Source organism: Dama dama, chromosome 26, assembly GCF_033118175.1.
Source record: "Dama dama isolate Ldn47 chromosome 26, ASM3311817v1, whole genome shotgun sequence".
Taxonomy (NCBI): Eukaryota; Metazoa; Chordata; class Mammalia; order Artiodactyla; family Cervidae; genus Dama; species Dama dama.
In genome coordinates, this window is record NC_083706.1 from 57,590,738 (window position 1) to 57,660,217 (window position 69,480).

A 69,480-nucleotide genomic window follows, 5' to 3' on the forward strand; every position below is an offset into this window, starting at 1 on the left:
CTGTGGAGGGTGGAAAGGACCAGGAAGGACGTGGGGGCCCAGAGATTAGTGTGGAAACCCCAGGAGTCCTCCGGGTTCAAGACAAGCAGGAACTAGGAATTAAGTTTCAATGCATCTAGGGAAGAAAATGAAGTTTCAGTAAGCCTTATGATTATTTTAGGACTGAGAATAGAGAGATAGATGTGGTCTTTCCAAGAAAATAGATTTTTTTTTCCAGAGAAGAATGTGTGTGTGTGTGTGTGTGTGGTGTGAATTCTCCCATCCAGTCAATCAGAAAACAAAAAGCCATGTGCTTGAGAAAAATTGATTTTATGAGATGCAGAATAGGATTTTGTAATTTAAATACAAGGATATTAAATACCAATGAAAATAATTTTTTCATTAAAATCTTTAATTACAAGTTAACTGGTGGGGAACTTAAAATGGGTAAGAAATAATAGAAAGATGTGGAATATGGGAGGGACTCAGCCACTAAGATTAATATACTATGACTTCCACCACTCCATCTTTGCGAAAACTTAGCTAGAAATGTTTTATCCACTTTGGAATTGGGTCTAAGAGAGAGGACTTCCCCTGAGCTGTCTTGAAGCCAGAGCCCCTGTCTGCAGCCTGGAGGAAGGTGCGGTGAAGTTAGCAGGGCCACACAGCAGCATTGCCCAAGCACCTTCCTCAGAGGGGTAGGGTCCTTCACACAGGCAAGCTCCTTTTTAGGGTGAAAATGCTACACAGTCCTCTCACAGAGCGAGTCTCGGCTGACTCTCAGGAGGGCCCATGAAGGACTCATGGGAGGACAGGGGCACTCACTGTCCAGTGTGGACTTGGGAATCTGAGCACTCAGGCAAGACCAGCTGGCACTGTGCATTCTGCACAGAGAACATCACAAGGGCTCCGAGAAAAGACATGGAGAAGAGTCAAGAGGCAAAAAACTGAAAAGACACCAGTGCTTTGCAATGTGGCTGCAGGTCCCAGTATCATCCAGAACTTACACTGCAGACACCATTTAATAGCATCTATTTATTTTTCTTAATGTCTTTGCTTACTTATAAATTAGCACAGATTAGCAAAAAGGAGGGACTTCCCTAGTGGTCCAGTGGGTAAGAATCTGCCTTACAATGCAAGTAACACAGGTTTGATTCTGGTCAGGGAGCTATGATCTTACACGCCAGGGAGCAATTAACCTGTGCTGCAACTACTACTACTGAACACAGGCCAAACTATTGGGAGGGAACACAGCCCCACCCATCACCAGAAATTGGATTAAAGACTTACTGAGCGTGGCCTTGCCCACCAGAATAAGACCCAGTTTTACCCACAGCCAGTACCTCCCATCAGGAAGTTTGCACAAGACCCTTATCCTCATCCTTCAAAGGACAGACAGAATGAAAACCACAATCACAGAAAACTAACTAAACTGATCACATGGATCACAGCCTTGTCTAACTCAATGAAACTACAAGCCATATTGTGTAGGGCCACCCCAGATAGACGGGTCATGCTGGAGAGAGTAGACAAAATGTGCTCTACTAGAGAAGGGAATGTTAAACCTCTTCATCATTCTTGAGAACCCTATGAACAGTATAAAAAGGCAAAAAGATATGACACTGAAAGATGAACCCCCCAGGTCGGAAGGTGTACAAAATGCTACTGGAGAAGAGCAGAGAAATAGCTCCAGAAGGAATGAAGAGGTTGAGCTAAAGTGGAAACAACACCCATTTGTGGATGAGTCTGGTTATGAAAGTAAAGTCCAATGCTGTAAAGAATAATATTGCATAGTAACCTGGAATGTTAGGTCCATGAATCAAGGTAAATTGGAAATGGTCAAACAGGAGATGGCAAGAATGAACATCAACATTTTAGGAATAAAAAAAAATTTTTTTTTTTTTAGGAATCAGTGAACTAAAATGGACAGGAATGGGCAAATTTAATTCAGATGACCATTATATCTACTACTTTGGGCAAGAATCCCTTAGAAGAAATGGAGTAGCCCTCATAGTCAACCAAAGACTCCAAAATGCAGTTCTTGTGTGCACTCTTAAAGACAACTGAATGGTCTCTGTTAGTTTCCAAGGCAAACCATTCAGCATCACAGTAATCCAAGTCTATGCCCTGACCAGTAATGCCAAAGAAGCTGAAGTTCAACAGTTCTGTGAAGACCTATAAGACCTTCTAGAACTAACACCCAAAAAAGATGTCTTTTTCACCACAGGGGCCTGGAATGCAAAAGTAGGGAGTCAAGAGATACCTGGAGTAATGGGCAAGTTTGGCCTTGGAGTACAGAATGAAGCAGGGCAAAGTCTAACCGAAACTTCCAGATGTTCAAGCTGGATTTAGAAAGGCAGAGGAACCAGAGACCAAACTGCCAACATCCATTGGATCATTGAAAAAGCAAGAGAGTTCCAGAAAAACATCTGCTTCATTGACTACGTTAAAGCCTTTGACTATGTAGACCACAACAAACTGTGGAAAATTCTTCAAGAGATGGGAATACCAGACCACCTGACCTGCCTCCTGAGAAACCTGTATGCAGGTCAAGAGGCAACAGTTAGAACCAGACGTGGAACAACGGACTGGTTCAAACTTGGGAAAGGAGTACTTAAATTTTATGCAAAGTACATCATGCAAGATGCCAGGCTGGATGACGTATAAGCTGGAATCAAAGTTGCCAAGAGAAATATCAATAACCTCAGATATGCAGATGATAACATCCTATTGGCAGAAACTGAAGAGGAGCTAAATAGCCCCTTGGTGAAAGGGAAAGAGGGGAGTGAAAAAGCTGGCTTAAAACTCAACATTCAAAAAATGGAGATCATGGCATCTGGTCCCATCACTTCATGGCAAATAGATGGGGAAACAATGGGAACAGTGACAGACTTTATTTTCTTGGGCTCCCAAATAACTGCAGATGGTAACTGCAGCCATGAAATTAAAAGACAGTTGCTCCTTGCAAGGAAAGCAATGACAAACCTAGACAGGGTAGTAAAAATCAGGGCATTTTTTTGCCAACAAAGGTCCATATAGTCAAAGCTATGGTTTTTCCAGTAGTCATTTACAGATGTGAGAGCTGGGCAATAAAAAAGTCTGAGTGCCAAAGAACTGATGCCTTCAAACTATGGTGCTAGAGATGACTCTTGAGAATCCCTTGCCCAGCAAGGAGATTAAACCAGTCAATCCTAAAGGAAATCAGTCCTGAATAATCATTGGAAGGATTGATGCTGAAGCTGAAGTTCCAATACTTTGGCCACCTGATGAGAAGAGCTGACTCATTGCAAAAGACACAGATGCTGGGAAAGATTGAAGGCAGGAGAAGAAGTTGATGACAGAGAATGGGATGGTTGGATCGCCTCACCAACTCAATGAACATTAATTTGAGCAAGCTCTGGGAAATGGTGAAGGACAGGGAAGCCTGGAGTGCTACAGTCCATGGGGTCGCAAAGAGTTGGACATGACTAAGCAACAACAATGAGTTAAATGTAGAACCAATACAGAATATCCAAAATACAGGGCCCACAGATAAAATCAGATCTGTAGATATTCAAGCTTCAGGAACTCAGATTCACAAATTCACACTGTATCCTTTTCTGGGAGGAATCTCAGTTCCCTGACCAGGGATTGAATCTGGGAACCTGGGCCCCAGCTGTGAGAGCCCCAAGTCCTAACCACTGGACTGCCAGGGAGTTCCATACAAATTCCTATTATAAATGGGAACTTTTCTGACATGGTGCCTCATAATCACTATTAAATTTTAAACTTCAGGTGAAGATGGCAAGTTTGGTTTGAGTTTTGTAAAAATATAAAGCATATAGGCAAATAATACACATACAGAAACCTGAAAAGAAGTAAATAAAAATATTGAAAGTTGATGTTGATAGTGGGATTTTTTTTCCTTCCTTTTTGCTGCTGTTGTTCAGTCACTCAGTCATGTCCAACTCTGCGACCCCATGGACTAAAGCACGCTAGGCTTCCCTGTCCTTCACTATTTCCCAGAGCTTGCTGAAACTCATGTCCACTGAGTCGGTGAGGCTATTAACCATCCCATGCTCTGTTCACCCCCTTCTCCTCCTGCCTTTAACCTTTCCCAGCATCAGGCTATTTTCCAGTGAGTCAGCTCTTGTCCAGTCCTTCTGGTGAATTGTCAGGGTTGATTTCCTTTAAGATTGACTGGTTTGATCTCCTTGCTCTCCAAGGGACTCTGAAGAGTCTTCTTCAGATAGCCCACATTAAAAAAAAAAAAAAAAAGAAAAGAAAACATCATAAAATATGATTTAATATTTGTAACTTTATAAGACTTCTTGTATAAAACAGTTCACAAATCTGAACTCAATCTTAGGTTGACAGACTCAGTTTGGGGGTCTGAAAATATAGCTACCATATCACGCCAGGTCATTTATAAAATTTTGCATGCATAGAGCATGAACTGCCAAGCAGCAGAAGTGAGAGGAGCTGGTCCCAAATCTTAGGGCTATTTCCAGCAAATTGACCCCAAGGTACCTTAGAGAGTGTCTGGGGATGGCAGGCCAGTCCTCAGAAGGCCAGCAGGGGCACACGCATGGCAGAGAGGATGGGATCGACAGAAGGCCCTGGTCAGCTGCGAAGCCCTGACCCCACACCCTAACCTTGCACGGCAGCTGCTGCCGCCTAAGCTCAGAAACAAGTGCTTAGTTCGGAGCCAAGCTCCTAGTGGGATGGGAGGAGAGGCCAGTGCAGCAGCTTCTCAGACTTCCTACCACCAAGAATTCTTTTTATCTTTTCCACCCCATCCCCCTATTGACCCCCATCCCCCCAACACCTATGCTGGGAAGGTTTTTTCTTACAAAATTGCATTTAGTAACAAAGAATTCTTCAAGAATCAAAGACATTTATAGCTTCCAGTGAAGGTTCTATGCAAGAAAGCCCTGAGTTAGTTTAATTAATTATTTTAACAAGTATTTATCCAGCAGTAGTGATAGACATGGATGTAGAGACAGAGAGTGCAAAGGGGTGAGGTCTCTGCCCTCTAGGGCAGCAGCCGGAAGTCACCACGCAGTGAGCAGTCACCCTTCACAGAGCAGAGCGACTGCCAGAGGAGATGGAGTGAGATGAGGGGAGGGAGGAGGCCGGAGAAAGGCCGGAGTAGCTTCCCAGAGGCACCCTGAGCCAGAATTCAAAGGGTTTGAAGGAGAAGGACAAGTAAGAGTTTCTAGGCAGATAGACGGGGTAGGGCTGTGGGCCCTCCAGAGAATGGGAACAGCCTGAGGCTTCGTCACGACCGTGATCCCCTGAGGACTGTCTGTGCCACAGGCTCTGGGCTAAGCTCTTACGTCACCCGCTCCTCCTTGGGAGGAAGCACTAACGTTTCACATTTCACAAGTAAGGATGTCTGAGCCACACGGCTGGGAAGTGATGGAATCAACTCAAAAGGCAAGACACTTCGTTTCTGCCCAGAAACTGATGTCACTTGGGCAACATGCAATCCCCCAGAGGATTCCATCTGAAGGTGAAGGTGACAATGAGCTGGTGTCACTGGGCCTCCCTGAGGCACATTCACAAGTGGATGTGACATGTTATCTGCCACCCAATTACAGATCAGAGCGACAAGAGGACACCCTTGAAACTTAAAGATGGCTTTAGTTTAAGGGAAATAAGAGAGAATAATCAGGTAATTGTTTGAATTTAATTGCTCTTCAGAGTGGCACAAACAAGTACAAATAGGTCAACAAAGGCTTCACGTAGACTGTGGATGCTGACTCATGGCTGGCTATTAAGGGAAGCTCAAGATGACCAGGCTATTTTGAGGCCAAGCTCTGGGAGGCACCCTCTCACTCTCTCAAACCATCCTCTTGGTGCTTTCAGAGAGAAGCCGCCTGTGCAGCCCACTGCCTGACTTTCCTTTTAAGGCCGCGAGGGATCTGAGCCCTGCCGACAAGGAGCAGGAGGCCAGCTGGAGCTCGAGGAGTCACCACTGCAAATAGCTGGACTTAAGTTTCTAAAAGGGAACCTTATCACCTGGGCCTCCCATAAGAGGTACCAGTCACACGGACTCTCTGCCCCCGTGCCCAGAGGAGCCGTCTTCATGGGCCGGAACAGACACTCAGACGACAGGTTCCCTGAGGCTCTCTCCCCAGACAGCCCAACAAGAATACTGAAGGTGAAGGCAGAGGGGGCACTATTCTATTACCCACAGAATAAAATGTAAATGAAGGTAGTGACCACAAGCAGGCATAGGAGACAGAGTGTTGACGCAGAGACTGAACTGTAAGAAGAGTCACAAGAGCAAGCAAAACACCCTCAGTCCAGGGGACTGACAATCCAGGAAACAGACAGTCTGGGAAGCAAGTGATATTTACATTATTAACATAGAGCAGGGTAACATGATAAAAACCCTGTTTAAAAACAAAAAACCAACAAAAAAACCTTGGAAGAAAATGCACTGCCCTGAAGGAGAAATTGAGATGTCGTGATGGCGCTTCCTGTGGCCCAGGGGCCAGGCTGGGTGGATGAACCCTCATCCCTGGAGCAGTTTGGGCAGAGACCAGGTACCCTCCACCCCAGGGCAGGTGGAAAGAAACATCTGACCTGCACAAGCAGAAGGCTTTTGAAGCTCTGCCCAGTCTGAGTTTGAGACCTATGATTGAAAGAAGGCTGTGGCTTTTTTAGAAACTGAAGTTTATCTTCTAATGGCATAAACAAAAGCAGTCAGTGATACTCAGATATTTCATCACAGTAGATTATTATTTAACTAATAGCAACAGGTCAAATTTGCTGATCTAAGCAATGATAAGATATATAAACTTATCAATAGATTACTCTGTTGATGAAAAATTGAATTGAATCTGATCCAGCTTCTAAATCTAACTGCCAGTTTATAGGAAAAAACAAAAACTTAAACTATAGGAATTCAATCAGCAATCACTAGGAAGTGGGGAACTCTGCAGTACAAATCACCCAGTTTCTGGACAGTAGAATTTCAAGAAACTGAGAAAGAGACTGAAAGAGATTGATACACAGAGAGAGACATCATCGAGAGAGGAAGATTGGAGAGATTGGTTCCAGATTTGAATGAGGAATTTTGAACATAGAACAATTGAGGAAATTTGAACATAGACTGGAAATTTGGTTGAGAAGTTTGTACTTAAGAGACGTCCCAGGTGGAGCAGTGGATAAGAATCCACCTGCCAAAGCAGGGGTCCTGGGTTCGATCTCTGATCTGGGAAAATTCCACATGCCACAGAGCAGCTGAGTTTGTGGGCCGCAAACACTGAGCCCGCCCTCTAGAGCCCCCGAGCCGCAATTACTGAGTCCCCGTACTGCCACTCCTGAAGCCTGTGGGCCTAGAACCTGTGCTTCAGGGAGGAGCCTCCACAATGAGCAGCCCAAGCACCGCAGTGAAGAGTAGCACCAGTTCGCCACAACTAGAGAAAGCTCATGCAAGGCAACGAAGACCCAGGACAGACAAAAAAAAAAAAAAAGTTTAAAGAAATTATATTTAATCTTTAAAAATATGATTATGAAACTGCAATTATATTTTAAAATATGATCATTATCTTTTCAGTTCAGTTCGGTTCAGTCGCTCAGTTGTGTCTGACTCTTTGAGACCCCCATGAACCACAGCACGCCAGTCCTCCCTGTCCATCACCAATTCCTGGAGTGATGCCATCCAACCATCTCATCCTCTGTCGCCCCCTTCTCCTCCTGCCCTCAATCTTTCCCAGCATCAGGGTCTTTTCAAATGAGTCAGCTCTTTGCATCAGGTGGCCAAAGTATTGGAGTTTCAGCTTCAACATCAGTCCTACCAATGAACACCCAGGACTGATCTCCTTTAGGATGGACTGATTGGATCTCCTTGAAGTCTAAGGGACTCTCAAGACTCTTCTCCAACACCACAGTTCTAAAGCATCAATTCTTCGGTGCTCAGCTTTCTTTATAGTCCAAATCTCACATCCATATATGACCACTGGAAAAACCATAGTTTTAACTAGACGGACCTTTGTTGACAAAGTAATGTCTCTGCTTTTTAATATGCTATCTAGGTTGGCCATAACTTTCCTTCCAAGGAGTAAGCGTCTTTTAATTTCATGGCTGCAATCACCATCTGCAGTGATTTTAGAGCCCAGAAAAATGAAGTCAGCCACTGTTTCCACTGTTTCCCCGTCTATTTGCCATGAAGCGATGGGACCAGATGCCATGATGTTAGTTTTCTGAATGTTGAGCTTTAAGCCAGCTTTTTCACTTTCCTCTTTCACTTTCATCAAGAGGCTCTTTAGTTCTTCTTCACTTTCGGCCATAAGGTGGTGTCATCTGCATATCTGAGGTTAGTGATATTTCTCTCGGCAATCTTGATTCCAGCTTGTGCTTCCTCCAGCCCAGCTTTTCTCATGATGTACTCTGCATATAAGTTAAATAAGCAGGGTGACAATATACAGCCTTGATATACTCCTTTTCCTATTTGGAACCAGTCTGTTGTTCCATGTCCAGTTCTAACTGTTGCTTTCTGACCTGCATACAGGTTTCTCAAGAGGCAGGTCAGGTGGTCTGGTATTCCCATCTCTTTCAGAATTTTCCACAGTTTATTGTGATTCACTATTTTTTAGAGGGCTGAAAAATTTACAGATGAAGTTATAGGACTTCTGGGATTTGCTTCAAAATACTTTGGGGTGTGTGGGGTTGGGGAGAGGAGGTGATGACATAATGGTGGTCAGGAAAGTTACTGAAGTGAGTGAAGGATGCATAGGGTTTCATAACACTGGTCTCTCAACTTCTTTTGTATGCATTTGAAATGTTCCATAATAAAATATGTGAATGAATGAGGCATTTGAGGAATTCAAGGAAAAAATAGTTTACACCTTGTAATAAACCAAAGCATGTTGGCACTTTTGAGGCTAACCCTTCTGGGGAATTACCGAATCCAGGCAGCAGCAGCCACACCCAAGTCAAAGAGAAGACCCAGAACAGGAGGCACCCGAGCCAGGAGGGCTCAAAGCCGCTGTGAATTCTGAGCAAATGAAGAGCTCACATCAAAGCTTGTCCAGCATGAAAGCAAAAACCTATTTTTCTTACAGAATTATGAGGGAAATGGAACAATAAGCTTCACCAAGCTTCCTGATAAGTTTAGATTAGTAATTGTTTCCTCTGGTTTGTGAAAACCATAAAAAAAATTGTGTTTGTTTCTTATTTTTGAAGTGTTGATGTTTGACGTTGGTGCAAATTTCCAGTGGAATAAAAAAAGGAATTGGTGATTTTCTCTGGAGTTTTTCTTTAATTTTTGTGTGGCGGACATGTTGCCTGTCAGCATTTATTACCACGTTTTTTGAGTGAAACTCTATACTCTTCAATATCATTTCCTTTATTAGAATTTTGTAATGTGTGCTCAAGGTTAAAACTCCTTTCACCTTTGCGAAGCCTGAAGGAAGTCAGAATTCTCTGTGATTTTCTCCAGACAACCAGAGACTTTGTACACGTCTTTCTAAAAAGGCTGGGGTTTCAGCTTCATAATCCAACAGAGAAGACTAGTACGCTGGCCATGCCATCACCTAACTGCCCAAAAATCCTCACCCACAGCAGGTATCTGCTCTGCAGTTAGCTCTATCCTGGCCCTATCTACCCCACCGCCCCGCTATTTATGGCTCATGAAAACAACAGTCTTTATTAGTTACTAATTAGGGAATGATCAGGTATATCTATTGATGTCAACATGGCTGGCTAAAAGTGAGATACTCTGTCAAACAAACTAATTTTTTGCCAGCTCAAACCAAGTCACCGATTAGATTTTTTTCACTAGGTGTGTTATTAGGTAGCATCCAAACTCAATATATTTTGAGGAGGTTGGCAAAAATAGAAAAGCAATCATTACACATAGAATTCTAGATTTACAAAACTTTGACCTCAAACTTATCTTTAATGGTATGTGGTCATTATGGAGGTCTAAAGTTCACAAGGAACCCACAGGTGGGCAGCGCCTTATGGCATTAAAGCCTTTCAGGGCCCTGGAGTCCAGGAGCATGGCAGTTGGCAGGTCTCCTGGAGGCCTCCCTGTCTACAGCCTGCAGGCTCCAGAGGTCTGTACACAGCGCTCCTCCCAGAAGCAGTGAGAGCAGGGCTGAACTTCGAGACGATCTCCTGAGAAGCTAACCAACGTTTCAGGGTTTGTGGGGGAATGCTCTCAGCATCCTAAACAAAGAGGGAAAACAACACATCATCACAAATCGACCAGCACTGTCGCCAACCTCTAGGCCAGCCACATGGTTCTCCACAGTCAATTCAAAAGTAAATGAAACTATTGGAATGAAGAAAACGAATCCAGGTGCAGTTTTTGAAATAGTTAAAAATAAGTTTTAGGAAAGAAAAACAAAACTAAATAGATACTCTTAGAACTTTTATTACAAGTGCTAATATTTGCAAGACAGCCTTGAACTGAACTATTTGGTCAGACCCTACATTATAGCGTGTTTCAACCTTTGGCTTAGAAAATGTGATCATTATAATGGCAGACTTTCCTTTTTCCTTTTTAAACTTTTTCCATTTAAGGCAGGCCAGCCTCAGGGTTACTAGGTTTCTCTCTGAGCAAAAGAGAAGAAAGGCAAAACTATCTGTGATACTCAAGGAAAACAGAAGTATTCCTTGGCAATGGCAAAGGAAAGCAGTATAGGCCAACTCGTATTAAACCAAAGGCATTAAGTTAAATGCAAGAAAAGCAAGTCTTTTCTTGCATTTTCTTGGGGGTGTAGTTACTACTTGAAGTAAGCAGCCTACTTGCTGGGATTTAGAACTTCATTAAGGGGAGACTGTGCTCATGACTTTGTGGGTGTTTTCTAACATGAGCACCTACATAGACTCTTCAACCAAGGGTCTCAACAGAACTGGTAGACTCAGGTCCTCAAGAGTATCATAACCTCACAGTCCATTTGAAAGAATAGACTCAAGTACAAGAAATAAAAGGATTTGCTGGTGGCAGAAGACAGAGAAAACCCAGAGACAGGGCCCAGGAGAATAAAATGAATGCTGAGTCTTAATTTCAGTTCTGCCACCAGACAGCTGCCTGAGTAAACCCCGGAAGTTCTGTTTCCAAAGAAGCTGTCTTTTGATGTTTTCTCCCTCCCACCCCAGTACCTTGCCCAGGACCTCCCGTACAGATCACTACTTACCAACTTTTGATTTCTCTCTGCCAGTACAAATTACTACCAACTGTGCTGGGTTTATCTCCTGTTTTTCCACGTTGATATGAGGATGAAGGGATTTAGCACATAGCAAGGCAACCCTCCTTCCAGGTTATGAAAAGGATTTACCATCAAGCCCAGGACTCTCACAGGAGCTCAGCAGTCTGCATTGGGAGATCTTGGATCAGCAACCACTTCCTTATAGAACACCAGGCCCCCCAGCTGTGGGATACCCAGCCAGACAAGACAACACTGCCATCCGGTGGCCTCGGAGAGTGGCCTGTAGATCTGATGTCCATTGAAGAGTGAGGGTCTCACAGCTTCCCTGGATCACAGCCAACTCCTTTTCCAAACCCACAGCTTCTAGCAGGGCGCCTCCAGAAGCATCTCGCTGCAGAAAAGGCACAGGCTCTACGTCTGCTTGAGGACCAAGTGTGAAATCACACTCTAGGTCACCTATACTTTCCAAGTCAGCCCTGTGGATATCCATTCACACCCCATGTTTGATTTCCATTGTTTTTGTTTTCCCAGGCTGTTTTCTTGAATAGAGATGTTCCCATTATAGAAAAAACATTTTCAAAGATGAATACACACTCCACGGAGCCACTCAGACCAGGGAGAGCCACATGGGCAGCTGATCTCACGCAAGGAGAGAGAACAGATGCCTTCGGAACAGCCACTGCCGGGCATCTGCTCAGAGAGGGCAACAGTGGCCAGGATTGTCAGGAAGCCTTCCTCCGCTGGATGTACTGAGCTGCAGACACACTGGGAGCCCCTCTCTGTCCAAGAGAAAACAAGCCCCAGGAGGTTAACTGTTGTCTCCTACCCTCCGTCCTGGCCTGCAGAATGCGAGGAGGAGGTTCCTATCCCTCAGCTCTCCTTGCCTTCAGGTTCCCTGTGGTCCAAACTGTCCATGGGCACAGTTGCCACCTCCTTTGTGGGTGGAACCTAAATGTCCTTCCCACCTGCTAGGTGTGGGCCTGCTACTGTCAACTTGGGAAGATGGGCAGTGCCGTCTTCCTTTTGTTCCCCTCTGATGGGCGTGGTGGTGCCTTCGGCTCTGCCAGACACTCTCCAGCTGCTCCTAGCTGCTGTGCTGGGTGTAGGGAACTCAGCCCCTTGCAGCCATCGCTAAAGTGAGAGATCTGGAGGTGGTGAGGCTGATAGGAATGCCCTCACACCCCAGTTTGTAGTTTCCAATCCAGCGGAGTTCCCTTTACACCCATTGTTCCTTCCCAGGAGCCTTTGCTGCACTCGGACTTCAGGCTTCAGCACCAAACACTCATGGGTCATCTAACTAGCCCCTCTTAACTGCACAAGGTCAAACCTCTAGTCAATCCCTCATTAAAAGTCTCCCAGGGCTTCCCTTGTAGCTCAGTTGGTAAAAAATCTGCCTGCAATGCAGGAGACCCAGGTTCGATTCCTGGGTTTTCAAACTGTTATGTGTCACCTGGCTATTAGTTTTCTAATGCATATTTTCACATCCCAGTCCAGAAACTAGGCCAGTATGTCTGGGGTGAGCTCAGGAATTATTAACAAGTGCTCTATATAATTCTAATATGTTGTTGTTGATCAGTTGCTGAGTCACATCCAACTCTTTGAGATCCCATGGACTACATCACACCAGGCTTCCCTGTCCTTCACTATCTCTGAGTTTGCTCAAACTCATGTCCACTGAGTCGAAGATTCCATCCAACCATCTCGTCGCCCCCTTCTCTTCCTGTCCTCAATCTTTCCCAGCATCAAGGTCTTTTCCAGCGAGTCAGCTCCGATATACGGATGCACTAGTCACACCTTGAAACTCACAGACGGTATGGGAGATCCTGGAGTCAGAAGGGTTCTCCTAAATAACAAGTACAGAAAAACAGCTGGAAAACCCTTCAGGGAAATGACTGAGACATTTTAGAAATAAAGACCATTTTCCTATCAAGTAATTAATATTCTTCTCAAGTAGGCTTGCACGGTCACCGTCTCAGCCTGCTGCCTTCACAATTACAGCAGGAAATGTGGCCCCTGCTTGTCACAGGCTCAGCCTAGCCAGTATTACCCTACTGGGCAACCCTGTCGAGCAGACTGCAAAACAGCATCTCTGCTCTGACAATGAAAGAAAAAAAAAACATGTACACAACATTCCAATTCAGTGGATGTAAATCAAGCCATGGCTGATGCCTCCAGAGTTAAGTGTTTTCCCCCAACAATTTCTAGTATTATCAGATTCTTTCAATTCTGTGCTGCAGGCAGGAACATAACTCATCTATAAAGTCAAGTCTCAACATAATTGAGCTTCATCACTGGAATCTTGCAAGCATGCTAAATTGCTCTGTCATGTCTGACTCTGCAATCCCATGGACAGTGGAGCCTGGTGGGCTACAGTCCACCAGGTAATGAATTACTTGATAGGAAAATGGTCTTTATTTCTAAAATGTCTCAGTCATTTCCCTGAAGGGTTTTCCAGCTGTTTTTCTGTACCCCATGGACTGTAGCCCACCAGGCTCCTCTGTCCATGGGATTCTCCAGGCAAGAATACTGGAATGGGTTGCCATTTCCTCCTGTAGGGAATCTTCCCGACCCAGGGATTGAACCCACATCATTTGCCTCCTGCACTGGCAGGTGGATTCTTTACCACTAGAGTCACCTGGCACTGGAATCGTAATGAGTCTGGCTAACTGTAAAAGCAAATTACTCCTCCAACCTATCAAAGGCTAAAAGGCTACCTTTTTCAGGTGAGCACATGTAACTGAATAAAACATAAAAGCCACTCAAACAACTGGAGTCAGAGGTAGCTCTAGGAGGTTTCACATCTAGCACATTCTGGACAAGGCCTTCAGGGAAACCACATTTAGTCTAGAGGAATATTAGGCTAAAATACTTTGCCCCTGGTGGTTGGGGGAAAATGGTCCTAGAAACCTTGGGAGGTGAAGACCGAATAGAAAACTTTAGGCACAAATTTATATAATTTTAAGTAGTGAAAAATTAAATCTCAAATTAACAGAAAATCCTTTGAAACGAATAAAATACACCTATAGCTGACAATTTTAATGGCTAATTTTATGTCAACTTGGTTGGATCACAGGGTTTCCAAATACCTTGCTAAGTATTCTTTCTGGGTGTCTGTGAGGGTTTCTGGATGAGATTAGCATTTGAATTGGATGAGTATAAAGGTTGCCCTCCCCAATTTGGGTGGGCATCATCCACTCGTTTTCTCTTCATGTTGAGCTGGGACCACAGTCTTCTCTTGTCCTTGGGGACAGGGTCTCACACCCATCAATTCTCCTGGTCTCAGGCCTTTACACTTGGACTGGAATTCATACCCACATCCCCTGGGTCTTGAGGCTGCAGACAACGGGTAATGGGAACTTCTCAGTCTCCAGAACCATGCGAGCCAGTTACTAATAATAAATCTATATCCTATTTCTTCTGCTTCTCTGGATAACTATATAATAAAGATGACAAATACATTTTGAATGGAAGAGTCTGGTTTTCACTTGTGATGTTCTAAGAGAAATGAATGAGATGTCACCAATGCACTCTGCTGCCTAGGACAGAGTATTCAACAAGTATTTCTTGAATAAAATTTCAAATATGCATCCACTAGGGGTTTTTGATCATTTAAATTAACGGAAAGTCAACAGTAAAACTCCATTTTTTTTAGCCCACAAAGCAAATCACACCCCCTAACAAAATAAATAATTTGTTCAACATCAAAAAAATTACTCCAACATTACATGTAATAGAGTTAGAATGTACTTAATAGTTCTAAATCAAAAATTTCAGCTCTATCCAAGTTTAGGTCTCAATTTTAACATTTCTTAATTGTTTATAACAATTATTGCAGATTGCTGGCAAAAGTCCATATAAAGGGCTATTTGCTTTTACAATTTTTTTCTGTTTTGGTTGACTTGAAGATTTTCCTCCAAAATAGTCATTCCAGGGATGATAGGTCTTAGCATACTCTACTTACATTAATTTCATTCTCAATGAAACTGAGACAGTTAAAGGTAATCTGTCCATCAAGGCAAGCTAGGTGGACTAAATAAATTCTAAACATGTTCTTTGTAAGATAGGCTGACTATCATAAGATGATAAACTGACCAAAAGAGTCTGCTTAGCTCTGGATGACAGAAAAATACAAGAATGAAGAAAATGAAAGGAAAAAGAAATTCTGTTTCCTAGTTCTGTCCTGGAAAAAGACAAGTTATAACAAAATAAGTGCTTGAGGCTTTATTTTTTTAATAAAACAAATTAGTCCAACAGTTTCAAGGTACAAACTTGGCCAGTTTTGAGCTGATCAGTGACAAGCACCCAGAAGTTAGTCTTTCCGCAGAGGAATAGTCTCCTCCCTGATGCCCTCCTTGGTTACAATGCAGATCTTGAGTGCGTCCCCAGTGTACACATCTCTCTCAGCAGCAGAAATGAAGACATCTTTCACAAGCCGCATGGCTCTGTCCAAGGACAGCGGGACATGCTCCACATTCTGCATGTTCTTAAAACCAACCTAGTGGGACAGGAAACTTGGATGAGGCATCATGTGATCACGCAAAGGAGGTCTAGTCTCCCCCAAAGCTTTCATAGGTCTCAGGAGTCAAAATGAATACATCACATAAATTTAAAATGTCCCCCAAGTGAAATGTTTCTAGACCTGGCTGAATTTACCCATACCTGACACCTGACAAGCATCCACTAAGACAAAGTCCCCACTTCTGAGAAGCACACAGCAGCGGGGTGGACACATGAAAGCCAAGTATGGTTATAGAATGTGCTGAAACTAAGAAGAAAATAGAGCCAGGAAAGCCCCCCCCCCCCCCAGGAAATGTATTTGAGTAGAGGAATCCTAACAGATAAACTGGAGTTAAAAGGATGGAGTCACATTCCAGATGGAGGCGTGGAGATGGGGAGGCACATCATTTCAAGGATCTGAGTGGAATACAGAGATAAGAAATGTGGTAGATAAGCAATGAGCAGAAGTAACTGCACATATTTCAAACAAGCAAGGAGGATGAAACAGGGAAGTAAGCTAGGAGGCAAAAAGGATGTTAGAAAATTAACACAATGATCCAAGCAAGATGCCATGCAGGCATGAATGCAGCCAGCAATAACAGAAAAGGGAAAAATTAAAAATATACATGGAAGTTAGAATACAAAATGAGGTGACAGAAATGGAGAGACTGGGGAAGAAATGCATTTTCATGATCTCCACATAAAAATGGCAAAAGGAGAAGTGAAAACATGGACCAACCACTGTAGACAGAAGCACCCCGAAGTCACGAGAAGAAGCAGCTGGAGCCACGTAAGCGAGTGGCCACAGGAGAACCAGCAGAACAGAGACAAGAAGGCGGGTGAGGCCAAGTAACCAAGCAAGCTCAGCAGTGAATTACAAAAAAGCCGTGATTTCTCGGCTCCCCTGGCTAATGAAGGGAAGGCAAAGGAAGGCACTCTGGGTTTACCCACCACCTCCTGGATGCAGTCTCCTTACCTGGTTGTCAAGCAGGGGCTGCAGCATGGCACTAGCTGAGCCTCCAGCCCTGAACGAGTCTCTCTGGTAGGACCCTACCGGGTCAAAGCTGTACACGGCTCCCTTCCCTTAGAGAAGAAAAGTCTCCGTAAGAGTGCATCCTGGCAACATTCCCAAATTATGGTAAAATAAACCTAATCAAAGTGCGACACAATATGGACTATCAACTTGGCTAAAATTTAAGAAGTGCGGTCTGCTCCTCCCCTCCCTTCAGAACGCAACTGGAGGCCCTCCTGCCCACTCCTGTCCACTATGGCACTTGCCACAAGGAGCTTCATACTCTCAAAGCTGCTGTCACCAACTACTGTGATGGGGCTCCCTGTGCACATGGGGTGTTAGCGGTCACAGCTGCTACTCTAAGTTCTGCACCAAACTCCTCACAACATTCCTAGAAAACTAACTGCTGCAGCTGCAGTGCAGACATGCATTTAAGATTCTCCTAGTGTTAAATATAAGCAGAAGCACAAAAAACTTATTATGTGTTTTTAGACTAATGGTGAGCACATCTTTAGCATCAGTACCATAAAAAAATCAATTTAATAAAGAAGAAATTCCAGAAGAACACAAATGTCACATGCAAAAGGCTAGATTTGCCTAAAATGTAATCACTTGTTTTATACTAGTAGTATAAAACACTAGTACTTTTTTGGGGGTAAGAAAAACAGAATCTGAGTACACTGATTCTTACCATGACAGTTACAGAGACCTGTCAGGGGGTAGGTAAATGGGTTCTCAGGCTCTCCTGAAGTAAGTATAAACTGTCATGCCACTGGAGTCAGAATCCATCAAACTATAAAAGTATGTACCCTATGATCCAGCAATAATTTCACTTACAGAATTAAAATTTACCTACAAATAATGCTTATATAAACACACAAAGCAGTATGTACAGGATCATTTATTTATCTCTGAAAGATCAAAAATTTACAAGCAACCTGAAATCCATGAGCAGAAAATGTTATGTCCACACAGCAACACAGCCTAGGAAGCAGCTGCGGGACGCCCCCACAGGACGAGCCAAAGGAAGAGCCGCAGCGTGCACGGCAGTTTCATTTTCACTAACGGCATTACGTAAATAGCACACACACTTACACAGGCACAGAGAAACACACGGAAAGATGAATACGTGAACTGTACTCATTCATCTTTGTGGGATTAGAGATGAGGAAAGGGAATCACTTTATAAGCTTTGGTATTGAGTGTATTAAAAAGAACACATGTCACTATAACTTTTAAAGAGAACTTTTAAAAACAACTGTGTTCTGAGTGTGAGAACTCATGAGTCATTTATAAAGTATGACTTAAAAACTAACAGATTCATGCAGAATTCTGCAGAATTACATAAACATAACCTTAAGCCTAATAATCCCACCAAGAAGGCAACATCTGAGAAAACCTGAAGAAGTGTTCTGCTAGAAGTAAGCTTAGAACAAGAACCCAGATTGCAGGAAGCAAGCTCACCAACTTCAACACATAAGCAAAGGGCTATGAAGGATAAAGTCAAAGGATAAAGGATAAAAAGACAAAGGATAAAACCAAATCTCGTGTTATCTTTCATGAGGCCAACAGGCCACAAGTAAAACAAGGTCCTAAAAATTTACCCAAGGGGAAGGGGGCTTCCTAGGTGGCTCAGTGTAAAGAATCCACCTGCCAATGAAGGAGACACAGGATTGACCTCTGGGCCGGGAGGATCCCACACACTGTGGAGCAACCAGGCCTGAGGGCCACAACTACTAAAGCTGTGCTAAAGAGCCCAGGAGGCCACGCACCCCAGGGCCCGTGCTCCACGCAAGAGAAGCCACCGCAATCAGAAGGCCGAGCACTGCAACAAAGAGCAGCCTCCACTCGCCACAACCAGAGAAGAGCCCACACGGCAACAAGGACCCGGCAGAGCCAAAATTCCATACATGACTAAATAAAACTATATATATGTAAAAAGATTTACCCGAGGGAAGCCAACCTCAGAAAACCACACACGACAGCTTTGAGGAAAACGAAGAGTAGAATATGTCCAAGACCCCTTAGAAAAAGCAAGAGACATTTGTAACATAAGCTGAAAACAGCTGTCATAAATCAGCAAGAAAAAGACTAACCTGCACGTAAAGGAACAAGGGATGACCAAGACATGGGTCAGTCTCCAAAAAAGAAATGAAAAGGGCAATAAACATGAAATCACCCAAACTCAATAAAAACAAAGAATACATATAAATTATAACAATGTGTTTACTAGGCAAAGACTTTCAAAATATGTTAAAATTCTGATACTGGTTAGGATGCCAAAGCAAAACAAGAAAACCCCAAAACAAAGGACAAAAATGGTACTCACACCCCTGCTGGTGAGTGCAGGACCCTTTCTGATGGGCATGCATGTGGTAACAGCAGAACGGAAAACACAGATATTCTCTGATCTAGCAACTCAACTTCCAGGAATTTTTTCCAGGGAGATAAGCATAACTGGAGAAGTACACAAAATTTTATATACAGGCAGGCATAGTATTGTTTATATTAGGGAAACTGGAAACAATGTAGATGACTCTCAGAGGACCAGTGGTGCGGCTCTACCCCACGTGTTGGCCATAAAATTACCACCGACGTCTTTATCCATTGGCACAAATCTACCCCGTGATAAAACATCCACTGTACAGTCAAGGAAAAACATGTGAACTATGGCCTACTTACACAGTGCAGAAGCATATATGCATACCAAGAAGTTTAACAGTAATTACCTCTAGGGACAGGCTTTCGGGGATTCCCACTTTTACCTTTGTATCTTCCAATACTATTTGACTACTTCTAGAAACATTACTGTTTTTGTTCCAGAAAAACCAAAGTCCTCGTTAACCTGGGGGAAGATTCTTTTAAAAGAGGTCATGACTGCAACTGGAGAGGTGAAGGCACAGCGGTCTAAGCAGCAGCTGCGGACTGTGCTCGGTCAGCTGACCCAGTGTCCTGAGGGTCTCCATCAGGAACACAGGCTACCTCCAACACAAAAGACAGGAAACAATCTCAAGCCTCAGTGGAGGCTCTGGACTTGGAAGCACAAGGCTTAGGCACAGACAGGGTAAAAGGCAGGTTCAAGAACAGAAGTGTTAAATGGAGAGCTGATGAGCCACTCCACCACATGCCTTTATGACCAAATTTTGATTATCACTCTTCAGTATGAATGGACAGCCAAAATCAAAAGAAATTTGAAGGAAGCTTCCAATATAGAAAAGCGCAGCCAAAATAAACAAGACCAAAAAAGCAATCTGATAAAATGCAGAGAACCTTTCAAAGGAAGTACCTCAAAAATCTAGCAGTAAAAGGATACTTAAAAAAAAAATAAAGGAGCTGGAAAGTAAGAAAAAACTCTTGGAAATTAATGATGGAGGAAACAGAAAGAGTTCAGTGAAGAGCGAGGCACTGAAGTTGAGAACATCTTCAGAGCAGAACAAAAAAACCCCAAACAGCCACACAACATGTGGGGGAAAGTTTTTTTAAAAAGCAAAAAACAGTAGGATAGAGAAAAGACTGTAAAAGCAAAGACTCAAAAAGGTCTCCCGATGCCTTTCTTCAGAAATTTCTCTAGCAAGGCACTCCACTAAACAAAGAAATAAACCAAGAAAGAGGAAAGGATGCGAGTGAAAGTGCTGAAGACTGTCCTGGGAAACAGGAAAAGAAGGCAAAGGACTATTTCACTACACACAGAAATTCCTCTTAGGAACAAAAATCAAATTAAACCAGACAAGATTAGGAGAAAGAAAAAGGTTAGAAAAGCCCGAGAATACCACCAAAGCAAGCTGGAGTGTTGGCACGTGGAAATCAAAGCCTAGGGCTCTGAAGTCAAACAGATCCAAACCTGAGCTCTGCCAGTCAGTACACATGTGGTTTCTCAAATCAGTGACACTCAGAACAACTCAAAGACACTGTCTGGCCTGCTGAAATTCAATAGCAGCTGCTATTCATGTTGGTAAAATCTGAATTTATTAGCCTGACACTCAAATCAGACATAACTGAAGTTACTGAAGGCACCAGGGGAGGTCGTGCGTGTTCAGGGAGAGTAAGAGCAGCACACACTGCCACATGGGAGACAGACAGCGAGCGGGAACCTGCTGCGTGACTCAGGAACTCAAGCCGGGCTCAGCAGCAGCCTAGAGGGTGGGAGGGATGTCCAAGGGAGAGGGTAATGGGTGAACCTGTTTGGTAGAAACCAACACAATACTGTAAAGCAATTATCCTTTGACTAAAAATCAGTCAAAAAAAAAAAAGACAGCAGAAGCATGCTGGGTGTTAGGCAAGCTAACCTGCGGCTATAATTACCCAGGTTAAGGGGTAACTAATTTCTATTCACCATTTCTACGCTCTATATTTTCTGTTTTTACGTATGAAAGCCTGAAAAAACTATGTCAACCTAAAGTGATCAGAACGCTCCCATACTTCACATGAGGGGTGGGGTTGAGAAAGAAAGGGAGAACAAAGAAAAACACCTGTGAATGGGAATGGACAGGAGCAAAAACTAGAGACAGAAGATGAAAAGAACCTGTCTCCTCCTGACCCAGAAACTTCCCTCTCGGAAAGACAGACTTGGGTTTTCCTGGTGGCTCAGTGGTAAAGAATTTGCCTGCCAATGCAGGAGTACATGGGTTTGATCCCTGATCCGGGAAGATTCCATGTACCTCAGAGTAACTAAGCTCATGTGCCAAAGCTACTTGGCCTGTGCCTCAGAGCCCGGGAGCCACAGCGCCCGGAGCCCGCACACCCTGTAGCTGGTGCTCCGCAAGAGGAGAACCCCCTGCGGTGAGAAGCCTGTGCACGACAGCACAGAGCAGCCTCCACTCCCTGCAGCTACGGAAAAGCCTGCACAGCAGCAAGGACCCAGCACAGCCAAACACAAGTAAAATTTTTTTTATAAAAAGAAAGAAAGGCACAGATATTTCAACCATGCTCTCCTTTGACATTTCTGTACCTTCTTTTAACAATCTCCGTGCTTGGGCTTAGTCTCTCAGTCATCTCCAACTCTTCGCTAACCTATGGACTGTAGCCCACCAGGCTCCTCTGTCCATGGGAATTCTCCAGGCCAAGAATACTGGAGTGGGTTGCCATGCCCTCTCCTCCAGGGGATCTTCCCAACCCAGGGATCGAATCTAGGTCTCCCACATAGTAGGGTGGATTCTTTACCATCTGAGCCACCAGGAAAGCCCTCTTTTTAGAATGGACTACTCTCAACAGCCACACAGATCTGTCCTGGGAGATGGTATTTGATTTCTAGAAGCCACTAAAAGGTCACTCACATCAGATCTGGTGAAAAACGCTGTTGCCTTTTCCGGGTAACACAGCTTTAGATCAATACAAGCATGAAAATGTCAAGTAACTGATTTTCCCTGGCCCTCCTGGTCCAACTCTGACAGAAAATTAAAGAGGTGTTTCAAAAATGATCCAAGAACACTGGTGGAAAAGCATTTCTTTTACACATTACTTTCAAAACAACTTTTTGAAATCAAATATGCTTGTTACTGAAGTGTCATTACTTAGAATCATATTTAGGTCAAGCTTCTCCAAGTCAAGTTTCTTTTTGGAAGATTAAAATGCTAAACATCTACTACTCAACTCATGCAAGATCTTGAGGAATTATCTGTAAAAGAACTGAATGCCCAACATTCACTTAACACACGACCTGCTGTGTCTCACTAGATAATCCTTTACTTCCCTTTTAGCTTCAGTTTCTTCACTGCCTTAATTATGAGAAAATAAAGTTGCTGGGTAAGATGGTATCCAGTTTTTATCAGCTCTGGATGGAAACACACATGTAAGAAATGCTACCCACTCCATCACCCAGAAAGGAAACATCCTACCTTCTTCATCAAGCCCCCCGATGATGTTGTACACATAGTAGGGAAAGAAGCGCCTGGAGTACAGGATTGTAGACAGCATCGCAGCAATCGCCCCGGTAGTCATGGCCTTATTATTGGAATGTTTGTACATCTGCAATTATTAACAAAACCAACAGGCATGTAGAGGTAGAATATACTAAAGATTAGAACAATGAACAGCAAATTGAAAAGAATGAAAGCCTTTCCTGGTGAAATGAGAAAGGACGCCTTTCATGATTAAACAACACAATAATACAAAAACATTTTATTTTATGTCCTGTCGTTGTGAGGGCTACAGACACTTCTCAGGGAGAGAACACCCAGCTGCCCTCAGCTCTCCAGTTTGGAGGCTCCTCTCCATGCCATCCTCATCTCAGGCCCTCTAACTCAAGAGCAAATACACACAAGATCACATGAGGCAACCTGGAGAGGATATTCCAAACTCAGCTCTCCACTGTGCAAACTGACAGTGGTCAGGAAAATCCAGCTCATGGGCCAAATCCAGCCCACCACTTGTTTAGGTGAAGTTTCACTGGAACACAGCCTTGTTCATTCACGACATATTGTTAGTGTCTGTTTTTGCACAAGGGCAGACTTAAACAGTTGCCACAGAAACCAAATGGCTGACTCCTGATCAGACTCAGACAAGCCTCTCTCTTTTCAGAGTGGGTATCTGCGAGAGACGGGGGCAGCTCTATTCTGTATGAATCCAGCAGAGAGCAGGGTCATAATCCTTAGAGCATCTACCAGAACAGAAGTATCCAAAATAGCACCTGACACAGTGATTTCTGATCCTAGCTTTACTACACCCTTGGCAATCTTAAATTATCCAATAAAATTAATTTAAGTTCACCGATTTCTTTGTCAGCCACAGCAAACATCTCGAAAGAGAAACCTAAGAACTGCTATAAAATCTAACAATGACAATTAAAATACTGAAGAAAGAGGAGAAATGGGCTACTTATATAAGTTGATGAATACAAATATTTTTTTCCAAGATTATAAAGAAAATTCTTCATTTCATTTCAAAACCAAGCACCAGTATTTATTCACCTCACCATTTACACAATATGTGAAAGAAAAATTTTAAGTACTGTGGATTGAGTTGAACTCACTGTTTACCTTTTTGAAATTTTATTAACAAAATACCACCTTCCATGTCAGCTTTATTTTTGTCCTCTAAATGCCATTTACAAAATATACATTAGGAATCATACAGATGTCAATACCTACGTCACTACAGCTTTCAGTATCAATAGATTTTAAATAAATGTTAACAATTGGTAAATACTCAATGAAATCATTTCTACACATTAAAAAAGGTAAGTGTCAGTTAAATTCATTACATAACTCCAATAACCTTACTCGTGATCTTAAGGGTTATCCACGAGCAGGCAAAACAGAACACCAACCCTGCTAACCTTTTCATGTACCAGCTGAACTTACCAACTACTAAATTATTATAATATACAGCCTAGAAAATATGAAAACTAAAAAGATGTAATACTGATACTGTAAATATCATGAATAGGAATTTAAAAATGTTACCAAGCTATATAACTAAGAAACAGAGCTACACTTCTGAGTACTGACATACGGTGACTGAGAATCCTACCCTAACCCTGTACTTTACGAACTAAGAAGAGCGCCATTACTGATAAAATCTGTATGAGTGCAGCCCAAATGACTATCCTGCTCTCCCTGAAACGATCTGAAGCCAACGCTGCTAGTATCACAGGCCAGAATCAACATCTAGACCTGCCTCTGCTTCTGTCAAGTCAGTTCCCTCGTTCTTCAAACACCCCCGGCTCCCAGAGACACACAGGTGGTGCAGCGTCAGCCCCTCTGAAGACTCCACTGCAGGTTAGCCTATCTTATTCTCTTCCTTCTCCCTCACCCCACCCGTTCTCTTGCACTCCCATCCACCTTGTGTCAGATCTCCTTCCTCAGCTGGCTGTCAACTAAAGACTGGTAGGGGTTAGGTGATAATGACTGTGCCTCTAGTCCAAACAGCTGGCTCGTCCTTCTTCTGCTCGTGCTAAGAGTACACTGCTGTCAAGAGAGCGTGATGTGTTGGCTGATGGTGTTTCAAACCAAGCTCTGGTCTAAAAGCCTGCCTCCTCTGCAGAAACTGATTTAGTTCATTTCTGAGAAGAGTATCTTCAGAAGAAACCCCTTCCAGTCTACCTCAAAAAGGAGAGACAGTCCTTTACTTCATACTGTATGTGTATTTTAACAGAAAGGAACTTGCTGTCATTTTACATTATGCTACTTTGATGATGGCTGTATTAACAAGATCGTGTCATTTGTAGGGTAGGTTAAAGTTTCAGCTGCTAAAACTAGTTCTTCTCCAGCTAGCAATAGCCATGATGTATGCTTAAAATAATCTAAAGAACTGTTGTTATTAGCTTTCATCAGTGTAGACATGTACAAAAGCATCTACCTTTAGTCTTGCTTCAATAATTTTGGTCAGGGTAAGACAATCTCCATGAAAACCGCTACATCCAATGACTGTTTTGTCTGTTCTGTTAAAAAAAAAAAAACAAAACAAAAACACCACATTTCAGGGAACAGTTGGTTTGACAGTAAATTAAAACATGTCTTGAGTAATTTTAAATTTAAAACTCACAAACTCCCCATTTCCATTCGGTGAATAAATTTAAAATTTAAAATTACTCAAGACATGTAGGCACATGGAGGGGGGATTCCTGTATTTAGAAGTCTCACCCCTTATACCAAATGAATTACAGGTGGATAAAGACATATGAGAATTAATGCAAGTATGAATGCACTAAAGAAAATATGATCGAATTTTTTTAATAAGGTTAGGTTGAGGGCAGCCAATTTACATATAATACAACCCAATGTCCACACAGAAAGCTTCATAGATTTGACTGCATAAAAAATGAAAACTTCTATAAAAATTTGAATTAAAAAAACAAAACACAAAAAAACTGGGAGTGTCACGGCCCAGGTTCAATTCCTGGAACTGGGAACCCATAAGCTGCTCAGTGTAGCCAAAAAGAAAAAGAAAGAACTAAGAAAATATATTTATAGTATACACGACCAGACCAAAGTCTATTTTAATTTCCTTATTCTACAAATAGTTCCTAAAAATATGAAATGCATTAACAGCATAATGGCTCTTGGGGATAAGGTGCATAGTTAATAACATCGTATTGTATATTTAAAAGTTGCTCAGAGAGTAGGTCCTAGAACTTCTCATCATAAGAAAAACAAATGTTATAACTTGTGTGGTGACAGACTAATTGTGATCATTCTGCAATATGCACGAGTATGGGCTCATTATGCTATATGCCAGGAAGTACTAACATGTTACACGCCAACTAGGTATGTTTGTGCTCAGTCGCGTCCAATTCTTTGCAACCCCACGACTGAAGCCTGCCAGGTTCCTGTCCATGGAATTTTCCAAGCATGAACACTGAAGCAGGTTGCCATTTCCTACTTCAGGGGATCTTCCTGACCCAGGGATCAAACCTGCGTCTCTTGTACCTCCTGCATTGGCAGTTGTCTTCTTTACCACTGCACTACCTGGGAAGCCCCCAAACGTCAATAATACCCCGATACAAAAAAACAAAAAACCTATGATGGAAAGACAGGTAAGTTACATGAAAGTTTTAGTGTTCAGTTGTGTTCAACTCTTTGCAAACCTATAGACTGTCGCCCACCAGGCTCCTCTGTCCAGGAGAATTCTCCAGGTGAGAATACTAGAGTGGGTGGCCATTCCCTTCTCCAGGGGATCTTCCTGATCCTGGGATCAAACCCAGTCTCCTGCAGATTCTTTACTGTCTGAGCCACTAGGGAAGCCCCTAAATTATATGAAAGTCATATAAAAAGAGACACAAGTTACCATAAACATATAAAAGAGCCTCCATACCACTCATAAATTAAAATCTAAACAAGAGACGATTTCAGCCCAGTAGAATAATAATGTTTAATGCTAGTGAGGTTGTGAAAATTGGGTACTCTCAGAAAGTGGGAAAGAGTGTATACTGATCCAACTCTTAGAAAGGATGTTTGACAGCCTGTACTAAAAACTTAAATGCACATCACTTTCACTCAAAAATTTCACTGCTACAGATATACTCATGCAAGTTTGTGAAGATAAGCTCTAGGTTCACGTGTTAAGCATACACATTATTTTAATGACTCTCCAAAACAAAACAAATACAACCCAAATGTACTTTGGGTTGTACACCAGAGAGTACTTAATAAAATTTTTGTGTATCTTTGCCAACAAAGGTCCATCTAATCAAAGCTATGGTTTTGCCAGTTCAGTTCAGTTGCTCAGTTGTGTCCAACTCTTTGCGACCCCATGAATCGCAGCACACCAGGCCTCCCTGTCCATCACCAACTCCTGGAGTTTACTCAAACTCATGTCCATCGAGTCAGTGATGCCATCCAGCCATCTCATCCTGTTGTCCACTTCTCCTCCTGCCCCCAATCCCTCCCAGCATCAGGGTCTTTTCCAATGAGTCAACTCTTCGCATGAGGTGGCCAAAGTATTGGAGTTTCGGCTTCAGCATCAGTCCTTCCAATGAACACCCAGGACTGATCTCCTTTAGGATGGACTGGTTGAAACTCCTTGCAGTCTAAGGGACTCTCAAGAGTCTTCTCCAACACCACAGTTCAAAAGCATCAATTCTTTGGCGCTCAGCTTTCTTCACAGTCCAACTCTCACACCCATACATGACCACTGGAAAAACCATAGTCTTGACTAGATGGACCTTTGTTGGCAAAGTAATGTCTCTGCTCTTTAATAAGCTATCTAGGTTGGTCATAAATTTCCTTCCAAGGAGTGAGCATCTTTTAATTTCTTGGCTGCAGTCACCATCTGCAGTGATTTTGGAGCCCCCCAAAAATAAAGTCTGACACTGTTTCCACTGTCTCCCCATCTATTTCCCAAGAAGTGATGGGACCAGATGCCATGATCTTAGTTTTCTGAATGTTGAGCTTTAAGCCAACTTTTCCACTCTCCTCTTTCACTTTCATCAAGAGGCTTTTGAGTTCCTCTTCACTTTCTGCCACAAGGGTGGTGTCACCTGCATATCTGAGGTTATTGTTATTTCTCCCGGCAATCTTGATTCCAGCTTGTGCTTCTTCCAGCCCAGGTTTTTCCAGTAGTCATGTACAGATCTGAGTTGGACCATAAAGAAAGCTGAGTGCCAAAGAACTGATACTTTTGAACTGTGGTGTTGGAGAAGACTCTTGAGAGTCCCTTGGACTGCAAAGAGATCCAACCAGTCAATCCTAAAGAAAATCAGTCCTGAATATTCATTGGAAGGACTGATGCTGAAGCTGAAGCTCCATTACTTTGGCCACCTGATGTGAAGAAGAACTCAATGAAAAAGATCCTGATGCTGGGAAAGACTGAAGGCAGGAGGAGAAGGGGACGACAAGGATGAGATGGTTGGATGACATCACTGACTCGATGGACATTAGTTTGGGCAAGCTCTGAGAGCTGGTGATGGACAGAGAGACCGGACATGTTGCAGTCCATGTGTCGCAAAGAGTTGGACACGACTGAGCAACTGAAATGAACTGAAGCCTCAAAAGTTAATTCCTAAGTCTTGATATTTATAAGGAAACCTAAACCCATCTCATCAAGAAATGATCAGCAGAGGCCCTTTCTTTTAGAAATAAAAGAATGATTCACACAAAACGTACCTGTCCAACTGGGGAGACCACTGACACTTCTAGGGTCATCACCAGCATTTCCTGATCTCTCTATAACCAACATCACTGCACTGAGCCAAAGACCACAATATACCATAAGGCTTCACTGCCTGTACTACCAAGAATGGCTGATAGTACCAGGAGACTAAGACAAAATCTGAGCTTCAAGATGCTTTTGCCAAATATCTAGGTACCTAAATGAAGAAGAGTTTTTCTGCAAAGAATAAAGAGTAAATATAAGTTTCAAACAAGTTGGGGAAGAGGTGGGCTAGGCTCTAGGTGAGCCCCAAAGGGCATGGGATCAGGAGCATGCTATCAATTCATGTGTGACCCAGTGCCTGAGATGCACGACAGGAACACAGAAGTAATACTGTTCTCTCTATATATATACCTGAAGTATTTCATTTAAAAAAAAAAAAAAGAGAGAGAGTACTCACACAAAAAAAAGAGAGTACGCACTCAGGAGGCACACAAGCTACAACAGAATGTTACAAAGATGAGCACACTCTTGTACAAGGACAGTATCTATAACATTATGTATTTAAGTTTTATTCATGATATTTACTAGTTTCACTTTATAAAAGTTACATCTTAAAAGACAAAAATTGTTGCATGGGTATGCTACAAGGGCTTCCTTGATAGCTCAGTCGGTAAATCATCTGCCTGCAACGCAGGAAACCAGGGTTTGATTCCTGGGTCAGGAAGACCCCCCTGGAGAAGGAAATGGCAACCCACTCCAGTATTCTTGCCTGAAGAATCCCATGAACAGAGGAGCCAGGCAGGTTACAGTCCATGGGGTCGCAAGAGTCGGACATGACTTAACAACTAAATCACCACCATGCTACAAGTCAGAGAAGAGAAAAGGGTATCAAAAGATGGAAGTGGACAGAAAGGGAACTGGGAAGATGAAGACAAGCTAACTGTTCTTTAGGTTACGGTGTGGGCTGGGCCATGCCCTGCAGCACCACAAGGCCCACCCAAAGGACCTGAACCTATCAGTCCACTCCTGCTAGAATACAGGATTAAGAAGCGCTTGTGTACTAACGTAAGAGTAACCACCATTTTCAACTGTGTCCAAAAATGTTAAATACAAAGCACTGTTAACTGTTAATGTAAGGTGCAGTTAGTTAGTAATTTATGCAGATTCCCCCCGCCCCCAGTACACATGACTTTATTTTCTTATGTTTTAGAAAAAACATAGCCACCCACTAAAACTGCGAGCTATGGATATATATAACTGCTTAAGATATGGGTAGATTGAATGTTTTAGGTTATTTTTTTTTAAAGGTGCAGATTAAAAAAGAATCCAATATATTAAAGGACCCACAGAAGGATTAAAATACATGATAAAGTAGTAACAATAAAATGCTGATAAGATCTACATGATAGTATATGAGCACTGACTACAAAATTATCCTACCTTTTTGTATATTTGAATTTTTTATAAGATGTTGAGTAAAAAATATTTGTTACCAAAAACACTGTTGGTACCTAGATATGGAAAATATCACGAAGACTACATACTGAATTACTAGAAAATAATTTTCTAACAAAAATGCAAGCTAAGCTCCAAACAGGCAACCTAAAAATTCATGAAACACATCATTTAAAACCTGACTCTCTCGCCGCATTAAATCATCACAAGGTGCTGAAAACATGTCCTTAGAAATATTTACTTACAATTTGTAACATTTGGGGCTGTCCCGTGTGTGAATTGAAAACCCTTCACTTAATCTAGTGTCAGAAGCAACAATTGAAAAATCTTCTCCAGCAATTGCCAATACAGTACTGAGGAGAAAAGAAGGAAAAACAAAATTAATGAATTCTTCTGGACATTAATAACACCTTTCCCAATATGAGAATGCTCCATAGCACATACTGAGATAAAATCTACTAGATATAATCAAGTGCAGGATTCAGATGGAAGAGGAAAAGGTCATGGGAAAGGATCCCTGGCGACAAGTCATCTGGGAAAAAAACAAAATTTAAGGATTCCCTTAAAAACACAAGTCAAATCAGAGCAAAGGTTCCTTAGCAGAAGATTACAGAAACATCCAGCTTCCCTTGTGGCTCAACTGGTAAAGAATCTGCCTGCAACGTGGGAGACCTAGGTTTGATATCTGAGTTGGGAAGATCCCCTGGAGGAGGGCATGGAAACCCACTCCAGTATTCTTGCCTGGAAAATCCCCATGGACAGAGCCTGTCCACGCGACCAAGGGGTCGCAAAGAGTTGGACACGACTGAGCGACTAAGCACAAACATCACTAAATTATCACTATCGTCAAAAAATTAAACATATCATTGATTCATATGTATCATTAAACAATTACTGATACTATAAAATGGCCAAAGGCCATGGCCCTGCCTGCCGGGGGAGGTGTAGATAGTGATACAACACAAGATATCTGAGCTCAAGAAAGAGGGGCTTAATGTGGTTTTTATTATTATTTTTTGATCACGCCACACAGCATGTGGAATCTCAGTTTCCTGACCAGGGATCAAACCCGTGTCTCATGCTTTGGAAGGGCAGTCTTAACCACTGGACCACAAGGGGAGTCCCAGGGCTTAATGTTTTTAATTTCTTTATATCCAAGTCCTTATATAATTGTCTTGCACTCAGGAGACACCCAAGCATCTGCTGGAAAATGGACCAACAAAGAACAACCTTTTCCCTCTGTGGCTCTGTTCAGGGGGGCCTAGAGGATGAGCTCTAAAAGCAGACTGTGTGGGTTCGAAGTCTGTCTCTCCTGCTTAGAGGATATGAGATAGTCAAGTGCTTAACTTCTCAAGGCCTCGATGTCCTCAAACACATATCACAGATCACAACAGTAGCTACTTTATTTGGGTGTTACAAGCATTAAATGGACTAAATTGTTAAGCCTTATACCAGTGCTTGAAACATAACTGGTCCTCCAGTTAAGTGTTAGCTATGATCCCTCTGGCATAAGTATGATCACCTGGACTCTGAAGTTACCCAAAACCTGTCCATGCCACTTAACAGCTCTGTGACCTTGGATAAATTATCAAATTGATGATACTAGCAGTTCCTGTGTTAAAGGTTGACCGAGTTAAATGGCATAATCCTAAAGTATTCAGTGACAAATGCACAGGCTAATCACTTGGAATTTAACCACATTCAGTCAGAGTAGAAAAAGACACAGGACTAAGTCTTATTTTGTAGAAGCAAAGGCTGCCCAAGAGCCAGCAAGGAAAAGAACACAGACTAAGAAAAGGTAATTTAATATCAGAAAGCCATAAGCACTAACTTTAGAGCAGTAATTGGATTACAAAGGTTAGAAAGTGAGCAATAAATACTGAATACCTTGTAAGTCTCAAGCAGAATCTCCAACTGTCTCATGAAATGGGTCTAATAACTCATTTTGTGATCCCACCACTTCATTAGTTGTCACAGGAAATATTTAAAAGTGCAATGATAAAAATATTCATAAACTTCATAGCAACACAGATATGGATTCAAGTCCTGGGGTTCTCTAAGGGCCCAAGTTCATTTGTAAAATTGAGATATATATTATCTAACAGTCAGTCATCATGAGGATTAAAAAGATACCTGCTTTCAATCTACAAAATGCTTCTCTTTTGATTCTTCTCTCAAACTATGAGTAGCTAAAGGAAGATAAGGAAATCTGGGTTCAAGAAGCTTAGAGGTAGGTACCAAAGAACACACTGCTCTTTAGTGTCAGAGACAAGGCTAAAATCATAGACTTCCACCCTCTTTGCAAGTACCCCAAAAATCTACATTAAAATTTCAAACCCATAAAGTAAAGCTTAGTAAGTAAAGTCGCTCAGTCGTGTCCAACTCTTTTCGACCCCATGGACTGTAGCCTACCAGGCTCCTCTGTTCATGGGATTTTCCAGGCAAGAGTACTGGAGTGGGTTGCCATTTCCTTCTCCATGGGAATCTTCCCGACCCAGGCATCGAACCCGGGTCTCCAGCATTGCAGACAGACGCTTTACCATCTGAGCCACCAGGGAAGCCCTCAAACCCATAAGGACCTGAGTAATTAATCTGCTCATCAGATGGTCTTTAAAGATTACCAGATTAATTAACTGGGTGTGTACCTTTCAAAGTACAAAATTTGGCTGGCAAACTATAAACGATGCTTAAAAACACAGCTCTTCGCAGTTAGGAGTCCTGAGTGTCTTTCCACAACCCTAGTTCTTTTAGTGCACTATCAAGGAAAAGTATTAAGATAAACTTTAAAAAAAAAAAAAAAAGGAAAAGTTAAATACAACATGCAAGAATACACATAATCAAAGGTCCTCCTTCTGAGTATTTTTTCCCTGAACTTATGTTAACCCTTAAAAATAAACACTGATCAATGAAACTAAGTCTGCGCAAGTAATCCTACTTGCTATTTAAAAGAACTCAAAATGGTGATTTGATTAGACCTTTTAGCTAGATACAACTACATCTAATCACATGGCCAATCAAACCTAACTCTTTAATCTCAGCTGCTCAACCTGCCCCGTGCCTGCTGGATCGAGAAACACGTTCAGACAGAAAGGAAACGTTAGGTCCATTTTTAAAACTCTTCCAGAGCGGAGGTCAGGTGTCAAATTTCTATCTGCTGTCTACGTAAAGCTGGCCGTCCACACCGAGATCCAGTGACCGGCCTATAAAGTGAAGCCCTGAAGAACAAGACATAGCCGAGCAACCTCGGAGAGGGAGGCCTGAGACTGGAGGGGCAGCGCCAGGCAGACAGGCTTAAGCAGGGATATGGAGGAAGAAAGAGAAAGCGGCGGCTCTGCGGGCTTTACCCTCCGTTGAAAGCGTAGGGCGAAAAGCGCAGCTGCAAAGGGCCCACGGCGCTGTGAGGTTCCATGGCCAGGTCTCGGCCCGCGCCCGAGTACGCGGCAACGGAGGACAACATCCCGTGGCTCCGCTCCTGCTGTCTCACGGCAAGATGGCTGCCTCGACCGGAAATTGTGCCGCTTCCGGTTTCCGCGGCGCTGCCTCCGCCCGCTCTATCTCGCGCCAGTCGTTGCTCTTGGAGGCCAGAGCCCTTGCCTTTCAGTCGGTAGCGAGCGCCCGCTCTTCGAAGAGACCTGGCAGTGAGGTGCAGGCTTTCTTTTCCAGGCAAACATTCGAAGTCACTCGTGATGGGTAGAAATTTTAAAGTCTGAGCTTACAAAGAAGTTGGAAAAACGATGGAGCAACGGAAACTCGAAGACTCTATTGGAGTGTAAATTAGTACAGCTGTATTTCGAAAAGGGGCTGGCATTACTTGACATAGTTGAAAATACACACACATCATGACCCAGCAGTTTCACGCCGAGGTATGTACCCTGGCCAGAAAGACGTGTAAGAATGTTCATAAAGATGTTCCTAATGGCCCCAAACTGGAAATGAGCTAAATGTCCATAAACTGCAGAATTGGATAAAGCAACTGAGGGATGTGCCAAAGCAAGGAAATAAACTGACTTTGGCTAGAGGGAAAGGTCCTGCTTGGCTAAGGATGGGTTGGAGGTTGTAGTGCTAGCAATACTGGGTTTCTTTACTTGATTTAACGTGCGCCTGCTCAGTTGATCAGGCGTGTCCGACTCTTTGCGACCACATGGACTATAGCCCAGGAGGCTCTTCTGTCCATGGGATATTTACAGGCAAGAATAGTGGAGTAGGTTGACATTTCCTCTTCCAAGGGATCTTCCTCACCCAGGGATTGAACACCCATCTCCTGTGTCTCTTGTATTGGCAGGCAGATTCTTTACCAACGAGCTACCAGGGGAACCCTTTGTTGCTGTTGTTCAGTCCCTAAGTCGTGTCCAACTCTTTACAACCCCATAAACTGCAGCACGATAGGCTTCCCTGTCCTTCGCTATCTCCCAGAATTTACTCAAACCCATATCCATTGTGTCGGTCACATCCAACCATCTCATCTTCTGTCGCCGCCCCGCTTCTCCTCCTGCCCTCATTCTTTCCCAGCATCAGGGGTTTTTTTCTAATGAATCAGCTCTTTGCATCAAGTAGCCAAAGTACTGGAGCTTCAGCTTGAGCGTCAGTCTTTCCAATTAATATTTAGGGTTGATTTCCTTTAGGATTGACTGGTTTGATCTCCTTGCTGTCCAAGGGACTCTCAAGAGTCCCTTCAACACCACAGTTCAAAAGCATCAATTCTTTGGCACTCAGCCTTCTTTATGGTCCAACTCTCACATCTGTACATGACTGCTGGAAAAATCACAGCTTTGCCTATCCAGACTTTACCAGCAAAGTGACATCTCTGCTTTTTAATACACTGTCTCAGTTGGTCATAGCTTTCCTTCCAAGGAGCAAGCGTCTTTGAATTTCATGGCTGCAGTCACTGCAGTGATTTAGGAGCCCAAGAAGATCAAATCTGTCACTGTCTCCACTTTTTCCCCATCTATTTGCCATGAAGTGATGGGATCGGATGCCATGATCTTCATTTTCTGAATGTTGAGTTTTAAGCCAGCTTTTTCACTCTCCTCTTTCATCCTCATCAAGAGGCTCTTTAGTTCCTCTTTGCTTTCTGCCATTAGAGTGGTATCATCTGCATATATGAGGTTGTTGATATTTCTCCAGGAAATCCTGATTCCAGCTTGAGGTTCATCCAGCCCCACATATTGCATGATGTACTCTGCATATAAGTTAAATAAGCAGGGTGACAGTGTACGGCCTTGATGTACTCCTTTCCCAATTTTGAACCCGTCCATTGTTCCATGTCTGGTTCTGTTGCTTCTTGACCTGCATACAAGTTTTTCAGGTGATAGATAAGCTGGTCTGGTATTCCCATCTCTTTAAGAATTTTCCATTGTTTGTTGTGATCCACACAGTCAAAGGCTTTAGCGAAGTCAATGAAGCAGAAGTAGATGTTTTTCTGGAATTCCCTTGCTTTCTCTATGATCCAACGGATGTTGGCCATTTGATCTCTGGTACCTCTGCCTTTTCTAAATCCAGCTTGTACATCTGGAAGTTCTTGGTTCCTGTACTGCCCTTACTTGATTTAATACCATCTATTAATCTGTATACATGTCTACATACTTTATGTGAATATCATATTTTACAATTTAAAAGTGTTAATTAAAAAAACAAGCAAGCCTTTGACTAATATAGAATGGACTACCTGATATATACATGCAATTCTGGAAGCAGAAAAAGAGTTTTGAAAAGTACTTTTTTTAATTAAAACTTTTCCTATACTTTACTGTAAACAAAGGGTAAAAGAAAGGGTTTTCTTTGATGGTTATGGACAGAGAAGTATTGTATTTATTCAGGTACTGTCTTGGATACAAAAATTCTGTAAAATCTTTCCTATCCTTAAGGAGCACACAACCTCATTGATTATGTGAAGTACAAAGGAAGCAAGCTAACAAGCATTACAACCTGTGATTATGCCTAAATGAACCGTAGGATATTAGAGATACCAAGGGAACATTTCATGCAAAGATGGGCATAATAAAGGACAGAAACGGTATGGACCTAACAGAAGCAGAAGATATTAAGAAAAGGTGGCAAGAATACACAGGAGAACTATACAAAAAAAGATCTTTATGACCCAGATAACCACAATGGTGTGATCACTCACCTAGAGCCAGACATCCTGGAATGTGAAGTCAAGTGGGTCTTAAGAAGCATCACTACGGACAAAGCTAGTGGAGGTGATGGAATTCCAGCTGAGCTACTTCAAGTCCTAAAAGATGCTGCTGTGAAAGTGCTGCACTCAATATGCCAGCAAATTTGGAAAACTCAGCAGTGGCCACAGGACTGGAAAAGGTCAGTTTTCATTCCAATCCCAAAGAAAGGCAATGCCAAAGAGTGTTCAAACTACTGCACAATTACACTCATCTCACACACTAATAAAGTAATGCTCAAAATTCTCCAAGTTTGGCTTCAATAGTACTTGAACTGAGAACTTCCAGATGTTCAAGCTAGATTTAGAAAAGGCAGAGATCAAATTCCCAAAATCCACTGGATCATCGAAAAAGCAATAAATTTCCAGAAAAACATTTATTTATACTTTATTATCTAGGCCAAAGCCTTTGACCGTGTGGATCACAACAAACTGGAAAATTCCTAAAGAGATAAGAATAGCAGACCAACTTCCCTGCCTCCTGAGAAATCTGTGTACAGGTTAAGAAGCAACAGTTAGAACCGGACATGAAACAATGAACTGGTTCCAAATAGGGAAAAGAGTATGTCAGGGTTGTATGTTGTCACCCTGCTTATTTAACTTATGTGCAGACTACATCATGTGAAATGCCAGGCTGGATGAAGCACAAGCTGGAATCAAGATTGCTGGGAGAAATATCAATAGCCTCAGATATGCAGATACCACCACCCTTATGGCAGAAAGTGCAGAGGAACTGAAGAGCCTCTTGATGAAAGTGAAAGAGGAGAGTGAAAAAGCTGGCTTAAAACTCAACATTCAAAAACCTTAAGATCATGGCATCTGGTGCCATCACTTCATGGCAAATAGATGGGGAAACAATGGAAACAGTGACAGACTTTATTTTCTTGGGCTCCAAAATCACTGCAGATGGTGACTGCAGCCAAGAAATTCAAAGATGCTTGCTCCTTGGAAGAAAAACTATGACCCACCTAGACAGCATATTAAAAAGCAGAGACATTACTTTGCCAACAAAGGTCTGTCTAGTCAAAGCTATGGTTTTTCCAGTAATCATGTATGGATGTGAGAGTTGGACTATAAAGAAAGCCGAGCGCCAAAGAATTGATGCTTTTGAACAAGAATTGATGCTTTTGAACTCTTGTGCTGGAGAAGACTCTAGAGAGTCCCCTGGACTGCAAGGAGCTTAAACCTGTCAATCCTAAAGGAAATCAGTCTTGACTATTCATTGGAATGACTGATGCTGAAGCTCCAATCCTTTGGCCACCTGATGCAAAGAACTGACTCATTGGGAAAGACCCTGATGCTGGGAAAGATTGAAGGCAGGAGGAGTACGGGACGACTGAGGATGAGATGGTTGGTTGGCATCACCGACTCGATGAATGTGAGTCTGAGCAAGCTCTGGGAGTTGGTGATGGACCGGAAAGCCGGGCGTGCTGCAGTCCAGGGAGTCACAAAGAGTCTGACACGACTGAGCGACTAAACTGAACTGAACCATCGGAGAGGTCCTCTGGGATTTAACTTTACCTATAGTTCTTGTGACAAATGTGAAAAGACTACATAAGATGGCAGCATGCCATCTGGTTTTTTCTTTTTTAAATCATTCCACATGTTTGAGAATAGCGAACACCGCTTACCGCGCACCAGGCACTGTTCATGCATTTCCTTAATTCTTCTCACACTGTTCTTAGAGGACAAGCCCTATTACCATTCCATCCTATACACGAAGAACCTGAGGTGGAGCAGTCTGGTGACTTGCTCAATGTCACACCGCTAGTTGGTTTAAACAGTAAATATTTAAAAATCAATATCTTGTCTACATCCAGCAGCGACCAATCAACATTTTCTGGCAGGGTGGCCTCTCCCGGAAGCCAGAAGCGCTCCGCCCCGCCTCTTGTTTCTCTAAAGTCGAGTATCCAAGGGAGTCAGAGGAAGTCACACGGCGCCCACACTTAACCACCGCCGGCGCCCCTCGTGGGCAGCTTGCTAAAGTAGAGGGTGAAACTGGCGGAAGTGACGTTATCAACGCGCGCCCGGAGTCCTGTGGGATCGGGAAGGGTCGCCGTGGCGGGCGCCTGGGCCGCTGGGTGCAGAACTTCGTTTTCTCCGACCGGTAGTCGTCTCTGCAGTGACTCCAGGTAACCACCCTGTTAGCTTCTCTCTGAGAATTACTGCAGAGTGGTCACTGCAACGACTTCCTGGGGGTGGTGGAGCGGAGAGGCACGGAATGGATCCGGAGACCGCGGGGGCCGTTCCTCTGGCTCGTGCTGCCGCCCCTTCGGCCTGTCCCGGCCGTGGTTCCCGCCCGGCGGTCTCTGCGGTGGTTCGAGAGCGGCTTCCCGGTACGAGCGCGGGCGCAGGGTGCTGGTGGGGCCTGAGGCAGCACAGTCCCGCTCATCCAGGACCCTGCCATCCCTTAATTGTCTTTATTGAAAGGCATATTCACCCTGGCCTGTGCTCACCTGTTTTGCTACCAACAGGGGTAGTTTTATAATAAAGTTGAGCTTGAGCCTTTTTAACGTTTTTTTCAGAGGCCGGAGACTTCAGGCACGTTAGAGCATAATACACAAATACAAAGGTGTCCCAGTCTAGGCCCTGGACAGTGTGGTTTTCGCATGTAATACTTAGGTAGGCGTCTCTGAAAAGATTATTCTTGATTGAGAATAATCTCCTCGGCAGACATGAGGAGACTATGCAGTATTTATTGATTCTTTTCCCTTATCAGTGATTATCTCCCCGAAATATAAAATTTGACGCTTCAGTTACCAAATGATGAGGAGATGCTGCAAACAACTCTCTTTTCTGGGGATAAGTTAGTGCAGTAATAACTGTGCGGCTTTAAGGACACAGGGGAGGAAAAATGGTCAGTACCATCACTTCGAATTAGAGATGAGCTCTAAACAATGGTAACATTAGGCCTCAACAACTTCCTCAGATTTTTTCTCTAGTTTTAGTTTGCAGAACGGAGTCAGGAGCCACCAGTTTCTGGATCAATCTGTTAGTATAAATGAGTGGTTTCAATCCTGCCCTCATTATCTCTTGCCTTAACCATAGCAGTGACTCTTAAACCGAACTTCCAGCCTCCAGTTTTCTCTCTTAGAGTTCATTCATACTCTTGCCACAGTACATATACTCATGGTGCACTTCCAAACCTTGTCACTGCTTGTGTTGCTTATGTAATATAACGTGACCCCACTTACATTTGCTGTCTCATCCCCTGCAGGAACATTCCATGCAGTCATGCTTAGTTTGTTGCTTGCATGCTCTTTCAATTTTTGTCTCTTTGTGCTTGACCTTCTACCTGAAATGCTGAATGTAAATTCCTACTCACCTTGCTAGACCCAAGTTAGATATTCCTTGCTTTATAAACATACTCTTCTGAACACTTGGCAGTTAACATTGCCTTTGTTTTCTCTAGCATGTATGCATTCATTTGGGGCCTCCCGGGTGGCTCAGTAGTAAGGACTCCACCTGCAGTTGCAGGAGGCACCAATTCAATACCTGGGTTGGGAAGATCCTCTGGAGAAGGAAGTGGCAACCCAGTCCAGTATTCTTGCCTGGAAGATCCCATGGACAGAGAAGCTTGGTGGACTATATAGTCCATATGGTTGCAAAAGAGTTGGACATGACCTAGCTACTAAAGGAAAGCATGCATTCATTCATCATCAACATATTATATGTCAGACACTGTACTAAGTATAGAGATTGCAAAAACATATATTCCTGGTTTCTTCACTCAAGGGGCTTAGCATAGTATGTATCTGCTATTATAACACTTAAGTTTTGCAGTGATTACTTGCATATCCTATACAAATTGAACTCTTTGATGCCAGGGACTATATCTATATCTATATCTATATATCTCCTCTTAATTTTTATATTTGCAGCACTCTGTTGTTGTAATAGAATAACAGTGTCCAAAAGAGTGTAATTTTCTTATATGTCTGTTTTCGGAAGCAGCTTTCTCTGTGTTTGGTCTGCTTTCCACTGATGGGTATGTAGGATATATAGTCTTCGGAGTCGTTTGTCTTCAGAGTCACTGCCAGATTCTGAGTGCTTTTTTATACAAGTACGTGCTTGAGGTACATGTGCATCTTTGACTTATAATTTGTAACTTTAAGATTTATATGTTCTGTGTGAGAATATCTTACTAGATTGGTAACATTTAGACTGAAATCTAATAGTAATAGCTGACATTTATCTTGTGCTTACTGTGTTATAACTGGATGCTGTTCTTAAGGTATTAATCAGTCCTGTTTGAATCAGTCAGTTCTCACAGCAACCTTGAGCACAATAGGAGTCCATATGAGCTAAACTGAATAGAAGGTCTTTCATTAGTCACTCGGTTCTTTAACCTAAAAGGAATTTCAAATGTGTAGCTAGTAAAGAGGTGATTTAAGGAAAGCCAGGTACAGGCATATTGGTATTCGTGTGCTCTGAAGAAGTAAAGGTATTACATATATAAAAACATGATGTTTTATTTTTATGTCGGTACAGCTTCTATCACAGTATGTTATTTAAGGTAGTTTCTCAATAAATGATCACGCTAAAGTGTATTGGATACAATTCAAAATTTATTAAACTTAATGCCCAAGACATTATAGAGGATAGAAAACTGAATGAAATATTTAAAAACTTAAATTCAGCCTAATAGTACCATGTATACAGTGCATAATAATTTCTACTCAGATATGACAGTTTCCTTAGGAATTCATTTCCCTTGGATATTTTTCCCCCAAAAGTTTTGAATGCTGGTTATGTACCTTAACATTTAACATTATAAGACTATAAATTGAACACATAAAAAAACAGTTTTTGTCCTGTTGACTATTTTGCACGCAGTCATGAAAAACATGGAAGGAATAAGATTTCAGCTTTGTGAGGTAAAAGGAAATGGATTCCAGAATATCTTGACTGGGTTTTTAAATTTGTTTTTGCATAACCATGAAACGGCTTTATGAGGCTGTATGGCTTACCTGTGTTCTTACATTAAACTTCAGGTCTTTTCAAAGCAACGCCACTGTTCCTTGGTGTGCACGAAGATAACCCATAGACCTGAGGAAGTCACCAAGAAGCGTGTGCTGGGGATGCTCTAGGAAAAGACTGAATGCTGAGGCAATTTCCAGTCCAAAGGTTTTTGATTTGCCAAGAAGGTGAACATCATGGATCAGAACAACAGCCTCCCACCTTATGCCCAGGGCCTGGCCTCCCCTCAGGTAATGCAACTGGAGGGAGGGTGCATATAGGACAGAATCTGCATTGTTAGAGATATTGTATAGGGGAAGGAAGGGAATTAAGCCATCTGTTGTTGAAAATGGACTTACATTTTTTTAAGTCTTCTTTATTTCATTGAGAATTTCTTTTAGATTTTTAATAGGCGTGATAGCATTTAATTTGGGAAGTTTGGAAGCTAAAATATATATTTGTCTATAAGACTTAATCTTTTGATAAACATTTATGAAAGTGGTCTGAGTGATTATAGAGTGTTTGATTTCTGAAATAACCTAATTATTTTGTAGCTTTATCTTTTCCTTTTTATGTTTAAGGTTCCAAATAACATATCTGCTTTTAAAATTTTTAAATAACTTCTGTTAAATAAAAATACCCATTTTAAATGTGTGTTTTGATAAGTGTATGCACCTGTGAAAGTTCTGGAACATTTCAGTTAGCCTAAAAATCCCCCTCTGCCCCTTTACAGTTAGTCCCCTGGCCCCAAGCAACAGCTGATCCACTTTCTAGACTTAGAGATAGTTTTGTCTACGCTAGAATATCGTGCAGGTGGCGTCATACCAGTCGGTATGTGCTTATTGTGTGCCTGTCATCTTAGCCCAGCATAAGGTTTGCATATATCAGCAAATCCCTTTTTATTGCCAAGTGGCTCTCTTGTGTGGATGTACCACAGTTTGTTTTTCAGTTTCTGACATTAGGGCTGTTTCTAGGTAGAAGCAATTATGAATAAAGGTGCTGTATGTGTATATTCTTCATGTCTGCTATGTTTTTATTTCTCTTGGGTAGATACTTAGGAGTGGGATTGCTGGGTCATTTTGTAAGTGTGTGTTTAACTTTATAAGAAAGTACCCTGCGTGTTCTCAAGTCCCACCAGCAGTGTGTGAGAGTTCTCATTGCTCCACACCCTCACCAGCACTTCTGTTTTCACTTGAGTCTAAAAGTAAAAGCATTTTCCTGTTAACTTACAATCTTGAGCATTTTGTCAACTGCTTATTAACTGTTTATGTTTCTTCATTTGTAAAATGTCCTTCACTTCTTTTGCCCATTTTTTATTGGTCTGTTTGTTCATCTTTTATTGCATTTTGATTGTCCTTTATTCTGGATATAAGTTCTTTCTCAGATGTATGTATGGTAGATGTTTTCTCCTAATCTGTGGCTTAATTTTTAATTTTTTTAATGGTATCTTTCAAAGAATAGAAATCCTCAATTTTTTCAAAGTCTTAGACCATTGTTATCCTCTAGAGCCTGAAGGGTTAAGCATCTTCCTAACTTCTCACGTGTTATTCGTTGAATTTCACACCTAGGTCTACTTCCACATCCTAAGCTCTTACCTACTATGCTACGGTGAAGAAGAAAGTGATGTGTGTGAGATGACAGCTTAATAGCCCCATTTGTTCTTGGATGGTGCCTGTCTTTGCACATCTCACCTGCAGTTCTACCAGCCAAGTTCTGCAGACACTAGACACCAGCCAGCCTAACCCATTGTTCTCTAACTGTCCACAGGGTGCCATGACTCCTGGAATCCCCATCTTTAGTCCAATGATGCCTTACGGCACGGGATTGACTCCACAGCCTATTCAGAACACCAACAGTCTGTCTCTTTTGGAGGAGCAGCAACGGCAGCAGCAGCAGCAGCAGCAGCAGCAGCAGCAGCAGCAGCAGCAGCAGGCGGCAGTGGCAGCCGTCCAGCAGTCGACGTCCCAGCAGGCAACCCAGGGGCCCTCGGGCCAGACCCCACAGCTCTTCCACTCACAGACTCTTACAACTGCACCCTTGCCGGGCACCACTCCCCTGTATCCCTCCCCCATGACCCCCATGACCCCCATCACCCCTGCCACGCCAGCCTCAGAGAGCTCCGGGATCGTGCCGCAGCTGCAGTGAGTTCTCCTTGCGTGTCCTGTCCCTGCCCTGGAGGGACCCCCCTCTGCAACTTCGCTGCTATTCTTTGTTCTCAGATGGATTGACTTATTTGTGTGGTATTCTTGGTGATCGTGCATCAAAACTTGCCTTATCTTACTTGAGAAGGGAAGGAAAGCTATCTTAGCGAGTCAGTGCCCCCAGTAAAGGTCTCTCAGGACATCTTCAGAAATTTGGTAGCTGTGCTTGTATGCTTGGGCCAGTGAAGTCCAGTTTGGATTGCATTATTGTTGTTGACATTTCGCTGTAGCTGATTAACCAGATCAAGCCTTATGTAGTGTCCCTCCCTTGTGATATTTTAAGCCTTTGGAAAGATTAATTGCAGAGTCACAGAATCATCATCATTCATAGTGGTCCTTGTTTTTCTTCATTGTTTATTATAAGGGCTGCATATAAATCTTTGAGGAGTTATATCCTTCCCACCAGCTGAGGATGGCTGTTCTTGCCCTAAATGGATTTTTCTACCTGTGTGAAATGGGTCCTGTATGTAACAGAAAAGGGGGTTAGGGGGACAGGTAGGGAAAATTTCTCCTCCCTGAAAAACAGATATCCTCATATCTGTCACTAAGAAGTATATAGCTTTTGCCTTTAGGAAGCTTATAACCACATGAAGGGTTGTTTGTAGTAAATACATCACCCAGTTTTCATGCAAGTTATTCCAAATCATTTTTAGAACTAAGTAATGTTTAATCATGGATCATGACTGTTACACAGAGACCTAAATCTTGCCCTTGGTGTTTGTTTGATCCAAAACAAGTTAAAAAAACAAAATAATTTTAATGATTTTAGAAAGATAAGCACTTATTAGTTCACCTTTGTAAGCACCATATGCTATTGTCTTGCACAGTTACCTGGCTCCTATGCCCATTTAAGTTTGCACCTTTGGTTTAAGTTGTAATTTGTACCCAGTTCAGATGGGGTGTTTATTTCTTGCCAGCACCTTAATATTTCTGGTATTCCACAAAGCATCCCAAGAAATTCACAGAATTGTGAAATTAAATAACATATTTTTAAACAGCCAGTGGATCAGAGATCACAGAGGCAGTTAGAAAATAGTTAAGACAAATGAAAATGAAAATACTATATAGGGCTTCCCAGGTGGCGCTAGTAGTATAAAGAATTGCCTGCCAATGCAAGAGGCGCAAGAGATGTGGTTGGATCCCTGGGTCGGGAAGATCCTGTGGAGTAAGAAATGCAACCCACTCCCATATTCTTGCTTGGAAAATTCCATGGGCAGAGAAGCTTGATAGACTTAATGGAAGCCTGATGGAGCACAAAACATATTTGGGATGCAGCAAATACTGAACTAAGGGTGAAATTTGTATCTGTAAATGATCACATTAAAAAATAAGAAATATTTCAAAGCAGTAACAGTACAATTAGAAAGAGAGCAAACTAAACCCAAAGCTGTAAGAAAGAAGGAAATAATGAAGATTAGAGGAGAGAGAAATAAAATAGAGAAAAAGAAAACCATAGAGAAAATCAATGAAACAAAAGATTGGTTTTTTGAGAAAAATCAACATTTAGTTAGACTAACAAAAAGTGAAGACTCAGAGTACTAAAATCAGAAAGGATAGTAGAGATGTTGCTACCGATTCTATGAAGTAAATAGTTAAAGTTATATGAACTTGTGTATATAAAATTGATTAGAAGAAAACATGTATAAGAATATTAAAAAATGAAAAGGGAGTTTTTGTCTCCCGCCTGCCATGCTGTGAGGTGCAGGCGCTGTAGCACAAAGTTATGGAGGCGCTGCTCCAGAATATCGGTCACCCCCTGACATCAGGGGGAGTAGAGGGCAGGGTGGGGGCCCCCAAAGAGAGGAGAAGAGAAAGGCAAAAGAGTTCATTGGACCTACATAATAAATATCGATGTCTGGTTTTCTTGATCTACTTACAGTTAATCGGAGGAAAAGGCAGGTTTCCTTCCTTTGTCAGAGATAATTGAATTTTTGTTTGTCCGAGATACTTATTTTGAAAGAAGTGAAAAAGTCATACCTCATTTAGGAGCCATGTGTATACAGAGCAGTTTCTTCATCTGAAGATGGCAGTATTAATAGTCATTACTTCATAGTGTATTGTAAGTACTAAGTGAGGTTATCTATGTATTATGCTGGCATGGTGTTTGGTGCTTGTTTAAACACTTAATGTCAGCAATTAAAAATTTGTTTAAAAAAATTAGGAAAGATTGTGTTTTTTAGATAATTAACAGTAAATAATCATGCTTTCTTTTCCAATTTCTTACAGAAATATTGTATCCACAGTGAATCTTGGTTGTAAACTTGACCTAAAGACCATTGCACTTCGTGCCCGAAATGCTGAATATAATCCCAAGGTCAGAACAGTTGTAATGTATCAAACCATAGTGATAATAGAATTTTCTTGAAAGGTCTCTAGGTTAAAAAGAATATGTTGTGTTTGTTTGTTGACACCAACAAAACAAGAATTTGAAGCAAAATATGTAGCATTTTTATTGAATAACTGCCAAGTAAGAGACTGTAAGAATATAGCAATCCACAGGATGAAGTTTAATATACTTATTGTAAGGGGATCATGTGAAGTTACTGAACAAAATATGTAGTGTGATCCCATTTATGTTTTGAAAACTATATAGAATAGAATGCCAGGCTACTTGGAATTTACTTCAGAATAATCCAGTTGGAGAATTGGGAAAGGGGTATATGCATGAGACAAGATTAGCCAAAAACTAGTAATTGTTAAAGTTGGATAATAAGTACAAGGAAGTTTAAGTTATTTTTCTACCTTTGTATAACTGCCCAGTCTTTTTTTAATAATAAAAAGATTAAGAAGAAAATAGCTACAAATTTTCAGATTTTAAGATAGCAGCCTAATGCACATGGCAAATCCATATGAGTGTAGCCTTATAAGAATTAACCTTTTGTCTATCATAATTTTATTAAGTTGAATACATAATTTTACGTATTTTTTTCCTAATGAAATGATAGTAGTTATCCAACCAGTAAAACTGGTTAAAGGAATTTAGGAAATGTAAAAAATTATAGAAGGAATTTAGGAAATGCAAAATAATTAGACATTTCCTGGGACTTGTATAGACTAGAATATAATGCTAGCATTTTTACATGGTGGTAAAGTTAGAAGGAAGACAGACGGTAGTTTTTAAATTAAAATTGTTAAAGCTGTCTAACTTGTCAGAGTCATCTTCATTAGAAATATGTAAAAAAAAAAAAAGAAATATGTGAATTTTTTTGTGTGTAATTAGGTAGCAGATATTACATTTTTTAGAGAGGCCATTGCATTTATATAAATGCCAATATATCAGAGCAGTTTCTAAAAGTCTACGGGATCGGGGACTTCACTGTGTGTTGATATGCTTGTAATCTGATTTATTCCTTCTGGAGGTGGAAAGGTTTGTAAGTTGATTTGCCTAAAAAATCATTAATAAAACAAAATTTATAGTTAAAGTTTTGCAAATATTATTTATCTGTAGTTGTTGGGATGTGCATGACAGAATACAAAAATCTCGGTCCAGCTGCCTCTGTCATCACAGTTTACATGTTTGTTTCCTATGCAAAAGTGTGTGTGCCACGTGGCGATGGAAGGGAGTCCTATAAGGAAGCACATGACAGGTGTTATAACTGTCTCAGTACCAGGTCCTTCTCGTTATTTGGGTTGTTCTTTGTTGTTGTGTAGTTTTCCTGATGGAAGTCAGCAGTCTGACCTCATTAACTGTTGTCCCTGGCTGTTTTAGCGTTTCGCTGCTGTAATCATGAGAATAAGAGAGCCCCGGACCACTGCACTGATATTCAGTTCTGGGAAGATGGTGTGCACAGGAGCCAAGAGGTGGGTTTAAAGGAGTTCATTGTCCTGGTCTGCGTGTTACGGAGAAATGGCTGTGTCATGGTATCTAGATGTTAGGCTACTACTTTAATACAGTGTTGTTGCTTTCTTATTAAAGTAGTTGATTCTCATCACCTTAGACAGTGGTAGCTTCATTTTCTTAAAAATAGGCATTAGTTTAGGATGTGTGTTCTGATGTTATTTCTGTACAGTTTAGCATGTGTGCATGCCAGATTTTTGTCATTAGTGACCCTGCACTTGAGAGCCTTTTGTCAACAGTGATGTTACTGCTTTCATTCTGCTTTTGTTACATAAGCCCTGCACTGCTAAGTCATATTTTATCCAACAAATAAGTTCTAGGAATGGATAAAGAAAGACATGACATAAAAGAGGAATTCATGTATGCATTCTTTGAGTATAAATCTCATCAGTATTTTCCTATCAAAATGACGCTTGTTGGTTTTTATCTCAGTAGAAATTTGTGGGCTTAAATACAGCAATATTAATGATAATGGTGATGCTGATATTATACTTCATATCCATCAAATCTGGGGCTATCAATAATTTGGTGAATTGAAAGGTATTCATTTTGGTAGGTCTACAGTTTTCTGTCAAGGACGTGGGAAAGTTACTCATCTAAATAATTGTGTTAGCTGTCTTTGAGTATGAATAGCTCACTTTTTCTTTCCTAGTGAAGAACAGTCTAGACTAGCAGCAAGAAAATATGCCAGAGTGGTACAGAAATTGGGTTTTCCAGCTAAGTTCTTGGACTTCAAGATTCAGAACATGGTGGGGAGCTGTGATGTGAAGTTCCCTATAAGGTTAGAAGGCCTTGTGCTTACCCACCAACAGTTCAGTAGGTAAGTCTGAAATACATGGTGGTTGCTTTTGGCAACAATTTTAATTTATAATCTATTTAAACATTGTTCGTGATAAAACTTAAGCAAAATAATTAGTATGTAAGAACAAATGATACACTGATAGGTGTGTTTATTGTTGAAGTGTCTTCCTGATTTCTTTGGTAATACCTACTATTCTCACCAGCCTCCTACTTCTCTATCTTATAACTCAGTGACACCCAAAACTCCCCTTTACTGGCATGAAATTGATTCCCTTCTGTATGTTTCATCATTTTATTGCTCAATAAATGCATTTTAAATGAATAAATAAAACACACAACCTCTTGTATCAATTTTTCCCCCAGTTGAGTCTTTTGTTCTACTTCCTGAAGAAGACTTCAAAGGCAGGTGGTCCCTGACCACCTCTCCAGCCTCTCTGCTCACAGTAGCCCCATGGCTTATCATGCCCCTCTTGCACCAGGGCCCTTGCACATCCCACTTTTATCCCTGGCACACTCTTCTGTCACTTTTTACCTAAGAAACTCCCACTGGCATTTCATGTATGCATCCCAGCATCTCCCTTCCTCAGAGAAGCCTGCCTTGAATTTTCCAGTAAGTTAGACACAGTCATACATCCTATTTTCAATCTAACAAAATGAGATTACTAGGATTAGAACAAAACTATACCAATAGTGCAGTTAGTCAGATAACACGGGGCAAGGTTCAGTCTCCAACCAGTATCTTTTCTGTCACTTTGGTTAAATTGCTTGAGCAAACGTGGCAGCTAGAAGGTATTTCACTTTAAGGAGATGAGATGTGAATGATTAGAAAATGAACTGTGTGACTGGCAGATCTTATAGATGGATAATTACTGGGCTCTTTTAAGTTGATATAAACTTGTCCAGAATGAAACTTGATAAAGATCAGAAACTACAGAACATATTTATAAAACTTTTGTTCTTATGTCAGGAAATCCAGGTTCATTCAAAACAGAATTAGTTGGTCTTTACGTGCTAGTGACAGGTCAGCCTCACTGGCCAAATACTGCTTGCAGAATTGGGCTTCACCCCATCATTAGTTTGTGGCTAAGCCGGTGCTTTCCCTTGTTCAGGTCCTCATATTTTCTAAAGGCATGAGCAGCTGTCAATTTAAACTGTTTTTGCTATTTTCCTTCTAGTTATGAGCCAGAGTTATTTCCTGGTTTAATCTACAGAATGATCAAACCGAGAATTGTTCTCCTTATTTTTGTTTCTGGAAAAGTTGTATTAACAGGTAAGTTGTAACAGAAAGTAGTGGTTGCACTTTTGAAAGTGTCGAGAATGGTATTTTCTCAGTACTTAGAAGTAATATCACAGTGTTGGGACATTTAAGTAGTGACTTGGCAGAGAAGCCTTGCCCCTTTTCTCTCTTCCCAACACTGATGGGAAACGTCCACCAGAGGCGGGGAGCTGAGGAGTCAGGTCACAGCCTTGCTGATCCTTCAGTTGAAGCATCACCTTGGTGGGGAGGGGTGGAGGTGAGCATTAGATTGCATAACAGATGGTGGTTTAAGTTGGGTACCATTGCCTAAAACTTTGGTTTTCCTCAGCATTATCATTTTGCCTCAACAAAGGAAGATTCAAAAGAGCTTGTTTGAAAGCGGCAATTGAGAGAATAAGACTCCTGTCACTCTCAACTGCTGCCCTGCTGGGCTCTGACCTGGTGCAGAGACCAACAGCTGTCACATGGGCAGACTGTAGGCATGGAAGGTGGAGTCATCTGTATTGTTGCTTTGGTAATTTTTTTTTAAAGTCAAATGAAGAAAATACCACTTTAAAAACAAAAATAGGATTGTGACAAGGGATTCCATTGTTACTGTTTTAATGCCTGCATCTGTCTTACTGGATATGGAGAGAACTGCGCTTTTGTGGTTTTGTTAAGAAATGCCATTTCAGACTCTTTTCTACTCTACTTGTCTTCGTAGGTGCTAAAGTCAGAGCAGAAATTTATGAAGCCTTTGAGAACATCTACCCTATTCTGAAGGGTTTCAGGAAGACAACGTAATGCTGCTGTGTACTCCTGCCTCCCCCACCCACTTGTTTTTTTTAAACAGTCAGTTTTGGTACACTCAGTGGTGTTGTGACGGCCCATGTGGTGGCGGATGGACGTCTGGTTGTAGGGGGCGGCAACAGGTGAGGCGCCCCTCCACGTGTGCCCCCATGGGGTGCCATAAGGGGTGTCGTTTCTGCACAGAGAACACCGGAGCACCCCTGTAAGTGGCTCAGACTGTGCTGCTATAGGGCAGTGCTGCCTGTTATTTATATTTAGATTTTAAACACTTACTGCTGTTGACAAGTTGGTTTAAGGGACAGAACTAAGTGTTAAAGCCACCTCAGCAATTGATTGGACTTTATTTTGTCTAATTTCTTCCCCATAAACCACAGTTTTATATTTCTACCAGAAAAGTAAAACTCTTTTTTAAAAGTGTTGTTTTCTAATTTGTAACTCCTGAGGGTTATTTTTGTGCCAGACACATTCCGCCTTTTCAGTATTGCAGGACAGAATAGAAATGTATTAATGAAAACAAATGGTGTACATATTTTTCTTCCTTCAGAGTACTCTGTACAATAAATGCTGTTTATAAAAGTGTTAGATTGATGTTGTAAATGAAACTTTGTAAGATTCATGTGATCATACTGTTAAAAAAATTGTATTTTAGATACAATCCCTGAAACCATTTCAGTGTGTTTGCTTGCTTGCTTCAGTCAACATTTCATTGTTGCAGTGAAAAGGGCAGAACTGTGAAAATTTACAGTTGCTCACAAAATGTGTTTATTACATCCTATATATTGAGCACCTTCTATTTCCCACATACCTTAATTCTCACAAACCTATAATCAGGTTTTGTTGCTCTTATACAAGGCAGGCAAGCTAGGTCCCACCTGGGGATCTGCCCCAGGTTATAGAGCAGGTAAGTGGCAAACATGGGTTCTAAGCCAAAGGCCTTCATGGTTAGAACTGGGGTAGTCCAATAGACTAATGGATGGGTGTCTGTTGTGCTCATAAATATCAGGTTAACATGTATAAGTTCTGGGGTTTCATCATATGTGATGTGTGTGATTTTCTTTTTAATTGTAAATTATTTTTCAGCAGCTCAGAGGTATATAATTAGAAAGGTGAGTTTCTTCCTTCCTTTCTCTTCTATTTTCCCTGGTTAACTACAGACTGGTGTCTCCTCAGCTGTCTTCTGTTCAATTCTTTCCCTTGGGGGTGGTTTTCTCCATATTTGGAGAATACAGTAAAGCACATGTTTGATTTTATAGCCTCTTTTTTGTAGTCACTATATCATACACATATTTGCATGACAGACATACTTCCATGACATGGAACTCAATGGTGTCATATCATCTCTTACATACCTTTATGTATTTAACCATCTCCTGAATTACAATCATTTATGTTATCTGTGGTGTTTCACTATTATAAACAGTGCAGCAGGGAACGTCCTTTTATGTGTACTTGTGGTGAGTACAGGTGTTTCTGTAACAACATTCCTAGGAGTCACTGTATTAAAGAAGTTATACATCCTAGGTTTTAATAGACCCATACCAGATTATAGTCCAGAAGAAGTCATTAGTGATGTCAGTAATGTATGAATTCATCCGAAAGACATCATTCCAATAGTATCTCCTTCTATCCAAGAAAGAATTGTCTCCTCACATGTAGGTCTTCTCTTAGGTTCTTCAGTAAAGTTTCATAATTTTTTTATTTAGGGCTTTTACATTTCATAAAAGTTAATTCCTAAGTATTTTATAGTTTCTTATTAATGGTATTTGTCAGAATACTTTAAAATTATTGTTGATATATGTGTTTCCAATCACTTGACTGAACTCTTAAAGTTACAGTTGTAAAATGCAGCACACACAGGAAACCCAATACACATTTCGCATAACATATTATTCCAGAGGCAGACACCCCAGCAGCCACACCCAGAACCTTGCAAAACATCCCAGAAGCTCCTTACTATGGTTCAGTCCAGACACACACTCCCATAACCATTATCCTTTTAATTACCAAACACCAATATTGATTAGTCTTCCATTTTAATAAATTGGTATGTTTTTAATGTCTGTTTTATTCCTGGAGTTCCCCGCCATCTCACTTAAGGAAACTTACAGGCTTGTTTGGCTGGCAGTGTCTTGCAGTCAGCACGCCGCTGTTCTGTGTCCTGCAGGTGGGTGGCTGCATCTGAAGGCTTGATCCCTTTGTAGAGACTGTCAGTAGTGGTTTTAGGAATTGAATGTCTGATTGTCTCCTCATTGATCCATTAATTCATTAGGTTGCAAAAGATGAAATTTTAATCACGTTTTCATTACTTGTTGGAAAACTGTTTTTATAGTCATATACTTCACATAGCAGGATAAGTGCTTACTTCTTTCCCTTTAAAACTTCTCAAGATAAAAATGCCTCATGAGTTCATATTAAAACATGCAGTCCAGACTATAGGGCTTTTAGTCAGCTTTGTATTTTTTTTAAATTCATGAATCAGCCACAGGTATGCATGTGTCCCCCCATCAGCTCTGTATTAAGTATTTTATGCTGAGAACCCTTAATTGTTAAGACACATGGGATGATGAGTTAGAATAACAGTACTACCACCAATATGATTATCAAAAGCACTGAAACGTTTTTTTCTTCACTAAAATCTGAATTGTTGAAGGCTGAGACCAGCACTCAGTATCTGAAATAAGGAGAGGTAGATGCTCTGCTCTCTACAGTGGGGTAAGCTGCCTGGTCAGGCGGCGGGCGTCCAGGCCAAGCCAAGGTTTGGGGGGATGGTGGAGCACATGGTTTGGCAGTTTGATATCCTCTGCAGGAGCAGTTGCTGTGTCTTGCATCAATAATTTCATGGTCAACATTAAGGTTTTTAAATGTGTCTTCACATTTCTAGAGACAACTGAGTTACTTTTTTAATCTAAGTTTTAAAATTTTTTAGTTATTTCAACTAGTTGCTTTTTTTGGACATGGCTGCCAAGTCAGTGCTGTGATTTGGATGTCTGTGTCCAAGTGGAAATGCCCTGTGAACTGTCATCTCCAGTCTGTGGCAGGAATATACACCTAAAGGATTGCTTGGCTGATTACCACACACCTGCCTGCAAGAATGTCTATGTAGACATCCAGGGATGTCTCCAAATAGACCATAGTGAATTCACTTAAAAAGTCCTTAGCAGTCAGGGTGCTGTCCTATTTTGGCAAACTTACATCCGAGTTACAGTTTGGACTATGAAGGTCCCACTAGATGAGTTCTCCAGTGAGCTTCCTGCTAAGTGTGTGACTCTAGCCATATTGTCTCTTAGTAGCCACAGGCTATGTCCCCTTTATGGGTGATTCTCACTGACTTAGCACTTCTAGCTTCAGGACTGGTAACGCTCTTCTCTCCCTCTGAAAGTTGCATTTAACAATCTCTCCATGGGATTCCATACTGCAGTTTCCCATATAGTGCTACATGTAGCTGTTTTATATACACATCTTTGTATGAATTACATACTCATACACACCTGGTGGCTCAAGACGGTGAGGAATCCGCCAGCAATGCGGGAGACCTGGGTCTGATCCTAGGGTTGGGAAGATCCCCTGGAGAAGGGGATGGCTACCCACTCCAATATTCTTACCTGGAGAATTTCATGGACAGGAGCCTGGCAGGCTACAGTACATGGGGTTGCAGAGTCAGACACGACTGAGCAATTAATACCACTACAGTAGTAACACTGCTATACATATGATACCGAGTAAAAGGCTAGGACTTCCTGATATAAAAGTATAATGAAGTGATCAAGTCAGTGACATTACCAAGTGACATTACGCCATTCTAAGTTGTGTTTATGGCAGCAGTGCATTTCAGGGTTGACAGGGCCGTTAACCAGAATTAGCTGTTGGTCTGCAAGCAGTGATCAACAGCGATGTCTCTTCAGGTTTGCCTTAGTGCTGGGCAGGCTTCACTGCTGCTAACAGAACTGGGAATTATCTCACTGGAAGTGCATATTGCTTGGGGTGGGAAGGAGCCTTAGCACTGACTTAAGAACCACTTGTGTAAACAGAATATCCCTCATCTGAAAGCCTGTTCAGGGCCTCCCTTAGGCCCAACAGTCTCTGAGGCCCAACCCAGAGAAATTCCAGTGGTTGATTCCAAATCATTACTTGGGTTTACCTGCCACATGGGCAGTGCTATGAGACAGGCAGATGGAAAGAGAAGACCATCACTCTTGCCTTTCAGTCTGCAGTCTGTAAGTAGTGCCACTGGCTGACCAAGGCCAGTTTTGAGGTAGAGCTTTTCAAAGTCAGCTCTTCTGATCACAAATCGACTGGTTTTTCTGATCCTGCTAACTGTTGCTTTCAGAATTAGTGGGTATCCCATTCATCATACTAATTAGTGACTGGTTAGTGATTAGTGAATGGTTTTCCAGGCAAGAGTACTGGAGTGGGTTGCCATTTCCTTCTCCAGGGGATCATCTCGACCCAGGGATCGAATCCAGGTCTCCAACATCGTAGGCAGACACTTTACCATCTGAGCCACCAGGGAAGTCCAATTATTGAATAGGGTTCAGGATTTTCTCACATTCTGGGCTTCCATGTAAACTAGAGCCTGTGACAATCACCTGATTATTATACATGTCTCCTGGGGTTTTACCCAAATATTTTTCTCTTAAGTTTTGCAAATTTTAGGGGGAAAATGCTGTGAATGATAGTTTGACTTAATTAGGCACATAATCCACTTTTATTGTAAAAAGAAATGTAAGTACAAAGATCTTAGTTCTTTTTAAGTATGTCAAAAGTAAAAAATTAATTTTAAATATAAGTAAAAAGTTCTTGGTTCCACTGTTCACATCTAGTATCTTTCCAATTTTTTGATACACATACACATGTATATTTTTACAAAAACTTCACACTATGAATACCATCTATCATGGTATTATAGATGGTATGGTATTATAGATGATACTGTGTATTTTATTTGATCTGCATATAGGTCTGTATCATTAAGATCATAGCCTTCTGCTAGATAGATACACCAGAATTTATTGAATTCCCTGCCACTGGACATTTTTGTCTAGCATTCAGACAATGTAAACAACACCTGAAACATCTTTGTGTATCCCTGATACAACTGTTTCCTTAGGATAAAGTTCTAGAAATGGAACTGCAAGGTAGAAGAGATTATGAATATTTTAAGGCTTTACACCATTGTCTTTAGGCTGCGTCTGTTACATCCTGCTTCCAAACAAACTCCTCTGCGTAGCCAGTGCCCAGTTCACAGCTTTCAGCGCAGGTGAAGACGGCCAGGACGCCCCAGTCGACGCTCCTGCCCAGTCTGTCCGCCTTCAGGTAGTTGAGCAGCTGAGGCATGACCTGAGAAAAGGGTGGCACAGTCAGAGCTCTCCTTGGAGGCGAGGCGCACACACAGTTTTCAACAGACCAGATCTTCCCTGCCAGGGCGACTGTAGGGACCCTGATCGCTCAGCTCTCAGTCTCCACATTCTACAGCAAGGTTGCAGACATGACACTGGTAACTTACTAACAATCTAAAAATACTTTGCAGCTCTGTGTTTCTTTAAAGCCCCTCTTTATATCTGGTGTCCTTTTATCTGAGAAAGAAGTTCCCAAGTGTAAGACTGGCTGATCTGTTTAACTTGGCTGTTAATCTAATTATTTTTTATTAATAATAATGCCACAAAAATAGGCAGAGGCTTCTATTTGGGCAACTTTTATTTTGTGCTATTTACAACCCGAATAGCAGATGCCATTACTGTGACTCTGAAGAAACAGTACCGTAGTAGAATACAAAAAGACAATCTACTGACGTATTCGCTTAGACTAGAAGGAGTCTGAGGAGCCGTGGTCTCCTGGGAGTGAGTCCGAGGCAGCACTGCCCCATTGCTGGCAGACTGCCGTGCCCCGAGCTCACTGAGGGCGTCACGCACCAAGAGCCAGTCTGTTTTGGGTCAGTCCTCAAATTACCCTTTCAACCGTAAGAAACAACTATGACTTTATAATGTTAGTGAATCGACAGTTCAAGAGTTGTTTCCACCCAACCCAAATGGATTCTGATGCTAATAATCTCTTTTCAGCAAGAAAAATTTTATCTTAATGATTACATTCATTTGTTCTAACAAATCCACAAACCAAGACCAAACAGAGCAAGGGTTCTAAAACACTCCTCTCACAAAGACTGAAGCTACATCATTTTAAATTACAAAGGTAACAACAGAGGCACTAAAAATAACGATATAACCACACTGGGAAGCAAGGGATGGTCCAGGTGGCATAAGTGACATTTAAATCCTCACTACTGCAGAAGTCAGTCAACAGATAATGCCTACAAACTAGTGAACTGATAAATCTCAGAAAAAGCAAACAAATTAGAGGCAGAAATAACTTCCAGATTAACCAGTAAAGGATAATTCCCTCCTTGGAACATACTGTAAGGTGGTGCAGAAACTACTAATTGTCCTTAAAGGGCATCTTCTATACATAGTACTCCTAGGAACTCTTGCACATAAATTACTTTGGCAAAATCTTTTAATATTTAATAGGTACATATATACTAAAATATTCCTTTTTAAGATCTTACCTGGAATTCAAATAATCTCTTAGCACCACAGGGGCAACCTGGAATATCCTTTTCTTGAGGGATATTTTTACCGGAGATCCAGAGCGGGGCAATCCCTCTGCCATATCTGAGAATCTAAAATCAATTAGGATCCATTTAAATCACCAGCATCTCATGTGACCTGAAGATCATCTCCAGAAACTTTGTACATACTCTGACAATTGATGAAACGCTCATCTGAAAACCAGTTTCCTGTCTGCCCCTCCCCCACTCCCTGGCACATACATACTGGGCACCATTAATGCCTGCCTCAGTATCTTCAAAGTGATGCTTTCAGCTCATCTGAGTCAGGTTATCAAAAGTATTTTTCTTAGATGACTATGATTAGACTGAATTCTATGGCTATTTTGTGAAGAGACTAACAACAATTCTATTTCCCCATTACCAGGTTGTGAATATAAAATGCAACCCAGTGTCTCTGCTTACCTTCACACAGATAAGGAACCTTAGTTGCCAAAATACCAAGTGAGACACACTGTTTTAAATACAACAGAAGTAAATTTCACTATAATAAGATCTTACGTAACAACTGAGTGATGTTCCTAGATGCTTCTTGTTAAAAAATAAATAGGCATTGCTAAAGACCACCTTCTCAGTATTGAGAACCTAGATCTATTCTTCCTATAAGCCCCTGAGTATTTATTTGCTCTAGTGACTGGCTTATGGGAATTCCGCAGAGTCTTTAGCGGTTTATATTTATGGTGAGGGAAATTAAAGGAATAAAGTCAATGGAAGAAAACAGGCAAAGGGAAACATTTGCTGAACACTTACTGTAAGTCTATAGTCTACCTTAATCCTCAAAACCACTCTTTTTTTCTCCCTACACTGTAGATACAACTACATCAGAAGGCCAAAATGTAACTCAAGGAGCTAGGAATCCTCACACCAAAACCCATTATTCTTTTGACAAAGCCAGTGATTTCTCTACTAATGTGTCAGGTTAATTTTTATAAGTCAAAGGTCCCTGTTGGAAAAATGTGCAAAAATTTCCTTTCTGTCTTGCCATTAGTGTCTAAACTCCATGTATTACAGGCAACAAAAGATGTTTATCTCTGATTGCTGATGGTTTTAGAAAATGACTATATGATACACAATGTAGCCTTTAGTCTTCCCATAACTATGAAAAGGATCAGCACTGCAAACACCTTTCCATATGGACCCCTGTGTGAAGGAATCCTACAGACAAGAGACTAACTTTATTAGAAAAAGTTACTTCTACACAGGTGTGGTGTTTTTTCTTTTTTTTTGGGGGGGGGGGGGGGTGTGGCGCACACCATGGCTTTTGGGATCTTAGTCCCCCAACCAGGGATCGAACCTGGGCCCCCAGTAGTGGGAGTGCAGAGTCCTAACCACCAAACCACCAGGGAATTCCCAACTCAAGATTCACACCCGGACACCACTTGAAAAGAACAGAAGAAGGAGCTATATGAGTTCCATTTTACCTGTTCTGGTTCAAGGGATATTTTAGTTTTAAACTTCTGGAAAATTTTATCTTCCTTAGATTCATGTTTTGCCATGGATTCCAATTCTTCCTCATGTGCTTCACCTGAAAAATCATTAACATTACTGTTATGGCAACAGGAATAACCCACATGTCTTGACAATAAACACATGCCAAGGAAAGCCAGTTTTTAAGCAACCAACTTAGTGTTAAATCAGACACTGAAGGCCTGATGTTTTCACAGGGTTTTCCTGTTTTGGTTTATTAACATCTGTGCTTTAAGACTACCTGACTTTCCAGGTACTCCATGAAGCATTATTATTCTGTTGGTTCTTTAAAGAGCTTTTCCTTAAACCTTCAAATTAAGAATAGACTCCAAGTCCCAGGTTCAGGACTGCTGTACCCAGCACTGAAAAGGATACTCCCAAATCACGAGCCCTTCTAATTCCTACTGTCCTTCACTTGTCTGAACTCTTATTTACATTTTTTTTCCTGCCCCATCTCTCCTTTCCCAGCTGGTACGCTCATTCTGTCATCACAGGCTCACTGGACCTGTCAGCTCACACTTTCACACTCACCTCTGGAATTCCAGCTACCTGAATCACCCTGTCCTGAACAGGCAAGACTCTTTGTAACTCAGAGGGTATTTCTGATATCCTGCATGTGAACTATAAGCCAGAAAGCTGACATTCTAATGTAAACTTTAATCTAGATTCTAAAAATCTACATTCTGTGGTGGTGAAGAGATCAAGTTCTAAAGTCAGCAAGATGTGAGCTCAAACTCCAGTTCTAAAACTTAACTGTCGTCAGTTATATGCCCAAATAAGTTATACCCAGAATCTCAAATTCCTTACTGCAAAATGAGGTACTGCTTTCAATGTATTGTTCTGATGGGAAAATCTCAGTGAGATCATGCACAGAAGGCCCACGGTATGAGCTGTACAACAGAGTATGTGTTGGAGAAATGCTGGCTCCTACCGAGTCTCAGCACAGGCACTGCTCTAGCACATGACCACCGTGAAGTAACTGACAGAATCATGAATCTGAAACTTGCCAGGTAAGAGGGCGCCTGCCACCCACCAAACACTGCAAGGTACTCTTATGTACATCATCTCAATTTGAGAAACAAATCTTGGAACAAGATAAACTTTCCAAGTTTCCAGCATCTTGTGCAGTCCCACCCAACTGACCAACTGGAATACACCCTGCGACACTTCATAGCAATCAAAATATATGTTATATATGCCAAGGAGGGAAGTACAGAAAGGCTATCTTCAAATGAGGCAGTATTTGAAAAGTACAGGTTGAAGCCTCCCAAGTGAGTTGCTCAGTGCTTCTTTTCTTGGCATATCGAGCCCTTTCTTTCAAGTATTATATTCACTCACTTAATGAATAAGTTTTGAAACAGATTCCTTACCCATGCTTCCTATAATCTCTGATTCATCATCTCTTTCCACAACTTCAGGCATAATCTCATCTTCTGTTTCTATTACAATTTCAAATTCTGGAAAAAGGAAGTTGTGATCTGGAACTGTACTGTCCAAATTATCTGAAACAAAAAAGGTAACTAGCATCATTAGTGATCATTTAGTTTTGAAAATCAAATAATTTCCTTTTTCTGAAATGTATTCCATGTTGTAACAGTTTTCCTTAGAAACTAACATACGTAGCTCCAGCATTTTAGATTATGACTCATGCATTAAATGACTATATTAAAGCATGGTTGGGATGTGAGTGGGTGAGAACTCACAGCTCCTTCTTCATAAAGGTGTTTATGTCACTAGTTAACCAAAATTCTGAAAATTATTACACCTTTTCTAATGTTAACCTTTATCCTCAAAATGAAAGATCTGGCCTATAGACACAAGGAAATTGAGCTGATATTTAAAAATAAAAAAAGAATTGACTGACCTGTCTGCGCACAAGCCTGCTTATGTCCTAATCGCCAGTCCAGACTCTGATGCTCCTTACTGCAGTAATGTGCCTTGTGACATCTGGAGCATCTTTTGGGGCCTGAACAGCCACAAACTCTGCAGAGATGTGCACCAGACTTGAGCTGGAGATACACAGACTCTCCTGTCTGTGACGGAGGATCCTCAGAAGGTGGCTCATAGGAGTAGAAGTCATTTCTCCTGGGCAGCTGATTTCTGAAAACTAAGGGGACAGGAGAACTGTTAATGAATGATTTAAATAAAACAATACAGCAATTCAAGTATTTGAGCCTTCACACTAGACTGAAAAAGACATTCATTTTTTAAAAAGAAAAACTGAAGACAGTTTTCCCGTGCAAAGAGCTTATTTTTTGGAAACGGAGAAAAGAATGAGAAACTTCTACAGTTCACACAACTAAGTACGCTCTTACAGTTTATTCAAATTAACAAGAATAATAGGTAAAGTCAGACTACAGAAACATGAAAAACCTGTTGGGATCCACTTTTCCGAAAAGTGACGATTTCTATTACCTGAAAGTAACCTACCACACCTATTACCTACTAATTAAACAGAAGGCTGGCGGCTAGGAGTGAGTGAGCACGCGGGACGCCCCCACCCCCGCAAGTGCTCGCGGGGTTCCAGCGGGGAGAGGCCGGCGGGGTACGGGGGAGACCGGGCGGTTTCCGTGGGGGAGAAGCCGGTGGGGTACGGGGGAGGCCGGGTGGCTTCCGGGGTCCGACCCCGAGCAGAGGATGCGGCCACTCACCGCGCAGGCCGCAGCAGCACGGCGGCGTCCGGCAGCAGAAGAGGAAAAGACAGCGGTGGAAGGCATCGGCGCGGCCTGGCAGCGGCGCGTACACCTGCAGCAGGAAGGCCATCGGGCGGCCACACAGCGGGCAGGCCAGCTCCGGGGGCCCGGGCAGCCCGGCCGCACTTAGCCACGCCGGCCGGCCGCCCACCTTGCTGGGGAACTGCTCGCTGCGCAGCCGCCACGACGGCGCCGCCTCCACGAAGCCCAGCTCCGCCGGCCCAGCGTTTGGAGACCCCATGGCGTGGGGTGCTGGCTAGTCCTACCGCAGAACCACCGCCGCCGCCGCCGGAAGTCGGCGCCGGAAATGCGGACGGCGGGCCAGACGTGATTGGATGACAGCGCAGAGGAGGCGGGGCCACGGGGGGCGGCTCACTTATTCCGGGTTTCCGGTCCTTGCCTGGGGCTGAACAGTAAATGTCAGGTGCCTTGTTAAGTTTAGTTCGGTGGCTCAGTCGGGTCCAAATCCTTGCGACCCGATGGACTGCAGCACGCCAGGATTTCCTGTCCATCACCAACTCCTGGAGATTGCTCAAACTCATGTCCATCGAGTTGGTGATGCCGTCCAATCATCTCATCCTCTGTCGTCCCCTTCTCCTCCTGCCTTCAATCTTTCCCAGCATCAGGGTCTTTTCCAATGAGTCAGTTCTTCGCATCAGGTGACCAGAGTATTGGAGCTTCAGCTTCAGCATCAGTTCTTCCAATGAATATTCAGGACTGATTTCCTTTCGGATTGACTGGTTTGATCTTGCAGTCCAAGGGACTCTCAAAAGTCTTTCCCAATACTACAGTTCAAAAGCATCAATTCTTTGGCATCCAGCTTTCTTTATAGTCCACTCTTACATCCATACATGATTACTGGAAAACCATAGCTTTGACTAGACGGACCTTTGTTGGCAAAGTAATGTCTCTGCTTTTTAATATGCTGTCTAGGTTGGTAGTAACTTTTCTTCCAAGGAGCAAATCTTTTAATTTCATGGCTGCAGTCACCATCTGCAGTGATTTTAGAGTCCCCCGCCACCCCACCCCCCCCAAATGAAGTCTCTCACTGTTTCCACTGTTTCCCCATCTATTTGCCATGAAGTGATGGGACTGAATGCCATGACCTTAGTTTTCTGAATGTTGAGTTTTAACCAATTTTTCACTCTCCTCGTTTAGTCTCACCAAGAAGCTCTGTAGTTCTTCTTAGGGTGACAATATATAGCCTTGACATACTCCTTTCCCAATATTACCTAGGAACTTGGAATGTTAGCTCCATGAAAGACTAGAGATCTCTTCAGGAAAATTAGAGATACCAAGGGAACATTTCATGCAAAGATGGGCACAATGAAGAACAGAAGTGGTATGGATCTAACAGAAGCAGGAGATATTAAGATGAGGTGGCAAGAATACACAGAAGAACTGTACAAAAAGGTCTTAATGACTGGGATAATCATGGTGGTGTAATCACTTGCATAACAGGCAGACATGCTGGAGTCTGAAGTCAAGTGGGCCTTAGGAAGCATTAGTTTGAGCAAAGCTAGTGGAGTTGATGGAATTCCAGCTGAGCTATTCCAAATCTTAAAAGATGATGCTGTTAAGTGCTGCACTCAATATGCCAGCAAATTTGGAAAACTCAGCAGTGGCCACAGGACTGGAAAAGGTCTGCTTTTATTCCAACCCCAAAGATGGGCAATGCCAAAGAACCTTCAAACTATGGGACTGAACTCCTTCATACCTCTATACATATAACTATAAATATCTCTACACATCTAGATACAAAAATCTCTATACATATAATTAGAAAGGTCTCTATACATATGATTGTAATGATCTATATAACTATAAATATCTATATACATGTTGATATATTAACCGCTTCAAGACCTTAAGCCATCATTCATTTGTTGGAGACCTGCTTACACAGTGAATAATGCAAGCAACAATTTATTAAATAGAACACGTCATATTGCTAGAACCTAATAAGATCATACTACAACAGAGAGAGATAGAAAGCATAAACAATTTTAAACCAAAGAGAACACATGAAAGCAATGATTAGTATAATTACTTGAAATCTGGTCACAATAAACCATCAAGTCCATAGGGGAGCCAGCTGAAGAAGTTAAATTCTGGAAGGTTCAGTTAAAGAGGAAAAGGTTAATGTTTTATCTTTGTTTACAAAGGTATACTTTATCAGTGCATTGATACATATTTGTCGATACCTTGTATCAACCTACACATACTCCTTTGAACTCATGTAGCCTGTTTCATCTTCAGTCATTCCAAACATAGCCCTCTAATCTGTTGCAACTGTTTTTTTCACTGCCAAAATTTAATATAGTGTCATTAAACACAATATTCAAATATTCAACTTTTCAAGCACATGAAAGTTATCATCTGAAAGTGGGCTATTTTTATAGTTTCCTTAGTGTAACTTTACAAAATTGTTTTTCTCAACAATGTCTGACACTGATCTTGATACTTGTTAGGCAGTCTGATGTAAGATGACATCTCAACAGGCAGAGATTTAGGAGATGATCTGAATGCCCATCTTCAGAATTCATCCTCGGATGACTGATCATCATCTTCGTCCCTTACTTCTTGGTATTTCCTTGAAGACTCCCCTTCTGGATTACAGCTCTGCATTTTAGTATTTGGTCTTTCAGCTCGTTTCTGTGCTGTGAGCTCGGCTTGCATCTCCTCATGACTCTGCTCCTGCTGTCTCTGCAGCACCAGCGGCCCCTCTATGGAGAGCAGCTGTGTTGGCAGAAGCAGGGCCGCTGTGATGTCATCGCGATGCTTCCTGTCCCAGCGCCGCCTCTCCTCCGAGGAGACGGGAGACCCTCTCCTCTGACAAGCACTCGATGAATCATGCCTCTGTGAAGGTTATACATTGGTTTTAAATTTATGTGGCGGGGGCATGGGATTTTTGGCTCTCATTTCCAGCACTTCCATGTAATGAGGCTTCTTCTGCAGCCCACTCCAGAGGCTGGCCAAGTTCTCAGGACTCTGGTTTCCTTCTGAGTGATGTTCAGTGGGGTCCGCAATTGTGATCCTTTGTAATCTATCAGTGAACAGGTTGTCTGAGCTGCCAGGATGACCCTCCACTTGACCTAAGGCACAATGCTGAGGGAGACCCTCACTAGCTTCAGATGAGGAAGGCACCCGGGCTCTGCTGCTGGAAGTTGGGTGCTCACTCACTGTGTGTTCAGCCTCAGTTGCCTCAGCATCACCTCTGCGAGTCGGATGTGCCAGTCCCTGTTGTGAGGTTGTTTGAGATGATGTGATGTTAGCTACAGAGGAACAGCCAGGAACTGGTGATGAAGTATCAAGTATCTGGTCAGAATTCTGGGCCTCATCTCTGTCTCCATCAACAACTGCAATTGCTTTTTGCCTCCCCTTACAGTCTAAGCTAACTGTCTAGGATGGTCTAGGATAAAAGAGTTCACTTCTTCCTCTAACTTCTTCACGTTCTGCAATGGCAGCTTTCAGTTTGGCGACAGCATCTGAGATCTTTTTACCTTTATCGGGCAATTTGCAACTTAATTTTACGTTGCGCAAAAGTCTCTCCTGGCGCTTCAACATTTCCCGTAGCTCCGCCAAACTCTGCTCCCCCAAGTCCTCGGGAGTTTGGGGCTGGAAGCCGCGGGGCAGCGAGGACATTCTGCGGGGGCTGAGGCTGGCGAGGCCGTGGGCACTCGGCGTCCTCGGCAGCCCCCGCAGCTGGCGCCAGTTACGCGGGGACTCCGGCGAACGAGCGGGAGTCGCCATTTTCCCCAATCTGTTGCAACTTTGTCCAGTCCTTTTTCTCAATTTTATAACAGAAGGATAGAAACTTCATGTATTTATATAGACCAGTAGAAGATACTAGGATGTCTTAGTCTAATGGGTTTCTTTGGTGGAGGAGGGGGCTTAGAAATAATTTAAAATCTCAACCATTCTTCCTGCTTCATCATTTTCAGATTCCTTTGAGATGCAAAAAGCTTTGGAAGCAGTGTTTAATATAATCTGAATTTGCCAGGTTTTTCTCATTCTGTGTAAATGCAGATCTGAGAGGTAGAATTTGATGGGTACAAAAAGAAAAAAAAAATCTTGAATGTAGGGACATTAGTAGAAATTGGGAAAGGCAATCACAGTGGATCAACTCCACCTCCATCACAAATGTGAACAAGCTTATCTTGATAGTAACATTCACAGTGGAGGAGTTAAAGTGTTATCATGAAAAATTTCTTACAAAAAGGACAGAGGAAAAGTTTTCATGATAGAATACACCTTTCAAAGAGCCTGTAAATTTCAGATAAATGTTTCATTATTTGAAATTTAGAGTTTATTACTTAGTTACAGACTGTTCAAAGAAATGTAGATCAACCTTCTGATTCACAAATCTGATTCACACTCAACAGAACTTAGCTACAGTCATTGTAACTAATCTAAAAAATACTGAGCTACAGATCTGACAAGAAACATTCACTCTCACACATGGAATACCACAATTGTCTTCACATATTGCCTACTATAGTCAGACCCTTAGTTCATAGTCCACATAAACTCATACTGTGGTAATTGATTCAAATCTGAAACCAAGCTTTATTGGAAGGAGGTGGTTTGCCTACCAGCAGTGTAGAAGGTTTGCCTTTTCTCCAGGCCATCTCCAACATTTGTTGTCACCAATGCTTGACAGGAATATAGTAGGCATTTCAATTTATTTGTCAAAATAATGGTTATTTTATTTGGAATATAGTTCATTTCCCATGTTGTCTTTGTTGCAGGTATACAGCAACCAGATTAAGGTATACATTTGTTCCTCAAAAAGTGAAAGTGTTAGTCATTTAGTCATGTCTGACCCTTTGTGACCCCATGGACTGCAACACCCCAGGCTTCCCTGTCCTTCACTATCTCCTGGAGTTTGCTCAAACTTATGCCCATTGAGTCGATGATACCATCCAACCATCTCATCTTCTGTCACCCCTTCTCCTCCTGCCCTCAGTCTTTCCCAGCATCAAGGTCTTTTCCAATGAGTCAGCTCTTCACATCAGGTGGCCAAAGTATTGGAGCTTCAGCATCAGTCATTCCAATGAATACTCAGGGTTGATTTCCTTTAGGATTGACTGGTTTGATCTCCTTGCTGTTCAAGGCAGGTTCCTTATTGCTAGTGCCACCTGGGAACCACTGTAGGCCCTGCCCGTGTCCCCACCAGGGATGAATCCCAGCAGGACATCAGAGCTCAGAGACTTCAGGGCACCCCTGCCCTCAGGACTGGTCTTTTTTTTCCAACCAGCTGCTCGTCAGAGGCCCAGGCACCCCAATCGTGACTCCAACTTCCAAGACTGGAATTGTGGGACAACTTAGGGGTAAGCAAAACCCTCACACACCTGTTCCTGCCTGGGGGCTCAGTCAGTTCAGTTGCTCAGTTGTGTCTGACTCTTTGTGACCCCAGGGACTGCAGCACCCCAGGCTTCACTGTCCATCACCAGCTCCTGGGGCCTAGTCAAACTCACGTCTATCGAGTTGGTAATGCCATCCAGCTATCTCATCATCTGTTGTCGTCTTCTCCTCCTGTCTTCAATCTTTTCCATTAGGGAAAAGCATCAGGTGGTGTAAAAGCTGCACCTGGCAGATCACTGAGAGCTGAGTGTTTCTAGTAGGTATGGGTGGGAGGATGAGGTGTGAGCTTCCTACATCTGCAGGGCCTTCGCATTGCAAAGATCTGTGCATTGTCCCTGGCCAGTCAACTCCGCATGTCATTTTCCCAGGAAGCTGAGACTGAGGATTACCAGGGCAGAGGTCCTCCCCTTGTGTAACTCTCACTCTCACAGTGAGGAACCTGGCCCCCACCATCTGCCGTTCATCTGTATGTTGCTCCTTTCCAGATGACGTGTGCAGAGGTTTCCGCATTATTAGCTACTACACCCTGGAAAGAACCCTGTAAAATCAAGTCCATTGTTTATGGAAGCTCCATTTTGCCTTTAGTCTACAGATTCTGTTCTTTTCCAATGTTAACCTGGCACTTTTTGCCCCATCCCCTACAGTGAGGTTTTTCTATGTGTTTCTATTACAGTTAGATGCAATGTTACATTGTATATTCCCCTGCTACATCCAAAATAATGAAATCAGAGTAGATTTTGATTAACACCTTGGGCTACTGAAATCTGTGGGCTTAGACAAATGCATAGTGACAGATATGCATCCTAAAGTATCACATGGAATCCTTCAAACTCCCCCACCCCATCTTCTGCATATCATCTGTGTAGCTTTGCCTTTCCCAGAATGTCATAGATGGGGTCATATTGTGGGCAGCTCCCTCAGAATGGATTCTTTCACTTAACAATATATATATGTAAGGTTTATCCTTGTCTTTCCATGGGTTGGTGGATCATTGTTTTCTATTGCTGAGTGGTATTCCATTGCATGTGTATGGGAGGAAAAGCAATTTCCCTCTACTCTTCTAGATTCTCAGTTGAGATGTCCCCCTTAAAAAAATAAAAAAATTATCAGGAGAAAACTGGACATTAAATAACATGTATTCCTCCTGTATAAAAGGGAGCAGAGAAACTGAGTTAGTTCCTGAAATATCCAAAGCCATCACCTTAAATGCCATCCTCAGAAATGAAAGAAAGACCTTGGGGGAAGGGGGAAGCTAATTATGACAGGTTATAATACAAAACATAGTGAAAAAGGGTATTATTGTTTGCAGATTTAAGTCAGGACTTCTCCTTTGATAAGAGTTACTTGAAATTTAATTATCTGCCTATTCCTGGTTCAGAGAGGGACATACCCATACAAATGGAGATTTCTCTATTGTAAATGAAGTTCCATATTATTTATTTATTTATTCATCTAGCAAGAGGCCTGCAGTGAGGATTTTACACCTTATTAGAAATGTGAAACCTTAGAAGCATCTTACTGTTTCTTTAATAGCCACAGCACTTATATGTTACCTGTTACAATGAGTGTAAATGTCTTTTTTGAAGTCAGTATAGACCAAGAGATTTCAAAGGTGTAAGGAAGTATGATTTATATGATTCCTTATTAAAGGATTATAGACCACTGTGTACATGAAGTGAATGGAAGTCGAACATGGTAATCAAGCCATATTCTTACTGGAGTGATGTGCTTCCATCCCACCACATTTTAGTTCACAGGTAAATCCTGCAGTCACCTGGCTTCAAGAAATGTTTCCTGCCTTCCAGAAAAAAACAGTGAGAAAGCCATGTCAAAATTCATGCTGTTTTTTTTTTTTTTTTGATTTGCATTTTATCCCAGGGCTTGGACAAAGAGGGCCTAACTGGTTTTTTTACAGTACATTCCAAGGCTTGCTCTAGCATGTTCTATGTATCAACAAGTTGCTGATTATTTTCAACAAATGACAATGATCAGCACTTTATATTTACTATTTGTTGCTTGAGCTGGAATAGTAGTCCATTACTTCATGCTGAAGTGGACATACCTGAAGTAGTACCATAATATGAACAAATTTATAATGTAGCTATCACATCCCATGAATTTGTAATAATTTTTAGTTATACCCATCATAATTGGAGGACTTGGAAACTGACTTGTCTCAGTAATAATTGGAATGTCTAGTATAACATTGCCTTGACTAAGCAATAGATGCTTTTGAGAACTTCTCCTGATATTCTTACTCCTGCTCCTGTCATGAAGAGTAGAAGCTGATGGCAGCAGTTCATTCAATGTATATTGATTCCTAGGTTGGTACAGAAGAGAAGACAATGGCACCCCACTCCAGTACTCTTGCCTGGAAAATCCCATGAATGGAGGAGCCTGGTAGGCTGCCGTCCATGGGGCCGGTAAGAGTCAGACACTGAGCGACTTCACTTTCACTTTTCACTTGCACGCATTGGAGAAGGAAATGGCAACCCACTCCAGTGTTCTTGCCTGGAGAATCCTAGGGACGGGGGAGCCTGGTGGGCTTCTGTCTATGGGGTCGCACAGAGTTGGACATGACTGAAGGGACTTAGCAGCAGCAGGTTGGTACAGAATGTGCCTGCTTATGCAGGAGATGCAAGAGATGTGGGTTCAGTCTCTGGGTTCGGAAGATCCTCTGTAGGAGGCCATGGCAACCCACTGCAGTATCTTTGCCTGGAGCGTCTCATGGACAGAGGACCCTGGTGGGCTACAGTCCACGGGGTCACAAAGAGTCAGACAGAACTGAAAGGACTTGGCACAGCACATGATTAGCTGTAATAGCTGAAATAATGTAGATGGCATGTAAAGAAGTGCCTGCAAGTGAAATTCAATATTTACAGATTTGAAACTTCGGAATTTTTTGCAATATTTTACACCCATAATTATATGACTTCATAGTTGCAGAAGCTATGTATATGAAGGACTGATTGTGTTATATTTATTTTGAGGGAAGGTTTTTTTTTCAAATGTGGTTTGAGATTAGTTCAGTTCAGTCACTCAGTCATGTCCGGCTCTTTGTGACCCCATGGACTGCAGCATGCCAGGCTTCCCTGTCTATCACCAACTCCCGAAGCTTGCTCAAACTCATGTCCATCGAGTCGGTGATGCCATCCAACCATCTCATCCTCTGTCATCCCCTTCTCCTCCTGCCTTCCATCTTTCCCAGCATCAGGGTCTTTCCCAATGAGTCAGTTCTTCACATCAGGTTGCCAAAGTATTGGAGTTTCAGTTTCAGCAACAGTCCTTCCAATGAATATTCAAGACTGATCTCTTTTAGGATGGACTGGTTGAATCTCCTTGCAGTCCAAGGGACTCTCAAGAGTTTTCTCTAAGAAGCATCACTTCTTCGGTGCTCAGCTTTCTTTATAGTCCAACTCTCACATACATACATGACTACTGGAACAACCATAACTTTGACTAGATGGAGCTCTGGTGGCAAAGTAATGTCTGTTTTTTAATATTCTGTCTAGGTTGGTCATAGCTTTACCTCCAAGGAGCAAGTGTCTTTTAATTTTATGACTGTAGCCACCATCTGCAGTGATTTTGGAGCCCAAGAAAATAAAGTCCGTCACTGTTTCCCTTGTTTCTCCATCAATTTGACATGAAGTGATGGGACCGGATGCCATGATATTCATTTCTTGCATGTTGCATT

General features: G+C 42.0%; 3 protein-coding genes and 1 pseudogene across 5 annotated transcripts; 1 reads left to right on the forward strand and 3 right to left on the reverse strand.

Annotated features, from left to right (window-relative positions):
• Nucleotides 1–15,335: 15,335 nt before the first annotated feature.
• On the reverse strand, nucleotides 15,336–33,131 carry PSMB1 (proteasome 20S subunit beta 1). Of its 2 annotated transcripts, XM_061130059.1 has the most exons (6): nucleotides 32,967–33,131; nucleotides 29,868–29,975; nucleotides 24,934–25,015; nucleotides 22,473–22,602; nucleotides 16,603–16,709; nucleotides 15,336–15,624 (listed from the first exon to the last, which is right to left on the reverse strand). In XM_061130059.1, exons 1-6 carry the CDS (start codon nucleotides 33,077–33,079, stop codon nucleotides 15,439–15,441), a joined length of 726 nt encoding a protein of 241 aa, XP_060986042.1. In that variant the 5' UTR covers nucleotides 33,080–33,131; the 3' UTR covers nucleotides 15,336–15,438. The 2 variants fall into 2 exon arrangements, with proteins under 2 accessions (XP_060986042.1, XP_060986043.1); XM_061130060.1 differs by lacking the exon at nucleotides 29,868–29,975.
• A 4,591-nt stretch (nucleotides 33,132–37,722) lies between these two features.
• TBP (TATA-box binding protein) lies at nucleotides 37,723–50,222 on the forward strand. 2 transcript variants are annotated; one of them, XM_061130063.1, is made up of 8 exons: nucleotides 37,723–37,926; nucleotides 40,789–41,004; nucleotides 42,521–42,894; nucleotides 45,181–45,268; nucleotides 46,664–46,755; nucleotides 47,445–47,612; nucleotides 48,769–48,863; nucleotides 49,555–50,222. In XM_061130063.1, exons 2-8 carry the CDS (start codon nucleotides 40,951–40,953, stop codon nucleotides 49,632–49,634), a joined length of 951 nt encoding a protein of 316 aa, XP_060986046.1. In that variant the 5' UTR covers nucleotides 37,723–37,926; nucleotides 40,789–40,950; the 3' UTR covers nucleotides 49,635–50,222. The 2 variants fall into 2 exon arrangements, with proteins under 2 accessions (XP_060986046.1, XP_060986047.1); XM_061130064.1 differs by lacking the exon at nucleotides 37,723–37,926 and adding an exon at nucleotides 37,942–38,130.
• A 4,547-nt stretch (nucleotides 50,223–54,769) lies between these two features.
• On the reverse strand, nucleotides 54,770–60,696 carry PDCD2 (programmed cell death 2). Its single transcript, XM_061130062.1, has 6 exons — nucleotides 60,378–60,696; nucleotides 59,591–59,833; nucleotides 59,097–59,228; nucleotides 57,681–57,784; nucleotides 56,200–56,313; nucleotides 54,770–54,977 (listed from the first exon to the last, which is right to left on the reverse strand). The coding sequence occupies exons 1-6, from the start codon at nucleotides 60,658–60,660 to the stop codon at nucleotides 54,819–54,821; spliced, it is 1,035 nt and encodes a 344-aa protein (XP_060986045.1). The 5' UTR covers nucleotides 60,661–60,696; the 3' UTR covers nucleotides 54,770–54,818.
• Nucleotides 60,697–62,954: 2,258 nt separating this feature from the next.
• LOC133047077 (DNA-directed RNA polymerase II subunit GRINL1A-like) lies at nucleotides 62,955–64,064 on the reverse strand (annotated as a pseudogene).
• Nucleotides 64,065–69,480: the final 5,416 nt, after the last annotated feature.

Bases quoted from the DNA above. Each gene is read 5' to 3' on its own strand.
- PSMB1 (XM_061130059.1), bottom strand. From the start codon at position 33,079: ATGTTGTCCTCCGTTGCCGCGTACTCGGGCGCGGGCCGAGACCTGGCC. The intron at 25,016-29,867 runs GTAAGTAAATAT...TTTTTTTAACAG, and splicing joins AGCCCCAAATGTTACAAATT to AACAGACAAAACAGTCATTG. The intron at 16,710-22,472 runs GTAGGATGTTTC...TTCTTCTCTAAG, and splicing joins CGGGGGGCTTGATGAAGAAG to GGAAGGGAGCCGTGTACAGC.
- TBP (XM_061130063.1), top strand. From the start codon at position 40,951: ATGGATCAGAACAACAGCCTCCCACCTTATGCCCAGGGCCTGGCCTCC. The intron at 42,895-45,180 runs GTGAGTTCTCCT...AATTTCTTACAG, and splicing joins GGGATCGTGCCGCAGCTGCA to AAATATTGTATCCACAGTGA. The intron at 47,613-48,768 runs GTAAGTCTGAAA...TTTTCCTTCTAG, and splicing joins ACCCACCAACAGTTCAGTAG to TTATGAGCCAGAGTTATTTC.
- PDCD2 (XM_061130062.1), bottom strand. From the start codon at position 60,660: ATGGGGTCTCCAAACGCTGGGCCGGCGGAGCTGGGCTTCGTGGAGGCG. The intron at 57,785-59,096 runs GTAAGGAATCTG...ATGATTTTTCAG, and splicing joins AGAGATTATAGGAAGCATGG to GTGAAGCACATGAGGAAGAA. The intron at 54,978-56,199 runs GTAAGATCTTAA...CCCTTTTCTCAG, and splicing joins AGAGATTATTTGAATTCCAG to GTCATGCCTCAGCTGCTCAA.